The 72089-nt window shown below is 35.1% G+C and overlaps 3 protein-coding genes and 2 long non-coding RNA genes across 8 annotated transcripts; 3 read left to right on the top strand and 2 right to left on the bottom strand.

Annotated features, from left to right (window-relative positions):
* Nucleotides 1-1944: 1944 nt before the first annotated feature.
* On the top strand, nt 1945-16235 carry LOC114194341 (E3 ubiquitin-protein ligase SINAT5-like). The gene is made up of 3 exons (XM_028084502.1): nt 1945-2594; nt 14176-14562; nt 15385-16235. Exons 1-3 carry the CDS (start codon nt 2358-2360, stop codon nt 15745-15747), a joined length of 987 nt encoding a protein of 328 aa, XP_027940303.1. The 5' UTR covers nt 1945-2357; the 3' UTR covers nt 15748-16235.
* Nucleotides 16236-24958: 8723 nt separating this feature from the next.
* LOC114193057 lies at nt 24959-30838 on the bottom strand. 3 transcript variants are annotated; one of them, XR_003606211.1, is made up of 3 exons: nt 30731-30838; nt 27984-28101; nt 24959-24997 (listed from the first exon to the last, which is right to left on the bottom strand). It is a non-coding gene; the product is annotated as an uncharacterized LOC114193057 (long non-coding RNA). The 3 variants fall into 3 exon arrangements; XR_003606212.1 differs by having other exon boundaries at nt 28003-28101; XR_003606213.1 differs by lacking the exon at nt 24959-24997 and adding an exon at nt 27039-27122.
* Nucleotides 29793-37035, top strand: LOC114193058. Its single transcript, XR_003606214.1, has 3 exons — nt 29793-30722; nt 32235-32307; nt 36827-37035. It is a non-coding gene; the product is annotated as an uncharacterized LOC114193058 (long non-coding RNA).
* Nucleotides 37036-52884: 15849 nt separating this feature from the next.
* On the bottom strand, nt 52885-53850 carry LOC114194968. The gene has a single exon (XM_028085370.1). It carries the CDS (start codon nt 53848-53850, stop codon nt 52885-52887), a length of 966 nt encoding a protein of 321 aa, XP_027941171.1.
* A 6881-nt stretch (nt 53851-60731) lies between these two features.
* On the top strand, nt 60732-67638 carry LOC114195197 (abscisic acid receptor PYL8-like). 2 transcript variants are annotated; one of them, XR_003606454.1, is made up of 4 exons: nt 60732-61146; nt 65459-65674; nt 66342-66828; nt 67048-67638. XR_003606454.1 is itself a non-coding variant. In XM_028085588.1 (3 exons), exons 1-3 carry the CDS (start codon nt 61015-61017, stop codon nt 66558-66560), a joined length of 567 nt encoding a protein of 188 aa, XP_027941389.1. In that variant the 5' UTR covers nt 60732-61014; the 3' UTR covers nt 66561-66963. The 2 variants fall into 2 exon arrangements, 1 of the variants encoding a protein (XP_027941389.1); XM_028085588.1 differs by lacking the exon at nt 67048-67638 and having other exon boundaries at nt 66342-66963.
* Nucleotides 67639-72089: the final 4451 nt, after the last annotated feature.

Genomic DNA, 72089 nt, shown 5'->3' with positions numbered 1-72089 from the left:
TATTTTTGTTATAAATTTACAAAAGTGAAGAGTAATATTATAAACAAAGATAATGGTATTTTGATTCATTCTTCTTGATTCTCTTTTAAGTCACTACTCCAACTATGCTTAGATTATCTCATCATACTACTAAACATCACACCATTAAAACACATCACTAAGAAATGATGGGCTTAAATATATATTTGATCCCTATTGTTGCTTTTTTTATTCAATTTGGTCCTCATTTTCGTTTTGTGTTCAATTAGGTGCTCATTTTAGTCAAATTTCGGTCAACTTGGTCCTTCTTACTAACAGTGTTTAAATGGTTAACATTTTTTAACAGTACATGCCACGTTTCAGCTCCTGGTTTTTTTGATTTTTTTTTTTGATTTTTTTAATTTTTTTAATTTTTTTAATTTTTTTAACGTTTTTAAAAATTTTAAATTTTTTTTAATTTCAAAAAAATTGTCCACGTGTCAAGTCATAATTTTGTCAAGTGTCAATGCTAGTACCACATGTCAGTTTGTGATTGTATTATTTTTTTTGTTCATTTTAGTCCCGATATTCGTTATTTTTATTCAATTTGGTCCCTATATTTGTTATTTTTATTTAATTTAGTCCCAAATTTTGTTAAAATAGAACAATTTAATTTTTAAATTTGACATTATTATTAATTACTTTTGAAATTCAATTATAAAAAATTATATTTAATTATAAATATAATATAATTCTTAGATTCAATTTTTAAATAGAATATAATTATTTAAAATATTATTAAAATATAATTATTAAAATATAAAAAATATATTAACATTTGTAAAATATACATTTAAATCTAAAATATTTAATATTTTTATTGTATTTTAGATATTAAAATTTAAAATATTTTATATTTAAATGGTAATTTTACTTAGTTTACTTTTTTCTAAAATATTTTTAAATATCAATTTTAAAAATATTTTAGAATATAAATATTACAGAAAATATTTAATAATTATATTCTATAATATTTTAAATAATTATATTCTATTTAGCCATTAAATATAAAAATTTTATTCAATTTATAATTAAATTTAATAATTTATAATTAAATTAAAAAAATAATTAATAAAAATGTAAATTTTACAAAAAATATTAATATAATTTGTTTAAAAGATATTAAATTTAGTGTCAATTTGAAAGGGACGAAATTGATTTATTTTAACAAAAATTGGAACTGAATTGAACAAAAATAATGAATATAGAGACTAAATTGAACAAAAGGAAATAATACAACCACAAATTGACACATGTCATTAACATTGACACTCACAATTGTGACTTGACATATGGACAATTGTTTTGAAATTTTAAAAGATTTTAAAATTTTTTAAAAAAATTAAAAAAAAATTAAAAACTCTGGAGCGTGACATGTACTATTCAAAAACGTTACCTATCTAAACACCGTTAGTCAAAAGGATCAAATTGACCAAAATTTAACAAAAATAGAACCTAAATGAATACAAAACGAGAATGAATACCAAATTAAATAAAAACAATAATAATAAGGACCAAATATATAAATATATATTTAAACCAAAATAATAAAAATAAATTATCAAAAGGATGATTAGAGTAATAAATTTAAAGTAAGTTAAAAAAGATTAAAAATACATGTCACTTTCTTATAACTACATTATTGATTTAAAAGTTATATTATGGAATTAACAAAGAAAAACTGATCTTCAAATGTTTAATTAAGAAACAAAATTTTATTATATTACCCAATAAATTTTTAAAATTGATTAGAAACTGAATTAAAAAATTTCAAATTTATTACTAGTAGAATAATTATGAACAACTCTGCACGGTATGGTTTACATTGTACTATAAATAGTTACAAATTGATCTTCGATATATGTTTTTGTCAGTTTAAGTTTACCTATATCACGAGAAAATAAAGTGAAGAAAACAAATATGAGACGAATAACCGTCGGATCAACTACTGACCTATCCAAATTACCATATCCAGCTATTCTCATCTGGTTCCTCTCTCCCAATTTACACTCGGGACACCCTTGACCTCGCCAAGGGAGAGAGAAGAAAAGAACCTGTTCTTCCATAGAAAGGTGTTTGGTTTTGTCGGAGTCCACCCATTGGATCGATCCATGACCACCATCCCCATCTTCCTTCTCCTCTTCTCCTTTCACTCCTCTTCTTTTTCCTGAGCAAAATTTTACAGGATAGTGAGGAAAAACACAAGAGAGAAACAAACGGGATTGGAGAGGGCACAGGAAGAAGATTGAGAAAGGGAGAAGTACCCAGGTAATTAAATTGGTTGAAGATTCTGTTTTGATCAGTGGTTGTTTGTTTCCTTAGTGGGTTTTGGTGAATCAATGGAGATGGACAGCATTGACTGTGTGTCATTTTCTGATGGCATGGATGAGGATGAGATCCAACACCACACTCTGCATCCTCATAATCACTCTGAGTTTTCTTCTAACAAACCTCGTAATGGCGGTGCTAATAGCAATAATGTTATGGGAGCCACCGCCATTTCTCCTGCAACCAGCGTTCATGAGTTGCTAGAATGCCCTGTTTGCACAAATTCAATGTACCCCCCAATTCACCAGGTCAGCTCTTGCGTCCATCTTCAACTTATTTGTGTTTCTGTTGTGTAATTTTGATATGTAATTGTGGATTGGGGTTGTGGGGTGTGGGAAGAAGAGCTCTTTTTTTGTTCTAATATTTATTGAGATTTATTTTTGCTGTATTCGATTGGTTTGAAGTGGAATTGAGTTTATTCTGAGCATTGGTTTGACTTTTTGTCGGGGTTTGGGGAAGTTTTGGATTTGGTTTTGGAGATTTAGGTTCTCATTCCATTTGAGGAAGCACTATTTATCAAGTAGCGTGTCTTGTTAACCACAATTGATTGCCGTTGATAAGTCTTGGGTCAATGCTTGCAATGGTAGTGATTGAGTCAGCGAATTTGACTGGCCATTGTATTTCATATCATTGATTTTTTAGAAAATATATTTTTGCAGAGGAAAGTTTATTTGTTCATCATCATTTCATACTGTGTAATAATGGCAAAATGATCAATGATCATTTGATTTAGTGCTACTTTGTAGATACTGTTTCCTATACTGAGAACATCATTCATGGGAGATGACTAGCGTTTAACATTATTTATGTACTGTGCTCTGAAGCAATTAAGGAACCATATCCATGAGTTCAATTTATGATAGGTGAGGAAGTTCTGATCTCAATTACGTAAGCACTCATTTCCCAAGACGGAAAGGGCTAAACTTGTAGTAAATCTTGGTTCCTATATCTCGTGCAAAATGCTTCAGGTTGGATATGCCTCGATATTGTTGGATGTCTAATAACTGCGAAGCATATGTCATGCCAGTATCATTATGTATCATTTTGGCTTGGACCAATATCTATAAGTCTAACTCATTTAAGCTGTCATCTAACAATTTAAGCCTTTAAACTACATTTGGTCATTCCCTTGGAGCTTCTTTGACCAAGTGATTAGGAGTTTGATAATTGTCTTTCTTCATCTGGTTAAAACAAGTTGAATTTCACCACAAAGTAGGTTGGGCTTGTGTATTTTCTATGCCCCTAATCCTTCATGCAAGGGGACCTGTCAAATATAAAACAATTTCTTAGCGTATATACCTCAATACCGTGCAATTTAAGATTATAGTAGGTTTGGCCATTGACATATCTAAGCCCGTGACCTGGTTTCCAATAGTTAAATCATTGTCATCTTGTTGTTCTAATTAAACGTTCAATTTCTACTTGTTATGGATATAATTTAGTGGAGAAATATGTTTCCAAATATTTCCCATTATTGGATATTGATTTTGTTTCTTATATTATAATTATAGAAAAAAGGAGCATAACTTACTATTATTAGTATAATTTTTGTGTATTTTCGTATCATATTTTTATTTTTGTAAGTAAGTATCAAATCTCTTCTACTTATTGTATTCATTTTTTTTCAATATAAATAAAGTTTTTGTGTTGTCTTAGAAACACTCAATTTTAGCTCAATGTCTCTCTCGTGTAGTTTAACATGGTATCATAATTTATCCCAACGAGGCTTGTTGGACCTATTATGACATCTACTTTTGGTCTGCTATGATCACCTACAAGTATCTAGTCTCATGCTTGATATGTTTAGTCATCTGAGTGAGGGTTGGTATTGGAGATCCCACGAGAATTAGAAATTTACCATAGTATATAAGAAGGTACAAATCTCACCTTACAAGCTGGTTTTGTAAGATTGTGTTAGGCTTAACATCCATTTATCTTTATTGTTAAAGGATATCAAATCTCCTCTATTTATTATATTGATTCTTTTTTCTTAATATAAATGAAAAGTATGTGGTATTTTAGAAACACAGTTTCAACTCAGTGTCTCTCTCTTTCCAATAGTTTAACACTATGTCATTGTATATCTTCTTCACATAAAGAAGAATACTTATATGTATAATAGAGCTATAATTATTCTCAATGACCTATTTTCTCAGTAATCCTTTCAGATCTACTAATGCTAAAAATGGGTTTATGCTTATAGACCCATCAATTCCTAAGGGATAGTGAATGAGTGGGCATGTTAATGATATTAAAGCTCAAGTAATAGTTTAAGCTTTTGCAAGTTGATTGTTGACATCATTTGTTGACAATGTTGAACACCTTGTTTGACTTCCTATGTAGCATGGATACTGATATGGATACGGGACACAACACGGACACTTCGACACTTGTAATCTTCAAAATGTAGGCCACGAGGACATGAATCTATATATTAGATCATTATGAATTATTCCATTTAACAATCAATATTTATATACTCAAAATCATCTATATAATATAATAATATAAACATATTGTCATCTAATATAAAAATGAATCTAACCCATCTATCTCTATTATAATATAAACATATTGTCATAAAAATGAAAAGTAGTGATCATATACAATAAGTTTACAAGTTTATGAGTTTTTAAAAAGATAATTGCATTTGTCCTTATTATCATGGTGTTCGAACCATGTCAAGATTATGTAAAAGACAAAAACAATGTCTTTTCAATTCGACACTTTTCTTATGTGTCATACGCATGTCGGTGTCAAATACCTGTTAGACATAGGGACACACCATCTGAGGCATGTCCGAGCTTAATAGGTGATTTCTTATGATTAGATTTAAATGTGACATCCAATACTAGCTCACTTAGATTTCATCAAAATTATTTAAAAAAATTGTGTTTTGTTCCTAAACTAAACTATATACCTATTTCGTTCATGCACTTAAGTGATGTAAAATGTCCTCCTCAACAAATGGCAAATGGAGTGTTTCCCATGTAACAAATAGAGTTTCGTAGTAGACTACAATAGAACCTTCACGTGTCGTGTCGTTTGCTAGGAACAATGTTTTACATGACTTTCATAAACTGTATGGATAATAGTTATATATATATATATATATATATATTGTGTAGTTAGTAGGATATTAAATATTCTAATTGAAGTTGTTAGAAGGTAATTACTGTTGTGTAATTACTGTTGCCAATGAGACTCGTATCCCAATATCTGGACATAGTAATGTTTTTCTTTTGTCATCCCTCAACCTTGAAGATGTTCTTTATGTTCCAAAAACTTCTGATAACCTTATTTATGTTCAAAAACTTATCCATGACTTAAAGTTTTCTATAACCTTCTTTTCCACTTATTGTGTTTTCCAGGATCTTGCCATAGGGAGGACGATTGGAATTGTTAAGGAATAGGGAGAGTTGTATTGTTTTAACAACTTGAGAATTAAAGATAATATCTATACACAAACATGTACCTCTTGTGTCCAATGTTGCACTACTTTTAAGTCTTCTCAAATATGGCTTCTCCATCATCATTTGGGACATCCCTCCGTTTATGTTCTAAAGCCTTTGTTCCCTTCCTTATTTTCCAAAGAGTCTATTGAGTCACCATTCAAATGTGATGTGAGTCAACTTGTGAAACATTATCGCACCACATATCCTCCTATTGATACAAATAGTGTCCATCCTTTTAATTTAGTTCATTCTGATGTTTGAGGGTCTACATCAAACTATAGTGTATCTGGTGCTAAATGGTTTGTCACATTTAGTCGCGATACATCTCGCTGCATTGCCATCCATTCACCCTCTCGCCGTCACGTCTCTCTTTGTTGGCCATCGCACTCGCCTTTGCGGATCATCTGGTCGTGGTGCTTGGTCGCGTTGTTGTCATTATGGTTGTGGTGCTTGGTCGTGTCCCCGTTATCCTTGGTTGCATCATTGTCGTGTCCCTTTCTGTGACCATCGGGCTCACTGTCGACCACCACCTCGTCGTCATCAGTGGTCACGCGTCCTTTACTCATCATGCTGCTCTGTTTCGTTCTCTCTTTGTACATTGTAATATCCCGCATCCTCCACTCACTTTTCTAACTCTCTATTTGGTTATTTTATTTTTTATTTTTCAAATACTTAAAGATTGATATTAAGCCGCTTACAAATTGCACCACCTTTGATGTTTTTTGGTTAAATTTGTAATGAAAACTTAGACCATTATTTCTGGAAATGTATCAAATTCAATGGATACTAATCCCAGTGTATCTTCATCCGTTAAGAGTAGAAGTAAAAATGTTTTGGAAAATCAATCTTATATTGGATGGAAACACAGTTTGATATTAATTGCAATGGTAGAAAAGTTAAATGTAACTATTGCTTAAACATTTTGAGTGGAGGGATATTTAGATTCATACATCATCTTGCTAGAACTTAGGAGGATTCTGCACCTTGTGCCTCTGTTTGAGAAGAAATTAAAAATTTGATGATATAGATAGTTGTGGAAGCTAAGCAAGTTGCATTGAAGGGAAGAAAGTTGAATATCATTGATGAAGAAGATGAAGAACGTGAGAGTGTTGAAGGAGGACATAGGCGGTTTGGATTTAAAGAAAACAAATAGTTGCCACTACTAGTAAGGGGGGAGTCCAAGCCACTATAAATCAAATGATGAAAAGAGGATTCAAAGAAGAGGTTGATGCTCAAGTGGCTGAAGTCTTTTACACCAGTGATGTGTGAAATTATTGGTAAATATGGAGTTGGCTACAAACCACCATATTATCATGATATCATAGAGAAGCTCTTGAAACAAGTTGTGAGCAAAACATATTTAATTCTTGAAGAATACAAGGAGGAACAGAAGAGAACTGGTTATACCATTATGTCTGATGGTTGGGTGGACAAAAAATGACGTTCTATTTGTAATTTCTTGGTGAATAGTTCTAAAGGGATGGTTTTTCTTTATTCACTTGACACCTCAGACATTTCAAAAACAGCTGCTAAGTATTCAAGATGTTAGATGACGTTGTTGAGTTTGTTGGAGAAGAAAATGTAGTTCAAGTTGTTACTGATAATGCTGTGAATTTCAAGGCAGTTAGAGATTTGTGGATGCAAAAAACAGAACAACTGTATTGGACTCCATGTGCTGCACACTGTACTGATTTAATCTTTCAAGATTTTGAAAAGATTTTGAAAAGAATTACCACTTACATTTATGGAAGAACAATGTTGATTTCCTTGTTGAAAAAGTTCATTAAAGGTAGAGACCTTATAAGACCGGGTGTGACTAGATTTGCCACAACATACTTGGTTGTCTTCATAAATTGAAGGCATCATTATTGACCATGTTTAGCTCCGAGGAGGAGAAGATAAGCAAGTTTAGAACTTCACAAGAGGGGAAAAGAGTAGAATGCGTGGTATTAGACAATCGGTTTTGAAAGAATGTCTCCACATGCTTGAAGGCTACTACCCCTCTTATGGTGGTCTTAAGATTGGTGTCAAATGTAAAACCCGCAATGAGTTTCATTTATGAAGAGATTAATTTTCTAAAACCCCACTTCCACTATGAACCTAACTTTAGATGAGATGATGGTGGAGAGGTGAAAGAAGGATTGTATATATGCATAAGAAGATTGGTACTAGGTTTGGCAGAAAGAAGAAATGTTAATTTGCTAATTGTTGGATTTCATTTTGCTAGAGGACTTTTTGGAATGGAAGATAAAAAGGAATGTAGGAAAGTATTAAATCTTGGGGAATGGTGGGAGATGTTTGGGGATGGAACTCCGGAGTTGAAGAGATTTTCTATTCAAATTCTAACTTGACTTGTAACTCTTTGGGATGTGAGCATAATTTGAGCTTATTTGAAATGGTAATTTAAATTATTTATGATTTATAATTTTCTTTATTAGGTTTATATCTATTAAAATTTAATATTTCATTTTAGGTTCATACAAATAGAAGAAACCGCTTGCATCAGAAAAAGATGAATGATTTAGTTTATGTAATGTATAACTTGAAGTTGAAAAGTAGACAAATTCGAAAAACTATTACTCTTCCATTTGATGACATTGAATCAGATGATGAATGGATAATTGAAGAGGCAGGTGAGATTGTTGAGATTGAGCAAGTTGAAGGTGAAATTGATTTTCATAATGTTCCCTTAGATACCAACAACAAATCCAACTCTAGATGCTCTTGATCTTGATAACGTAACTTTTGATGTCAATGAGGATGCACAAGTTTCATCAGGGGAAGAGTTAGACGAAGATGATAATGGAGATGATGATGTCATTAGAGGATTAAAGGATTAGACATAGACATTTGACATTTGAATTTATGTTTTGTATGAACTTATTTATTTCAAGAACTTTTAAATGATATAAAGTTTTGGACTTATTTGAATTAGGATGTTATTTATATAAATTATATTTTTTTTTCATGTGAAGTAAACTCTTAAGAGTTTTGTGATTCGATTACGGTTCGAGTTTATTGGACTCTCACGAGTTTACGTAATCTCGAGTTTGACAACCTTGACTCTTGGTATTCTTGATACTTCTCTTGCCACATCTCATATGGATATCTCTTTGTGAAATGGTATCAGAGCAGTGATCTCGGTTCTGTGGAGAGATGGAAGATAGGGTATGGTGAATACAAGAATGGAATCAAGAATTGATGGCCTGGAAAAGATAGTTCAAGAATTGGTTCAAGATCATGACAATAGTGAAAATGAACAGCATGAGAGGTTCCAAAGATTGGAGGATATTGATAGGTTCTCTACCTCATAAATGGCCACAATTGTTGCCATCGGCTGAATATTGGTTTAACACAAATTATAGTGCTTCCACAAAGATGACTCCCTTTAAGGCCTTGTATGGTCGTGATCCTCCCTTGATTCTTAAAGGTACAACTATTTCGTCTAGGATAGAAAATATTAACCAGCTTCAACAAGAACGTGATGAGATAATAAGGAGTTGAAAATGAATTTGTGTAAAGCCCAAGATCAGAATTGAACTTAGGCTAACAAACACTGGAGGGAAGTGGAATACCAAGTGGGAGACTGGGTCTATCTCAAAATGCAGCCTTACAGGCTAAAATCTTTAGCTAAATGACCCAATGAAAAACTCAGCCCTAGGTTTTATTGACCTTACAACTTACAAGATTATTGAGAATTGGGATGGTGGCATATAAGTTGGATCTGCCCACTCAGCAGAATCCATCAAGTGTTTCATGTTTCTCTCCTCAAAAGAGCAGTCCAGCCAGATATTGTAATCCAGGATCTACCCCTACACTCTCACTAAAGAATTAATTTTTGGATGTCCAACCAAAACAGTTATTGGAGACTAGGACAAATAATAAAGGAGAATTGGAAGTTTTAATTAAATGGCAGCATCTTCCAAATTCGGAAAATAGTTGGGAAGCATGCTCTCCTATCAGCAAGGAGTTTCCAGATTTTCACCTAAAGGACAAGGTGAAGCTTCATGGAAGGGGTATTGATAGGTTTGGCATTGTCTATAACAGAAGGAAAAGAAAAACATGACAGTAAAGACAGTTATTTATAACTGTCATAGGGTTATGAAACAGTTATGTTATTACTGTCATAGGGGTATAAAACAGTCTGTTTAGGAGGTAGGAAGGGTATGCTTTGAATCTTAGTTTTGAGGAAAGGTTGTGGAGAGTGTGGTCTCTCGAAATACCTCTGTTGTAATAGAATTTTGGTCTAAATCCCTACTTCATTGGTACAGAATAGATCTGGTGGAATAAAAGGTATCTTTCTGTGTGAAATCTATTTCTGAACTAATCATAGTACAACTAAAACACTTAACAGTTTCAGATAAAAGATCTTCGACACTTGAAGTATTTTCTTGGTATGGAAGTTGCACAATCCAAATGTTGGTTTAATTATATCTTAGAGAAAGTATGCTTTGTACATTTTAGAAGAAACAAAGATGTTAAATGCTAAGCTTGTGGGCACACCAACTGATTTGAGTGTCAAACTTGTACCCATCCGAGAGAAGCTTATTCTAGCCCTACAAGATTTAAGCGGTTAGTTGGCAACTTAAATTACATCATTTTGACACATCCTAACATTACCTTTACAGTGAGCATAGTAAGTCAATTTTGAAACACTTCTTGTTAAGACCATTAGAATGCAGTCGTAAATATCCTAAAGTATTGGGTAGGGTCTTGAAGCGATAAATCCTCTACCTTAAGATAGTGTTCTTATTGGAGTTAAACAATATCATCGAAAAGTAAGGAAAAATATTTTTTTAGCAAGATCAAGTGCAGAAATAATTTACAGGGCAATAATATTGGTCATGTGTGAACTCTTATGGCCAAAACAACTAGCCTTATATGTGACAACTAGACAACATTACACAATGCGTGTAGTCCTGTCACTCAATAGAGAACCAAAGATATTGAAGTAGATTGTCATTCCATTAGGGAAAAGCTGGAACATGAAGACTAAGTTACTGAGATTTGATCTCTAGTGAACAGTTGGCTAACATATTTATCACATTGCTAAGAGGACCAAGGATTGATTATGTTTGTAGCAAGCTAAATGCATATGATATACATGCTCCAGCTTAAAGGGGAATATTGTACTTATACAAATATAAGATCCAAATCCTTTATGATCAGGACAAACTAAATTATAAATGTATTATTAGTAATGCTTTTATTTATGCCTTTATGATCAGGATAATCTAATGTTAAAATTATTCTAATCTATTGATTCAATTTTTTCAATACCAATAAAATATCCATAATGTCTCAAACGTACGGTTTCAACTTTGTGTCTCTCACTCTTATAGTTTAACTCTTGAAATAAAACAAATATAGATGTATCGTTGTTTCTTATAGTTTCAGCTCATATCTTATGGTCTCTAAATTATTACCAACACCAAAAGGAGCAGCTTTTTTTCAGTAGATCCGGTTGGCTACATTAAGCACATGACACCATTTGACATGGTAGAAAACTAAGTTCTTAGAGATATTGGTGAAATATCTTTCTTAGTTTCCCTCTGCCACCTTTCATGGGATTAAAATTCTTGCAATCTACTTTCTTCACTGGTGTCTCTAATAACCTTCTTTGCTTATCTCCAAATTACCTTAACTAATTGTTTGCCATTCTTTTCTTGACAGATGCCACTTTAATAACTTCTCAAATGGAATTAGTTCATATCCTGTCTACACATCCATCTTAATATTCTCATTTATGCTACTATAACATTGCTCACTGTTACGCTTTTACAACTCAACCTTAATTGCTAGAGTTTGGTTGATAGTATAGTAGAACAATAAAGTTTGTCTTTTTGAACTTCGTAGGTACTTTGTTGTCACAACTTTCTTTGCTTTCCTGCAATTTAACATTCCAGTTTGTATCCTTTGTGACATCTTCATTAATTTCCCCATTATTTTTTAAAATTGATCCTAGATACTTAAACTTAAACTGATGGCATCTCCAAATTTTACCTCCGAATGATTTCCTCTTATTTCTTGCTAAAATTGCATGGCGCATAGATTGTTTTACCCAATTTTAGAGAAAACCCCCTTGCTTCTAATTTTTATCTTGAAAGCTCAAGTTTAGAGTTAATTTCTTCTCTCTTGATTCTTTGAAACTTTATTATCCACAAAACACATGCATTTAAGGTTAATCTTTTGCATGTATCCATTAGACATCCTAGACAAAATTAATAAGCATAGACCAAAGGCTGAGTCCTACATGTAAATCTATCGTTATATGAAATTCCTTAGTCTAGAAGTTTTCACACACAGTCACACTGGTAGTTACCTCATTATGTGTCGTGTACAGCTTAGATGTAAGTCGTGCATAAACCTTTCTTTCCCGAAACACTTCTCTAAGTGCTGGACCATATGCTTTCTTCAACTTAATTCATATATATACTCTTCATATGTACATTTCCTTAGAAGATAAAGTTCCTATTTCTTCTTGGCCTAAATCCGAATTGATTATGTACAATCTTAGTCTCGTTCTCTATTCCTTTTGTTTTTATTCTCTTTTTCTTGGTTTTTAGGCTTTGTATGTGAGGCTTTAACATGTTTCTATGATCGAGTGTATGAATCCAAATATGTCGATATAAGTCTTCGGAGATGCAAGCGAATTGCAGCATATATTCCTCAAAATTTGCTTTATGTGTATGACTGTTGTCATGACACAACATTCTCCTACTTTTCAACATTTTGTAAGCATATTCTTTTTCGATGGTTCTTGGCTATTATCGTCTAACAAGTAACGTAATACATTCTAATTTAATAGATTTATAGAACATAATCAATAATATCTATTCCTAAATATTTGTGATTAACATGGATTTTTTTTTTCATTATGAAGTCATAGAATTATATGTTCTCAGCATGTGAAATTTGTGATCAATATTTGTAATTTTTAAACTTTTAAAAAAGGAGTTGATTTAGTTTGTCTCATGAAAGGGATGATTGATGTTTCTGTGATTTTCACCAATTTACTATTGGAATTAAAGTTTTGGATATTTTACATGAATAAATATTTTATATGAAATTTTATACATACACGTGTGATTTTGTTGAATCAAAATTGACTCCCCGCACGAAAGCGTGCCTACCTCCGTCCCTGTTAACTTGTATTTTTTATGGTTAAATGTGAAGCTGCTAGTACTCTGAGATGGAACATATGAATGGCAGTTGCATTCTTCTTCAGGAATTACAAATTTGATGTCAGGTTTAGTACCACTTTGCACATGCAAACTGGGTCTGGTTTATGAGATATACTTGGATTAAAATGTGAAATTGAAGCTTATATCCTCTTTGGTTAGACTAACAGATGCTTGTCTTTTCCCGTCAAATGAAAAATGGAAAGAATGTAAATTACTTTTTCTTTTATTTTCTTCCGGACTTTACTAATTAAATGCTAATACTTTCGACTTTTTTTTTTTTTCACTTTGTAAAGGGAGAAAACACTTTTGGACATTTCCAGAGTAACTTTTGGTTTAAAAAATCACTTTTACCTGTAAAAAATCATGTAAAACATTTTTGGCCTATCTGTACAATGTCAATTTTTTCACCAGAGATAACTGGGATTATAGCTAATAAACAATGCCAAAACCCAGTGTCTTCCTAAGTGCTAACAGTAATAATTCCGGTAAACAACGAAAGAAGAGATGATTTGATTTGTCTTAGAATTTAAGCTTTAAAACATATGCAGGTTAACAAAATTGACTTGTAAGATCATGACTGCCTAAACTTGATAAACTAAGTCTCTAGGTGATGTGTGAGATTAAATTAAGGCCCTCTAGACTGCAATTATGGCAGTCTCTAAACGGGCTACAACTATGGTGGACTAGGGATGACTGCTTTAAGGTGACTTTCAATGCCGTTTGTGGCGTGTGGAATGTGACAAATGTAGGTGACCTAACAATGAATCTAGGTAATCTCTGACACCATATATAACATTCAATAAATTATTCTTCAAAATCATAGTACTTGTATTGGTATGTTGAGAGCTATCTTCCTGTTCTCTCTTGTACGACCACATTTCAAATTTAAACGTACTCATAAAACATGCCAAATTTGATTTCCTAAGTATTGGCATAAGTGAGGGTACTTTGTGGTTTTAAGGCCCAAAATTTCTTGCCAGTAGAATGTTGCCTAATATTTATTTCTTCAATTTTCTTAATTTTCTCATATGCGGCCTAATATTTGTTTCTGCAATTGCCTGAACATATGAAGCTATATGGTCATTTAAAGTTGATCTTATAAATGATTGGAGTATAATAGTCGAACCTGCTGAAAAGTATGTATTTGTTAGAAGGCGAAGAAAAAAAGAGTAACATATAGTTTCTTGCAGTGCCACAATGGACACACACTGTGTTCCACTTGTAAAACAAGGGTGCACAATCGATGCCCCACTTGTAGACAAGAGCTTGGAGATATTAGGTGTCTAGCATTGGAGAAGGTGGCTGAATCACTCGAGTTACCTTGCAAGTACTACTCCCTTGGATGTCCCGAAATCTTTCCATATTACAGCAAGCTTAAGCATGAGACTGTATGCAATTTTAGACCATACAATTGTCCTTATGCTGGATCAGAGTGCTCTGTTGTTGGGGACATTCCCTTCCTTGTTGCACATTTGAGGGATGATCATAAGGTGGACATGCACACAGGTTGCACATTCAACCATCGTTATGTGAAGTCCAATCCTCGTGAAGTAGAGAATGCAACTTGGATGCTAACCGTAAGTGTTTTACATTTCATTGATAGATTATTTATGCTGTGTCAAATGGTCATTCAAATGCTCATCAAACTTCCTTTTTTAGTGAGGAGATGCTGCTATGTGAAAATCTTTTAAACGGTTCTTTTGGGAAGAAATATTCTATTTACTTCGTTCTGTTTTATGCTTTCATTGGATTAAATAATGGAAAGTTAGTGAGTGAAAAGGATAATGGAAGAGAAAGAGAACAAAAAATAAAATCGTTTGGATAAGTTAAAGAAAGTAGAAACAAGTGAAAAGTGAGATATATTTATTTATTATTATTAAAAATTTCATTTTTATTTATTGTCATTTTTTAATTATTTATTACTATTATTATAATAAAGAAGAAAATATATTAATGAAATAGTCAATCTTTGATATAATATTCATAAATATTAATAAAATATTCCTCGTATAATTGATTATGTAAATTTCTAAGCAAATCTTTTTGTTTTTGCACAGAAAGTTTAATGCAAGTTTGTTACCTCGTTTTTTTTTATATTACTTACTCTTTTGTTTTCGTTTTTCGTACTTTCTTTCTATTTCTTTGCTCTCAAGGTTTCCAAGCCTGGAAGACACAGCATGATTAATTAAAGAATTTCTATTTTTTTTCTGGTATTGAAAAAGGTTTCAAATGTACTTCATTCTCTATAGACAAACTTTAATATAAAAATTTGTAGGATAGGAAGTAGAAAAAAGAAATTGAAATTATGTTTGCCATAAATGTAGAATTAGCTTAAAATTATGTTTTAAGTTGTGCATGCATGTGATTTTGCTGTTACCAGTTGACATTTGTTTCCATAGGTATTTCATTGTTTTGGGCAATACTTCTGCCTTCACTTCGAAGCTTTCCAGCTTGGCATGGCTCCTGTTTATATGGCATTCCTTCGATTTATGGGTGATGAGAACGAGGCTCGTAACTACAGCTACAGCCTTGAGGTTGGGGCAAATGGCAGGAAACTCATTTGGGAGGGCACACCACGAAGTATTCGCGATAGCCACAGGAAAGTCAGGGATAGCCACGACGGTCTCATTATTCAACGAAACATGGCCTTGTTTTTCTCTGGAGGTGATAAGAAGGAGCTCAAACTAAGAGTTACAGGAAGAATATGGAAGGAACAACAAAATCCAGATGCTGGGGTGTGCATACCAAATCTTTGCAGCTAATTCAAATGCTTCTGTTGGGACAATGGAGCTGTATCAACCACACCAACTCTCTGTAACAGTGTAAGGTACTAAGATGGCTTTTCAAAGTGTCTGTTATCCCACTTGTGTAATAAAACAACAATGTCTTGCTTCAAATTTGCTTAATCAGAAAGAGACTGCAACCCAAATTTGGCTCGTATTTTCTGTGAGGTTCTCGTGATGTCATAGGAAGTCTTTTGGTCTGATAATCGCGTTCGTTGCCATCAAGGAAGTGATTTCACAAGAGACCACACAATGATAAACAAATGTTTAAGCTATCTCATCACAAATCTGTATATTCTTTCACCGACATGACATTTTTGTGAGTGTTGAGCACACTTGTGGATGCTTGACTAGCTTTCATGATTGTAGTTTTTATGTACCTAATTTACGGTTTAAAGCATGGTAGTAAGTATCATACGATAAGATATAATGCTCCACCTTCACAATACAAATTATTTGAAAACTCATTTTTGCTCTCGTACGTACTATTTGATTTTTGAATCACCCTTAATCGTGTGGTTTGAATCGTTATGGGCAGTTTAAAATTTCGAGTGAGATTGTAAATTCGCACAATATTGTGTTTTCACCCAAAGTTGAAGCGGTGGCTAGATCGGAAGCTGGCCAGATCATAGCGCTTTTATTGGGTTCCACACCAAATCGGAGGTTCGTTCGCCACGTCGATTTTCTCTACTGCTGTGCTGTTAAGGCTTGACGGTTGCTTTGATGGATTTAGGGTTTGATGGCTCCCATGTTTTATTATAAATTGACGGGGCTTTTCGGTGCATCCCAAATGATTTCTTCTGTACCTTTAAAAGTTGATTTAATTTTTATTTTGTCTTTCACAGTAAAAAAAGTAAAATAAAAAAAAGTAAATTTTCTCTCTCCTATATTTAATACAGTACCTCGCTCATGCATCCCCAATTTCCAATAAGACCTAGCCCCTTTTGTGCGGCAGCAGCTTCTTTTCTCTCCCACATCTACATCCGTCATTTTTCTTTTCTCTCTTCTCTCTCGTTTGATTAATTAGCATTGCAGTAGTTTACCATCCTAGGAATAGGTACCTCCTCCATCTTGGGAGGGATGCCAAGGATGAGGAGAGAAAAGCCCTGGTTGCTGCCACGAGGGCGGTGCCGGCCATTCGTGCTTTCGGGAACGTTGATGTGGTTGAAAAGGCTGATTATGTCACCTACTTGGGGTCCTCCAATGTGGCCATTGCTCTTCCGGCTGCAGCCATTATGCTCAAATTGGATAGTGGATGGAATTGGTTCATCACTTTGAGTGCATGGCATTGCGGCAGTTGAAATAGCGAAAGTGAACTTCCACAGCACATCCTTTTTTTTTTCCGAAAAATACCACTACGGATGTCGAAATTTGATTCAGAAAGTTGAATTGTGGATGTCGATATCTAGTGCACATGTTTAATTTTGTTTTGTACAATTACAGATGTCGACATCCGATTGATACAATTGCATTGCGGATGTAGACATTTGGGTCACATTTTTTTGAGTTCTCAGATGTGGTTGGATAATAGGATTTTTACGGATGTCGACATCTAATTCAGACAAGTGCATTGCGAATGTTGACATTGGGTTCACATTTTTTTGAGTTCTCATTACGGATGTGGTTGGATAATAGGATTTTCACGAATGTCGACATCTGATTCAGACAAGTGCATTGCGGATGTTAACATCCGGTACACATTTTTTTGAATTCTCATATGGATGTGGTTGGTGGGTAATAGGATTGTTACAGATGACGACATTCAGTTCAAACAATTGCATTATGGATGTCAAACAATTGCATTATGGATGTCGATATCTGGTTCACTTTTTTTTAGTTTTCATGCACTTAAATTGTTCCATTGCGAATGTGACATCGAGACGAAATCATTACGGATGTCGACATTTATAATATAATCTTGAGTTACAAAGGTCGACATCTAGTATAGAATTTATTTGTTTTTTTATAATCTAATGCTGATATGATTGTGAGATGCGGATCTCAACGAATGCAAATGTGTTATTTATTATAATTATGAAAATGTGTTATTGATAGGAATAATCATGTATACAAAATAAAATTATAGTAATGTAAAAAGACATTAGTTAGATATAATTACATATGTATAGAAAAAAACTAAATAAATTTTTCTATATCTAAAATAATATATACCGGATAAAATGGATCAATAATCAAGGTCAAAATTTATTTCAATGAAAAATTAAAAAAAAATAATGATTTGTGGATGTGTATATCCGGTTCACAAATTTGACATTTGTTACTAAACTATACTGGATGGCCACATCCAATTTATTTTTTAATATAAACTTTAAATATAATAATGTAGAAAAATATTTATCTTAATAAACTTAATAATAAATTAAAATAAATAAATATAACACTTATTAAATGTTTATCTTAATAACTAAAAAATTAAACAAAGTTTGTTAAGTCACTCTATGAGAGAATAAAAAATAAAAAAAAAAAAGTGTGGTTAACAAACAAAGGTAAAACGGATGTCCATGTACCGCATCCAATGCAAACACTCCACATTTGGTGTTCAATTTACCACAGATAAATTTTTTAATTTGGTTTTTTTTCTTAACACATTTTTTAAATAATTTAAATAAATAAATTAAATAATAAATCATTGTCTTAAAAACATACAAAATATATAAAAAATACGTTAAATAGAAATTTAACTTTCACAACATAAAAATTAACAAATAAAAAGAAACCGGAAGTGGACATCTGATTAGTATTTTATTACTTTTCTAAAAATATTGTATGATTAACTTAAAAGTTAATTAAAAGAAATAAATATCATAATTATTAAATCTTTATGCTAATAAACTAAAAAAAAGTTACTTAGCTTTGTGAGATCACTGTATCAGAAAAAAAAAATTATTGTTTAAAAAATAAAGATGTCCACATCTGTTATACACATTGGATGTCCACATCCGATTCAAACAATATCTCACATTCGGTACTTTTTCAAATTTGATTTTTTATTTTTTAACACACTTATTAAATAATTATACTAAATAAAGAAAATAATAAATAAATTATTATCTTTAAAACATAGAAAAAATAGATAAAATATAAGTATAATGTTAAATAGAAATTGAACTTTCAAAGAATAAAAATTAATAAACATTTATTACAATTAAAAATAAATCGAAAGTGCACATGCCATGTGATATCCGTTTGTATAATGAACTGAATGTTCTCATCTCGATTCAACACATACCGGATGTCCACATCTAGATTTCACACATACCAAATGTCCACATCTGGTCTACAATAGCGAATGTGTTTTTACGAATGTCAACATCCAGTTCTACAATATAAATACTGGATATCGACAACTGGTACTTAGATGATTATTTCATAAACACCTAGTATACCAATTTTGTTACCTCAGCAACAAACAACAGTCACCCAACGAGCACAATTAACAAGCATTCAAAATAAGTGCAATGAAATATAAATGCAAACACTAACCTATTAGTGTCAAATGATAAAAAAAATGGTAGGGAACCACGAGTTTTGAAAAGGGACCACAGGCTGAGTGGTTGGAACAGGGACCACAGCTAGAGAGGTTCGAATAACAAGACCATTTGAGAGAAAAAGTGTGCAGAGGACAAAACATAACGAAGCAAATTTGGAGGTGTTTTTATGGAGAACAGAACAGAAGAAATTCTTGGAGGTGTGAACTATTCATAACTGAAGAAGAAGTTTGGAGGTGTAACATTTCCATTAAAAATGAGGAGCGCGGTAACTTTTTTTAATTACCCACACCAACCAAGTTAGGTAAGGTCATAATGGTAATAAATTCTAACATTTTGGGGTACAGTAGAAACCATTTGGGTGTAGGGAGAAGCCCCCTAAATTGACTTGGTCCATATTTTATTAAGAAATTGACCCAACCCAACCCAAAAGTCCAACACTCGTCCGTCCTTTTTTGTGGGGGCTTCTCCCTACACCTCTAATGACTATTTTTCAACAACCATTTCGCAGCAAGTGTACTGGTACGTAGTAGTATTAACAAGTGTCATATTCACAGGGATTTAACAAGTATATTGGTAGTTTGAGTTTTGGATTCTGGTTGATAGAGAATGCAAGTAAATAAAAATAGTAGTTATTAGATAGATTGAGCGAAGTAGGAGCTATGAATTGATTTCATCTCATCTTCTTCTACTACACCACTACCATCTTGTTCACTTACTTTGTAAATCATTCAATGTCTTGAGAGTACTCTTTCTATGTAGATCAAGGATCATCTCTGATACACTAGAACCTAAGGACTCCAAACCCTAGTGTGATCTCTCAACTCTTGGTAGAATGAGTCCTTGCTTTAATGTGCAAGACTCTCTCCTCCAACATCCACTATGGTATGCCATGAAGCATCCAATACATGTATGATGATTTGATTGGACCATAATTTGAGATCGGTTTCTCAACTCAAAATCTAAATCAGTTAAATAAATGAGTGATTAAGTCATCATTAAGCATAAATCAAACCACAAACAATTGAATGAAAGCAAAGATAAATACCTAAGAACTAGAAGTGAATAGAATAAGAATTGATTACATCAAACCTGGACACGAGGGAGTTCAGGTACTCATAGAATATTACAATGTAATTCCAACAACATGTACACATAAGATTTACACTAAGAACACCTCCCTCATGCCTCACAGACCCTATTCTGTCCTACTACTACATTGTGGAGCCTCCACTCAATGCTTAGAATGAAGACTCATGGTCTTTATTTATAGAAATTGATGCAAAATCATAAAAAAATCATCAATTTTTTATTTTTCTTCTCTTTAGTACCTCATTTTATAATTATAAGCTAAAGTGGGTTGTTTACTCACAAAATATGATCAATTAAAGCACGATAAGTGTCATGTTTATATGAAAACTTTACACATTCTAAACACTTATCACAACACCCCACTTTAGCTCTTTGTTTGTCTCCAAACAAAGCAAAACATAATCAGTTTGTACAAAATGGATCAAAATAATTTTTGCATTAGTTTGCCCAAAAACTGATATCAAATATCAAGGCATTGCTCACCGTAATAAAGGGAGTCCATTCAAACTATCAAAATACAAGGGCAAAAATGATTACATAGTTTTGAACACAATTTCTCTCATCAAAATTTCCATTCAAGTGCAAGAGATTTTCCTCCCCAGTTGAGTGTTTCACTTTAGGCAACCTTGTAAGCTTCCACTTAGTTTTGTGTTTTTATTTCCAATCACTATGAACACACAATTATCATGGATCACTAAGGTCTTTAAAGGGTTGTAATGTGGTTGGGCTATCAAGAAAGTATGGTTTTTCAAGATAAACAAAACTCACTGATAAGGGAATTTTAGTAGTATGCACATGACATGAGTTTCTTTCTTTCTTTTCCAACCTTGTTTGGCATTTTTCATTTCTCGCATCAAGGTGCATCAACTTTTTCACTCAGAGTTGCATTAATTTGTTTTCAAACTCTTCCTGATAACACTTGGAACTTTCTTTCTTTCTTTTTTTTTTTGTTCCATTACAACTCCTAATTTGCTTTTTATAACACACACATTGTTCTATCTCCCTCATCAGTAAGGAAGGTATGATTTTCACAATTTCAGGCTTAAGGTGCGTGTATGCAAAGCTAAGGTTCAAAAAGGACAATTCAGTTTATGTTGGTTAGCTATTCTGGCTCTAGGCTAAAAGTATTCAACAAAGAACATGTTTTGATCCTTTCATTGCTTCTTATGCTTAAAAGAAATCAAAACTTAACACAAAACAAGTGAAATTACTTAACAAAGATGTCTCACTCAACTCACCTTTGGTGTTTTGCTCCCTCCTCTTACTAGGTGGATTCTCTCTTTTTGTCAAACTGTGAACTCAATTTGCAATGCATCTTGAAACTTTAAGCACTGGACTTACTATTTTTCCTAATTTTGCAACTCCTTAAGTCTTTTAAAGTTCAAAAAGGTTTTTCTCCCAATTCTTGTTTCAACTAAAGCTCAAGAAGAATTTTATGTGTGTTTCTCAAAAGATATCAACTGCCCAAAATGTTTATTTTTATACTTATGCGATAAATAAAAGCAAAACATAAAAAAATAAAATAAAACTAAAATTAAAGACATAAATTTAAATGTGCAATAATTAAAAAGAACTTGATTAGCCAGCTTCAGCACTGGCAAATGGATTGGCCAATTTCAGTATTGGCGATTTGTCATTTTGATTCAAATCCTTGACTTGTTTAGCCAACTTCAATATTGGCTAGTTGTGTGTTTTAAGTACTAGTTAAGGATTCAAAGCCCTTTATTCTAGTTCCCGTCATTGCGCGCAACGTTCATTGAATGTTTCAAGGATCCTCATGATCTTTTCCTGAAATAGATGTGAAGAATAAGGTTAAGAAATGCATGTTTAGCTTCTACTCCTCTTGTAGCAGGTGGAATGACAGATCTTGCAACATTTTTAAATTTCAGGTGCATGGGACAATATCCTTAAAGCATAGGGTCCACCTCAAAAATCCCAAATGATGATTCTACCATCTCCTTTATCTGTTTGATCAGTCATCTCACTTGTTTAATAAGAGCTTTCTTTTAATCTTTCTTAGCCTTTTTCTTACTTTTGCTTTTAATTTGTTCAAAGATCACATTATCTGCGGAGTGAAACAAAATAAAAGAAATTCTTTTTTTTTTTTTAAGTTTGAAACGTTTCAAATAAGTGGGGATCATATATAACAAGAATTCACAATCGCTGCATATTTTCCGCTCAGCTGCATAGGTGGTGCTCAACCACAAAGTAGAAACCCAAAATTGTTATGCAACTTTTTAGAGGATTGATGACTTCTCTACGAGATCTCTTTCTAGTAGCCTAAAACACAAGATTTCAAATAAGAAAAGGAGATATGTATCTTTGGAACTTACCTCTTGCTTAAGATCTTTGTGAAAGCAAAACAAAAAATGAAAAACAAGACTTTACAAAATGAAAAAAATGAAACTTTACAACAATACAGACCCAATATTTACCAAATATATTCCTATTTACAGAAAGAATGGTTAGATCTACAAAATACATGAACTAAATCCCTAGCACCGGTGACAAAAACTTTGATGACTATTTTTCAACAACCATTTCCCAACAAGTGTACTGGTACGTAGTAATATTAACAAGTATCGTATCCACAAGGATTTAGCAAGTATATTGGTAGATTGATTTTTGAGTTTTTGGTTGATAGAGAATGAGTGGAGTAGGGGCTATGAATTGAGTGGAGTAGGGGCTATGAATTGATTTCATCTCATCTTCTACTACACCACTATCATCTTGTTTACTTACTTTGTGAATCATTCAATGTCCAGGGAGTACTCTTTCTATGTAGATATAGGATCATCTCGGATACACTAGAACCTAAGGACTCCAAACACTAGTGTGATCTCTCAACTCCTGGTAGAATGAGTCATTGCTTTAATGTGCAAGACTTTCTCCTCCAGCATCAACTCTGGTATGCCATAAAGCATCCAGTACATGTATGATGATTTGATTGGACCACAGTTTGAGATTGGTTTCTCAACTCAAAATCCAAACTAGTTAAATAGATGAGTGATTAAGTCATCATTAAGCATAAATCAAACCACAAAAAACTGAATAAAAGCAAAGATAAATACCTAAGAAGTAGAAGCGAATAGAATAAGAATTGATTACATCAAACTTGGACACAAAGGAGTTCAGGTACTCATAGAATATTACAATGCAATTCCAACAGCATGTACACGTAAGATTTATGCTAAGAGCACCTCCCTCGTGCCTCACAAACCTTATTATGTCCTACTACTACATTGTGGAGCTTCCACTCAATGATTAGAATGAAGACTCAACCTAACAAAAAATACTTGTGTGACCCTTTATTTGTGGGTTGGTGAGCCAACCCGATTCACCACGGGTTCAACCCGAGTGAGCCGGGTTCTAAGTGAGCGGGTCAAAAATCAACCCGTATTGAAATTTATAAAAATATTTCAACCCAACCCGGCCCGAACCTGTAGTGAGCCGGGTTGGCTCGCGGGTTCTAACCCATTTTGACAACTCTACTGATTATGTCGAGTGTTTCTGAGTTCAGAGAAGGTTGAAGATGATGGCATGTCATGATGTGATTGGTTCAGATGTTTGAGTGAGGGTTGATGACATGATGTGTTTTGGTTAGACAGTTCTTGAGAGTGGTAGGAAGGGTGAAAGTTAGTAATATAGGGGGTATAATAGTGAAAGTTGATTGTGTAGCCCATTTTTGAAGAAGGGGTACATGTAAAAACTAGGGGTGCATTCAGCTTGTTGTATACTTCTGATATAGGATTAAGTTTGTTCCTTTTAAGATTATGAATATTGTGATAGTTGCTTAAGAAAGTCTACTGAAGATTCCCATTGGACATTAAAATAGCATGCTATCTAGATGTGAATGTTCCTTTCACAAAGCTCAAGAGAAGAAGATGATGGATTGATTCGAAACAAAAAGGAAATGGAATGCACATAAATCATAGAAAATCGATAACAATTAAAGGAAGAAGAAAGCATAAAATGGAAATGAAAGGAATAGTAAAAAATGCGAGAAGCACGCCATTACAAAGCTAGAAGAGTTTAGGGACCTCTAAGCAAATAAAAGATACCTAAGGATGTCTCTACAAAAACCTAACCCTAGCTTTTAGAAACTAGGTCAAATAAGTTTACAAAATGAGAGACAAAAAAGATAATTATGGTGTGTGCAAGGCTAATTTCGTTCTAGCACTAAAGGAGACCAAGAAGGTGTCTCATATGTCTCCAAAAGAGGCCAAAGTGTGCTAAAAAAAACGAGACCAAAGGTACATAGGTACACTTGCTTTATGCCTTTTACTTTATGTTTTATGCCTTTGCTTTATCTCTTCCACATCATTTATGCTCCCCCATCACCATGCACCACGTAGCATTACTTTCTTACTCCTAATTAACCTACAAAGCAAATAAACATAGATTAGCATGTTGGCTTAACTCAAGCCAACTCTAGTCAACAAGTCAAACCTAGTCAAAGGTCAACAAGTCAACTAAGGTTGATTCAACTAAGTCAACTTAGGGAGTCAAAAATAACAAACACAAATGAAAGTGATGAAGGATTAGTAAACTTCCTTTCTAAACATGCTTAGTCTTCTTAAGCATGTGCCCCCATCCTTGGTTGGGGTCAATCCTTCATCAAGAAATTGCTGCAAAATCATCAAAAATTCATCAATTTCTTTTTTTTTCTTCTTTTTAATACCTCATTCTGTAATTATAAGCTAAAATAGGTTGTTTACTTATAAAATATGATTAATTAAAGCATGATAAGTGTCATATTTATATGGAAATTTTACGCATTCTAGAAACTTATCAACCTCCAATAAATTCTTTTGTAACCCCAAATCTCTGCATTTATTACATTTATGGCCCTACCAAATAAAGTAGGTGAGGTAATTAAAATATTTACTATCCTCAGATAATTTTTAAGTGAAACCCTGCACCTTCAAAGCTTTCACGTTTTGAAAAAACACTCCAACCTCTATCCGCAACATTTCTAACAGCGTTTTTTTTTTGAAACGTTTTATTGTGTCGCTGGTGAGCTTGAACACATAACTACAAATTAAAAAACAAATTTGAATAAACTTGATGTCAAGCAATATAATAAACCAGATGAGATGTCCACACGAGCAACAAAGAGAAAAAAAATAGAAAAGACCAACAACCGACAAATATCGGATGTCAAAATCCGTAAGTATAGGACATAAAAGAATTACCGAATGTTGAAATCCACAATGCAAACCACTATAGCAGATGTCGACATCCACAACAAACAAAAAATTACAAAACAAAAGCATTATTAGATGTCGACTTACGCATTATAAACCAGTATATCGAATGTCGACATCCGCAAAACAAAAAATTCAAAAAAAAAAGGTCAGTGGATGTCCACACCCGTAGCACAACCCATATATTGGATGTCAACATCCGCAACACAAAAACATTTTAAAAAAAATATAGCTTCCAAATGTCGACATCCACAACACAAAGCACTATACCCAATGTCGACATCCATAATACAAAATAATTATAAAAAATGGGTTTACGAATTTCGAAAACCGTAACACAAACTGCTATACTGGATGTCAACATCCATTTTACTTGACACTTCGTAAAAAAAAACTCACTATAGAAATCAAGAAACCATCGAAACGAAGTTTTAGTTCCTATTTTCTAATGTGGATATGCAATAAACTTAATTTATGTGGAGAAGAAGTGTTGCTACGTTGCAGATGTGGAGAAAAAAAAAAGAAAATCATGTCCTTGGCCGGATCTGGAGAGAAGGAAAAAGCTTGGCCAGATGTGCATAAATAGGGGACTTGCAGATCTCACACTTGCAACGCCCACAATTAAGTCAAATTAGGGGTGTTGGTGCATTAAAGTGGGGTTGTTGCATTAAATAGGAGAGAGAAAAATTGTTTTTAATATTTACTATGGGGCAATCTGGGAATCAATGTGTTTTTTGTTAGGGTTAGCTTTTGTACCTCACAAGCGTAAATGCTCACAAAATTCAAAGAAAAAAAATACTCATATCTCCAAGTATCAACGACTCTTATCGCTCACACAATTCAAAATGACAAAAATACTCATATATGGAAGTATTAGCGATTTTATCAATTATGGATAGTAAGTATGGGTGGCAAAGCCAGCCCACCCAAATGGCATGAGTCGGGTTGGAGTTTTCAACTTATCAGTCCATTTTGGTCTGACCCACTTAACTCGCCAAATTGTTAGGCCAAAGGCGGCCAGCTTGCCTTTGGCCCCTAGCCTGCTACCCCATTTTTATTTTATTTTATTATTTTTAAAATTAAAAATAATTAAAAATATTAAATTTTTTATATTATATTGTTATAAAGATATAAATATGCAATGCTATTATAATTTAAATCATTATTACTTACAAATTAAGTTTCAATGTTATAATAGAGTAATTTAACATGTAAATATAATAATTATTTTAATTTATCCAATTGAAAATATTAATTGATTAGTTAAAGACTTAGAAAATATTTATATGATTAAATATTCTTTAAATATTTATTTATAAGTATGTATATAAATAAATTTTACAAATAAAATTAAAAAAGAGATTAAAAAAATAAAAAAGTTAAAAAAAATTAAAAACAAAAAGTGGCGGCTAGCTCGCCAGTCCATCATGTGGTAGCATGAGTTTTGATTCCTTACCCGTTTCTCAGCCATGGATGAGCTTGACTTAGCCCATTTGCCAAAACGAGTCAAGCTATCCTCATTTGCCACCTCAATAGTAAGTGAATACTTCAAACAATATCCACGAGTAATGAGTAACATATAATATCGGCTTATAAATAGGTCAGGTGGGGATATCCAGTACTCATGCCCACCCGTATCCATTACCCATAAAAAATTAAAGTTAAAATTTAATTTATATTTTATTAGGTTAAATGTAATTAAAATTATATTATATTTAATTTACATTCTATTTTATGTTTTTTTAAATTTGATTTAAATTTCATTTTAAAAATCTATAAATTATTATTTTTAAATATCTACGAGTATCCATGGATACTTATAGGTTTTAAAACTCCATAGGTATTTTTTAAATGGATATCCAATGGGACGGGTAATAGTTTAGATTTTATGTTGTGGGTCGGGTAGCGTGTAGGCACTACCCGTGCCCGATCCGACCCATTGTCATCCCTACACATGATACACATTAGGGATATTTTGCTTGTTGTTCTTTATTGATTTTTTTTGTTATAACTGAATATTAGGAAATTCGTAAACTTTAATGCTTAAAATTTACTATTATTTATGAGATATTTTTATCATCTATATTATTTTTAATGATACACATTTTTATGAATATAATTTTTTATCATCTATATTATTTTTATATCATCTTTCTTTCTATTCTCTTTGGCTAAACTATTTATCAACCCATACATATTTCTTTTTCCATTTAACAAAGGAGTTGGGTCATATAAACTAGCTAAATCCAACCATTATAATACTAATTTAATTTACCCAATATACAACTAGTCTTTTTTAATGTGGTTGCTATTATTAATTACATCTTTACATGTTTGAATGTCTTGTATGTTACGCTTTTTTAAATGTTTATGAGTCTCATGATTCATGATACAAAACTATTTTTACCGGGATCTAGAGTGTGGACCTTTGGATAGGTGACAAGATTCAAGTTATGGCTTGTATGCTCTTGATAGCTGCAATTGAATCCCTTGTTGTCCAAAAGGAAAGATCCACCTACAAAAAACTATACGACACTCAAATAAGTAAGAGAGCTTTAGGATCTATATGAGAATATGAGTGAATATAAGAAAATGATTGTACTCCTTGGAAATATCATGTATATTTATAGGGTTTCTATGCGCTATGAAATCTATGATAAAATAAAAAAATAATAAAAACTTGCTATATTTATGATAAATCAACATGATAATAACAATAATATTTTATTTAACCATATATTATGTTGATATATGATATAAAACTATATTTATGATGTAAATAAACTATTGAGATTTTACTATATATTCTGCTAATATACGGTAATTTCACCAACAAATATCTATTAAAATTATTTAGCTACTTTATGCCAATAATGTTGAATGTGTCCTATTAGGCCATGCTCTTTAGTATATTTGTTGAGCTAGATAGATACAAAAGCCCCCCAAGTACGAAAGTTTGATTAGCAGGTGGAGTGAACTTGTTGCGATTGTAACAGACCATTTGGTTGAGTTGTAAGCGAATTTATGTTTGTCGCGCAATCAGAATCGCGATGGGACGACGAACCATAAAAGAAAACGAGTTTAATAAGAGATTTGGAGTCGTCACCACAATTATTTTTGGAAAACTATGGAAAACCATAAATAAAGAAAGTCTGCGAAAAACCAGATTTTTGGATCCGGGAGTCGGTTACGTGTAGGGAAGATGTTAGCACCCTACAACGCTCGCCCGAGGGTGGTACCTTTAATTAAAAATGCAAAGTTGATGTGGTTTTGAAAATATTAATTTTCCCCAAAAATAATAAGACAATAATGCTAAAAAGAAACAAAAATGTTTTTTTTGGCCCGACAAGAATTGACCTTGGTCCTATGTATTCTCATTTAAAATGAGAAATCAAGGTTTACGTAGTTCTTTAAAAATATATTTGGAAAACTATTTGGAAAATGATTTAATTTTTTGGAAGTGAACCTGACAAGGATTGACCTCGCTCCTACGTATCTCACAAGGGAGAATCAAGGATCACGTAGTTCTTAAAAAAGACTTTTGGCTGGAATTGTTGATATTTTTATATTTTGAAAATTTTATATATTTTTTATGTTTTTGAACTATTTGAAAATAAATGTGTCACACAACGTGAGCGGTCAGAAAACACTAAAAGAGAAAAAGAAAAAAAAGATTATTTTTTGTATTTTTGAAAATGAGTGTCACACGCTGGGGGCGACCGGATAGACACAATAAAGTGAAAGAGAACATTTTTTCTTTAGATTTTAGATTTTTCTATTTTTGTAATTTTTTATAATTTTCAAATATATTTTTTTAGAGGAAAAAACATGTGTACAAGAGATGGGAAAAAAATAAAATGAAGGTAAAAAATAAAAAATAAAAAATAAAATAAATGCATGAAGGGTGTAGGCATAAAACACAGTGGGGTGTAATAAGTAAAAATCTTAAAATAGAGTAAAAATACAAGAAGGCTGTAAATTCTGAAAATTTGGGGTGCAATTAGTAAACATAATCAGACCCAAAATAAGACCAACATAAATAGGGGTGCAAGGTTATCAATTATGGTGGTGCACGAAGTAAAACATGAAACAAGTGTGGTAGGGGTGCGAGGTTAGTAAACATCAGGGGTACTCGCAACATAAAATTGAAACAGGGGTGTGATATTCTCAATTATGGTAGTGCGCAAAGTATAACATGAAACAAGTGCGGCAGGAGTGCGAGGTTAGTAAACATCAGGGAGTACTTGTAATGTAAAATTAAAACAGGGGTGCGAGATAAAGAAAAAAAGGGGTGCACTGAGATAAAAAATGGGTGTATGTAAATATTAAAGATGGGGACGCGCGGAGTAAAGATGGGTCAACCAACCCAAACCCAACCTCTTATTTTTTTAAAAGAATCAGAAACCCTAAAGGGTTTATTTCTCTTCCTCTCACATGCGGCTCCTCCCTTGCAAAGTCCGCAGCCGTCGCACCACCACGCCACCACGCCACCATCAGCAGGCTTGCCGGCGACGCCAATCGTCGTTGACGACAAGAGCCCAGACTCGAACTACATTCGCGCGAGCACCCAGGGTCGCTGCCATCGCCAGCAACAGTCAGAGCTAGAGTCATCGTTGGCGGCCACTTCCTTGGCACAATTTCTCTCTTCCTCGCGTGGAGCCAACGCTGGAATCAAGGTTGCCGCACATTTCTGTTCAATCGTTTAGCTCGCCGCCGACAATTTTTTTCTTTCCTCTCTGTTTCCGATTACACTGAATGGAAGGGGATTAGGTTTTAGGAGATGCGGGTGTTTGGTATTGGAATGGGGGTTCCGTTCGGTGGTTTAGTTGGAAGAAGATTGGAGAAGGTGAATGTAGGTATGCAGGTGAGTAATGAAGACGAGAATGAAAGTGGTTCAGGTTCAATGCAGGAAGACGAGAAATGGGGATTGCGTGGCATTGATGATGGTTTCATGCGTGTTGGATGAAGATGATGATATTGATTCAAATGAGTTTGAGAATGAAAAATTGTGACGAAAGAATTGGCGAGGAGGTGTAGGTTATGAATGGATGATGATGTGCGAGAGTGTATAAATTCAAATAAATTCAACGCATACGTTCAGAAGCATCATTGTTAGACAAAGCCAACAGAAGTTAAGCAGCTAAAGGTCGTTACCTTGTTACCTTGTTGTAAAATCTCTTTCACTATATCCTCTTTCTGGATGCAATTTTTTGTCAAGGGTGTGTTCTGTTCCTATTATGTCCCCTCAATCTTAGTTTTTTCCTATTATGTAGTTCTCTCTTTTTGTTCTGTTCTCTTTCCCTCTGCCCCTTCCAATCTTGGGATGTGAGATAAGACTTAGAGCAGATGTTGCTTTCCCTTCCAATCTTGGGATGTGAGATAAGGCTTAGAGCAGATGTTGCTTCCTGCTCCAATACAAAAACAATGATGGCATAACTTATGCACATCTGAACATCTTTCAACTAGCCAATAGTAAAAAGGCATAGGTCTGCTCTAAAAAGGCATAGGTCTGCTCTAAAAAGGCATAGGTCTGCTCTAAAAAGGCATAGGTCTGCTCTAAAAAGGCATAGGTCTGCTCTAAAAAGGCATAGGTCTGCTCTAAAAAGGCATAGGTCTGCTCTAAAAAGGCATAGGTCTGCTCTAAAAAGGCATAGGTCTGCTCTAAAAAGGCATAGGTCTGCTCTAAAAAGGCATAGGTCTGCTCTAAAAAGGCATAGGTCTGCTCTAAAAAGGCATAGGTCTGCTCTAAAAAGGCATAGGTCTGCTCTAAAAAGGCATAGTCTGCTCTAAAAAGGCATGAGTCTGCTCTAAAAAGGCATGAGTCTGCTCTAAAAAGGCATGAGTCTGCTCTAAAAAGGCATGAGTCTGCTCTAAAAAGGCATGAGTCTGCTCTAAAAAGGCATGAGTCTGCTCTAAAAAGGCATGAGTCTGCTCTAAAAAGGCATGAGTCTGCTCTAAAAAGGCATGAGTCTGCTCTAAAAAGGCATGAGTCTGCTCTAAAAAGGCATGAGTCTGCTCTAAAAAGGCATGAGTCTGCTCTAAAAAGGCATGAGTCTGCTCTAAAAAGGCATGAGTCTGCTCTAAAAAGGCATGAGTCTGCTCTAAAAAGGCATGAGTCTGCTCTAAAAAGGCATGAGTCTGCTCATAACAAGGACCTTACGTTAACCTCTAGCTCTCTCTCTTTTTTCTTTTTCCTTCATAACAAGGACCTTACGTTAACCTCTAGCTCTCTCTCTTTTTTCTTTTTCCTTCACTTTTTTTGTTGTTTTTTTCTTTTCTTTTGTTTTTTTTCTTTTTTTTATTAAAATAGAATAAGAGACGTAAAACAAAATGGAACTATAATAAAAAGAAAGAAAAATAATATAATAATAAAATAATAGTAATAATAAAAATAAAAATAAAATAAAAAAGCACAAATAAATGAACAAAAAATTAAATTAAATTAAAAATAAAATAAATAAATAACAAAATAATAATAATAATAATAATAAATAAAATAAACATAGATATTTATTCTTTCTCAAACTAAAACATATTTTTTTACCTTTTTATTTTATTAGTTATTTATTTATTTTTCTCAATTGAACTTTAATTAATTTTTTCTATTATTATTTTTATCATTGTTACATAGACGAAATTGGGTGTTGATAGTTTGCAGGTGGATCGTGGGAGCTTTTGGAAGGCATTTTATCATGTTTTCTTTCTTTTCCCTTACAAGTATTAGTGTAATAGTAAGTATATGAACTACTCCTTTTGGCCTATTTTTCTTTTCCAATTGAGTTTCAACTTTGATGGCTAAGTGACAATAGTACCCATATAATTCTATCGCATCTTGTATTTACCTCCTAAGACCACTTAAAAACCTAGCTACATTTTCCTTTTCACTTTCAGATTGAAGTCTTACTTTGAGAAATAGAGACTTCAACAATTTAGCATAATCATTCACATACAAAGTCCCTTGTTGAAGCCTTTGGAGCTTCAAAAGAGTCTCCCTCCTATAGTAGGAGGGTACAAACCTAGTTGCATCAAAGTTTTAATGTCTATCTAAGAGGCTGTAGGTGGCTCTTGGTCATTAGAATTCATACAAATTTGAAGCCACCATGTCATGGCATAACCCTCAAATTCTAAGACTACTAGATCAACTTGTTCTTGATCTCCTACTAAGTGTACATGGAAAGTTGAGATAAGAGAAAAGGAGAGAGAAGAAATCCTACTCAATGAGGAAGTGCTATTAAAGACACCTCCCACTTCCCCTATTATAACTAAATCATAAATTTTAAAGGGAGTTTTCAAATCTTTTACCTCTTCCCATTTCATTAATGATTCTTATTTCTTAATTGGAACATATACTTTTGAAGAGTTTTTAACTCCATTTCCACTCCCATTGTTTTAAACTCCTCTGTAGATTTTCAAAAATCACACTTTGAGTTAATGTTGCATTACAAGATAGAATTAACTCAAAGTGGACACAAACATTTTTTTAAATTAGGCCTTATTACATCTAAAGAAAATCATTTCAAAAATACAAAAATTCCTTGTTCTTTTCTTTAGATATACTATTACTTTGGTACAAAAACTTATTCAATCTTCTTTCAATGGATATTGCAAGTATATCTTTGATCTAGGAGGAAATAAACAATCACATTTATGGTTTCTTAGATATATTTCCGATTTGAGGACAAATCGTCTTCACGAGGGAGGGTATGATGGAAACCCATCCAGGGAGCTACAACATGAGCCATGGCTAGGAGAATGGAAGAAGAAGAAAGACTTCAAAGAGCTCTTTTGATACAAATCCATTTTAATGTTTACTAAATATGGTGTTGTGGTGATTAAGCAAGCTCTAAGAAGATTCCCCTAGACCTTAAGATAACTAAGGTTATCTAGATGTGAATGTTCAGTTCTAAGAGCTCTAGAGGAGAAAAGAATTCAATTACTCAAAGAAACAAAAATAAGAACTCAAAGTTAACATAAAAATCGAATAAAAAATAATAAAAAGATGAAGTAAAAGATGGAAGACATGAAAGGGGAGGGGATTCAAGTGATGTCACGCCACTATGTGGGTCACAAAGGCAACCAACCCAAAGATGAATGAGTGATGTCTCCACTTGAGACTTAGCTCAAGATAAGGCTCGTGAAGATCACACTCTAAAGAGAGAACACCTCACCAAATGGTTGAATATTGTGTATATTAACTCCAAAGAATCAACCCGTTTACAAGTCTAGGAGAGCCCCTTAAATAGGTGATGGTGAGGGGCCTTTTAGCAAAGCAAACAAAGCATAGGGGTGTCTTTAAATAAAGAAAAAGAAAGCTTCTAGAAACTAGGTCCGAAGGTGAAAACTTTGGTGTGGAAGGTGACCTAGCTTGGCTACCAAGCTTCTCTCTCATGTGTGTTGTAAGACCCACTAAATTTAAATAATTAAATAAATAATTATTTAATAAATGTGGGTAAGAGAAGCCTTTATGGGATTAAATGCTAACCTTCATGACGTGGAAAGTATTAGCTTAAATGGTTGAGAGCACTTGATTTTTATGAGAGGACTTGGGTTTGAGTCCTATGTGTGTCAATTGTGTGTTATTTAATTGTTAGTTTTTTTTAAGAGATGCTTGGTGTGACAAGTAGGGATATAATATTTGATGTATGATATTATCATGAAATATGACTTGGTTGAATTGGTTGTGCACTTGAATTGCAATTGTGTGGTGATGGGTTCAAACCTTGGCTTAAGCAAAATGATTTCTTTTTGCTAAATTCAATTGTTGGCATGAATGGGAAGGGTAGAGAAACCCTAGCTGTCTAAGAAGGCAGCTGGAACGAGTAGAAAACCATTGAACAATCATTGATTAACCATTAAACACAAGATTAATGCAATTTTCGTTTTTTCTCTTCATGGCCATTAAAACTAAGGTTTTGGAAAGGAAATAAGAGAGAAATTAGAAAGGCAGAGCAATCTTTCTGCACAAACACACCTATAGTACTGAAAAAATAGAGAGTGGGGGGAGATTGGTATCAAGTTGGGAAGGAGATTGAGAGAAGGCAAGGAGAGGCTCATTGCTAAGGAGTGGGAAGTGTAGGAATTCTCAAATTTGGAAAGGAAATCCAGGTTAGGGGAGTTCTTACTGTTTATTTTCACTCTGTTATCGCATGAATATATGTTTTGAATCATAATGGAAGTGTAGAATCTATTTATCCTCATTTATCGTGTTTTTGGATTTTTTCCAGAAACCGCCTAGCGGCAGCTCATGCGCTGCCAGGTGACACATGCGTGTTAAGCCTACTTTCTTGATTTTTCTTGAACCGCCGGCGGCTTTCCGTGGCCCGCCAGGCGACGCCATTAGTTTTGTCTATTTTCTGGTTCGTGCGGAGTTTTGTGATATTTGTGTTGTTAGAATTAATTTTGTATGTGTGTATAAATGTATTGAAAGAAGAAAAACTGTGGTGAATTGAATATTGTGCGGAATTGGTATGAATTGGGATTCCATATGGGGTTGGGGTTTACGGGGTGTTGAAATAATGAAACATTGTGTCAGGTTGAATTATTGGATTGCTTGTATGATAATAGTATGGAAATAAACTGACATAGACTCGTGTGATGTCACCACTCATACTTTAGATTAAAAACGCTAATTGGAACTGGTAGTATAATTGGGGTGTGTGGAAGTCACGGTTGGTGCGAACAAACCTAAGCAGAACCCAATTTCTTCACGCACCGCCTGGCGGCGCGGAGGATGCCGCTAGGTGCCCCATCAGACTAGCAGAAAATTGTTCTGGGTGTGTTCACATGACGGGAGTGGTTGAGTGGGAAATTAAATGCGTTGTGGTATGTGATAGACTCGAATTAGTAAGCATGATAAGGTTAACAGGTTGAGTTGTAATGTGGAATGTGAAGTAGAAGGGGATTCATAGTTAATTAAATTGTATGTTAAGAACTGAGAAAATGATAGGTGCAAAGTGTGTAAAAATGCTTATCAGATTTATACTCACGAATGGATTATGCTGAGTGATGTCTTGAAGTGATGAAGATTATATGCATCCATACTAGTGTATTCCAAAAGTACATATATATTATTGACAATCTGGAAGGCATGATATATTTAATTGTTGATTTGTATTGTTATAATATTTGGATTATATTAAGTGGAATAGGATAGAGTTCAATTCAGTATATAAAAGAAAACATGGTGTGTATAAATGAGAATAATTGTCTTATTGACTTGATTAAGATGTGTTCATTATGATTGAGTTATTTTAGCATAAATGGATAATTGCACATGTGATGTGAGTTTGTGAAATGTGTGATTTGAGGTCCCGTAGGACCTGTTCAATGTGCCAATAATTAGTAACAATTGCGCTACTAGTATGGCGCCTAGCGGCGAGGGCGAGCCGCCAGGCGATATCAACTTAAAATAGTGGCAGTGGGCCCTGTATGTGCGAGGCGCCTGGCGGTAGTGTTGGTTCCGCCAGGCAGAAGTGGTGCAGCAGATGACCTGGATGGTGCGTGGCGCTTGGTGGTAGGCTTGGGCCTGCCAGGTGGTGACGGTGCAGCAGCACCTCTGATGGCGCGTGGCACCTGGCGGTGTGAGATGCCCGCAAAGCGGTCTAGACCCAGATTTTGCCTAGCGGCGTGAGATGCGTGCCAGGCGGTTTTGGTTCAGTGATTGTGCGCGAGGAAAGGTTTCTACATAGTTTTAGGTGATGTTCATGATGCGAGGCTTTGGCTAGGGACCCAGTTATGAGTGTATCTTGTATTGGGGTAACACGTGATCACTCTAGGTTGTAGCTTGGTGGTTTAGGAAGTCTAGTGGAGTGTGCGAGTTATGGCTCGTACGGCGAGGTTTCGGGTGATTGCCCTCTTCAGTGCATTCTGATAGAGCTTTGGTAGCCTGGGAACAACTACAAACTTATGTTTGTTTTGGAGAGCTCCACTTGGTGTCACGGTGAGATGTTGTGGCAAAGTTATTCCCACGTGTGGAATATCAGGTGGTGGCCTATAGTCAGAGGGGCGAGTAGACACTCGTGCAGCGAAGATCGATCATTGATCTCACCTAAAGGGTATAGAAATAATAGACGTCTAATGCAAGTATTGGAAATGGAGATCTAAGAAAAAAGGGAAAGAGTAGACTAACCCGGGTTATGTTATGAGATGATGTAATTTATATTTATTTGATATGTGTTTGATTTATTTAACTGAGCTCACCCTATCTGTGTGTGTTTGGCGATGATCATGTAACTCGTTACATGGGAGCAGATGTTGATGCAGGTGAGCATACAGATGCATAGAGAGATGGAATGGGGATCACTATGGGACAATTTTCTTAAATTTCATCATGGATTTTCCTTTTGTAATTTTTTTATTTATTACCGAGGATTTGGTTTTGTAATAAATGAATATTGCAATTTTATTTTTTTCACATATGCGACATTTGAAGACTTAATTTTCCCACATTTTTGGGAAATTGCGAGAATATATATGATGTTTATTAAATTTTATTTCTTATTTATTTTTAATAAGTAATTTTCGGCTAGAACGTTACATGTGTGGTTTGGGACCACATTCTAGAAGGTATACAAGGCCTCCCTCTCCTCCTTTGTGCACATGTGAGCTTGGTTGCAAGGCCAAAGCTCTATTGCACTCTAAGTAGTGCAAAGCTCCTCTGAATTAGCATAAGTTTAACCTACAAAACAAACAAGAAAAATAGTCAACATGTCAACTTAAGTCAAATCAACTATGGTCAACAAGTCGACCAGAGTCAAGTCAACAAAAGTCAACTTAGGAAAAGTCAACATAAGGAAATAGAAAACAAGGAAAAAGAAGGGTTAAATGTCTCTCTTCTAAATGCTTTTAGTCACTCTTCTAGGAATGTCCTACATTGCTTCATGGTAAGTCATGCCCTAATCATCTTCTTTTTGTGGAAGATAGTGTATTAAGCTTTTTTTTCCTTCCCTTAGCTTTGTAAAAATGTAAATAAGTATTTCCTTTAGGTCTTGTATTTTGGCCAAGCTTATATTTCCTTTAGGCCTTGTATTTTGGCCAATATGTGACAACTCAATCTAATCGATTATGTAAATAACCTAATCGATTAAATCAGGCAGCGTCCCACAAATGTGCAATTTCGGTTTACAAGCTTATTCTTAATTGACTATCCGAACTAAGGTCCTATTTCGGCTTGCTTGGGCCTCAATTAACCCTTAGAACATTAGGTAGTTAACTTGGTGCATGAAATTGACAACTCATGATGAAGGATTATCTTGTTTCCTTTTAAGATTATGAATATGGTAAGGAGTTGTTTAAAGAAAACTCAAGGAAATCCCCACTGGACATTAAGATAGCCATCTATCTAGATGTGAATGTTCCTTTACAAGAGTTCAATAGGAGAATAAATAGTTTAAGGTGCTTAGAAACGAAAAAAACAAGAGCAAAACCAAAAACGAAAATGCAATGAAAGAAGAAGAACAAATAAAATGGAAGAGAAGATAGTAGTGGTTATGGAAGTGGAGCACGCCACTCATAGAGTAGGCAAAGCCAAACCAAGCTCTAGAGATGAGTGTATGGTGTCGCCACTTGCATAGCAAGATAAGGCAATAGTTCTTCCACTCCTCGGGAGGAGGGATAACTCACGAAATGAGGTTGAAAACAAGAGTGTTTAGATTCAAAGTATTCAACCCTTTTACAAGTGGAAGAGCTCCCCTTAAATAGATAGTCTAAGAAAAGTACAAAAGATGAAAAGGGCTAACTAGAAAAGCAATGAAACCCTAATTCTAGAAGCATCTTCAAGCTAGGCACAAAATGAGATGGTGATGTTGCTTCCCATGTTGATTCTCGGCCAAAAGGGTGGAGGACGAGACAAAAGTGGTCTCCAAATCATGCAAAGGAGCATAAAGAGCAAAAGAGACAAAAGGTACAATGTCTACTTTTGCTTTATGCTTTTTTGCTTTTGCTTTACTCTCTCCTCCACATCATCCATGCCCTCCAATCACCATGCGCCACCTATCAAGCTTTTCTCTACAAAATTAACCTACAAAACAACTTAAACAAGGATTAGCATGTTGGCTTAAGTTTAAATAATTTTGGTCAATGAATCAACCATAGTCAAAGGTCAACAAGGTAACCAAAATTAAGTCAACCAAGTCAACTTAGGGAAATCAAGAAATTAAGATGGAAAATAAAGAAAGAGACATAGAAGAAGGATCCTCCCCTTTAGTCATGCTCCTAGTAATTCTCCTTGGGGGAGTCTCCATGGTTCTTTGAGTGGTCAATCCTTCATCAACTCATTAGTCACTCTTTAAAGTTCTAGAGCTTGTTAGTTTCAAGGTTCTTTGTATCTTTTTTATGCTTGGGTTCACTCCTAAATTCTATAAATAGGAGTGCCTAAGCATTGTAAATTCAATTGGAAATAATATAGAGAAATCCTTCCAAATATGCAGCTCGCCCTTTCTAAGTTCACTAGTATAAGTTATCTTCTTGACTTCTCCTAGACCTTTTTCCTTGAGGATTGACCCAACCTCCTTCACGACACACATTTAAACCACTCTCCAAACAAATTCTCATTCATCGTTTCAAGATTGCGCATCCAGGCGCATCATCTCCATGGAAGCAACTTCAACATTCATGAAGTGGGTTTCCATCATTTGGCACCAAAGCCTATTCCTACATTTGGGTCATGTTCCATCATTGGCATCAATTTCGCAATTCAGTGAAGAGTGCCTTGGTCCTCTTCCATCCTTTGGCATTCAAGTAAACCATTTTTCCATCATTTTGGCTATGCTTTATGAATCTTAATTCTATCCTATGAGGTATATCAACTTTTTCATTGAGTCGTTTTGACCAAATTTTCCTATTTTTATGGTTTTCATTGTTTGTCCTTGTTTGTACAACTACTTTTTAATTCATGCACATGTAGTTCCATCTTTCTCATTAGTGAGAAAGATAGGTTATAAATAGTTTTCAGGCTAGGGCGTGTATTTTCAAGGCTCATGGCTCAAATAGGATATTTGATTCAAATTTAAGGTGGTTGTTTGGCTCTAGCTCATATAAGAACAAAATTTTCCTTAATCCTTTCCTCACCTCGTTGTGTGCAGGTCAAAGACAAACATTTAACAAAAAATTAGGAATTTAGATTAGCACAAGGTGCTTCACTCAATTTATCTCACAATGTTTGGTTCTCAATTCTTACTAGTTAGGTTCATATCTTTTATCAATGTTCAATCGTGCATTATCTACACAAAGTATCTTTCCTAAATCATTCACTGCTACTCCTCCTTCCTTCCTTACACTCATAAATTTCAAAATCAGTTCTAATACAAAAGTGTCGATGTCCTACTTCCTTTTTCAACCAATTTTCAAAATAATATTCCCATGCTTTCCCCAAAAGATACTTACAAATAACTTATCTAATACCAAAGGAATGCATCTAATAAAATAATTTAAAATGTTTAATTTAAAAGTGTAGAAAACTGAAAAGAACTCTATTTTTGTGGTGGGTGCCTTTATTTGTCTCGAGGCATACAAGTGCATACAATGTATAGGTGGAATAATTGAGAGAAGCGCCATGGAGTTTTTCACTAAAATATGCAATGGGATGACCTTCTTACAATAATACTGCACCTATACCAACTCTCGAGGCATCACATTCTAGTTCAAAGGTTTTTGCAAAGTTTGGCAATGCTAGGACAGGTGCCTTGGTCAATCTTTCTTTTAATTCATCAAACTCTTTTTGTTGTTTTTGCCATCATATGAATGTAACATCTTTCTTCACTAACTTATTAAGTAGTGAAGCTAGACTAGAGAAATTAGGAACAAACCTTTTATAGAAATTTGCCAAACCATGGAAGCTCCTCATTTCTCCTACATTTTTAGGACTAGGCCATTCTTGAATAACCTTGATTTTCGTGGGATCCACATGAACCCCATCTTTATTGACCACAAAGCCTAAGAAAATGACACTATCAACACAAAAAATGCACTTATCTACATTAGCAAACAAAAGATTGACCCTAAGAATTGAGGGGACTGACCTAAGATGCATTACATGATTATGCAAACTCTTACTATACACTAAAATATCATTAAAATAAACTATAACCAACTTTCATATATAATCCCTCAAGAGATGATTCATAAGACGCATGAGAGTGCTTGGTGCATTAGTAAGGCCAAAAGGCATTACTAGGCATTCATATAACCCAAACTTGGTCTTGAAAGCAATTTTCCACTCATCACCTTCTTTAATGTGAATTTGGTGATACCTAGTTTTAAGATCAATTTTAAAAAACACAATGGAACCATGCAATTCATCCAACATATCATCTAGTGTAGGGATTGGATGTCTATATTTTATTGTAATATTATTGATGATTCTACAATCACAACACATTCTCCACTTGCCATCTTTCTTTGGAATCAATAAGACAGGCACAACACAAGGACTAAGACTCTTTTAAACCCAATCCTTATCTAATAAATCTTGTACTTGTGTCTCTATCTCCTTTGTTTCTTGAGGATTAGTCCTATAAGCTGGTCTATTTGGTAGACTAGCCCCAAGCACAAAATCAATTTGATGTTCAATTCCACTAAAAGGTGGAAGACTAATCGGTCCCTCTTTAGGAAACACATCCTCAAATTCTTTCAATAGATTTTCAATAGAAGAAGGTAGAGACTTAGTGGAAGATTCACTAGAAGTCTATATGAGTGTTCCTTGACACAACAAGAGGTGTGAAGGTTGTTCTTCATTAAGCATATTTTCTAAAGATTTTTTAGTTGAAAGGGCTTCGGGTTGAATGACCTTGGGGAAGAAACACTAATTTCCCCACCTTCAACTACCTACTCTCTACTTTTGAACTTCTTTTCCCTTTTTTTCTTCCTCTCTCTTAAGCTTCATTTGTACTTGATCCTTAGCTACCTCACTTAGAGGTAAAGGATGAAGTATTATATATATATATATATATATATATATATATATATATATATATATATATATATATATATATATATCATTATAAAAATTTACATTTCATAATTATTCCGTAATAAATATAAAATTCTGCAATAAATTTTTTATTTAAAAATAATTTCCTATAATCTTTTAATAATATTCGTGTATATATATATATATATATATATATATGTATATATTTAAATTATAGGCTTAAATACTTTTTTCATCTTTATTATCATAGTGTTTGTTGCGGGTGGTCCTCCTTTTTACCAAATGTTTAAAATGGTCATCATTTTCACAATTTGTGTTTAATTTAGTCCATTTTTGTGATACTGTTTAAATCAGTAACAAAGCATTGTACAAGTGGCACTATTTGCATTACGTTTAATTATGGTGTATTACGTGTACAATACAACTGGAGTAATTATGTTGAAATTAAAAATTTGGGGCAAACGTTGTAATTAGGGATTGTAAGAGACAGGTTCACTATTTGAGCATCTAGAATGTGATTTCTGCATTGACGAGGGGAAAGGTTGCAATTGGACCTGGGGATTTCTGCATTCGATTTGACGTCACCAAATTATCATCATCGATGAGGTGAGTACTTTCCTCTTAGGTTTAGGGTTTTCGTGATTGTGATAAAGTTTGCCGATTTTCATCATTTGGGTTTATGGCTTTTGTGATTATGTTTTGGGATTTGCTCTAGTTCGAATGTTGTGATGTTGTGCATGGCGGGGTGTTAATTGCATGACTTTTTGTGTAGTTTTTGTCTATAGGTAGGGGTTGGGTGGGGAATTACTTTAGTTCATTTCTTTGACGGTTGTCAGTGGTGGGTATGATTCCTATTACTTTAATTGTAATTGATTATAACAGTGTTCCCCATTGAGTAAAAGTAGGGTTTATTATACAACTTTTTTCTTTGTTGAATTTACTTTAGGGTAATGAGTGATGATAGGTTTGATGTTATTGTCCACCACGGTAGTATTTTTGTACACCACGGTGGGATCCATTATATGAATGGGGAAAAATCAACCTGGTCATGCGACCCAGATTTGTGGAGTTACTTTGAAGTTCTAAACGCAGTTAAGGAGTTTGGGTATGTTAACATTAAGGAGATGTGGTTTGTTGTCCAAAAAATGCTTCACCTATTGTCAAATGACAATGGTGCAATTAATATGGTGAAAGTTTCTAGGCATTATGGCGAGGTGCATTTGTTTGTGGATCATGGTGTGGATGAAGTAGAGATAGTAGATGGTGTTGATGAGGAAGAGGTACGTAATAATGTGGATGACGAAAAAATTTTGTACCTTTGTGATACACCAACTCTTGATGAAGAGGTTGGGGAAATGGATCCTAAGGTTGGAGAAGTGCAAGTTTAAGGTGGAGAAATAGAGGTTGAGGTTTGTGAAGTGCAGGTTGAGGGTGAGGTTGGGGAAATGGATGGTGAGGTAGGTGAAGTGCAAGTTTAGGTTGGAGAAATGGAGGCTGAGGTTTGTGAAGTGCACGCTGAGGGTGAGGTTAGGGAAATGGATGGTGAGGTTAGGGAAATGGTTGGTGAGGTGGGAGGAATAGAGGCTGAGGTTTGTAAAGAGGAGTAGGTTGGGGAATTGGATGGTGAGGTAGGTGAAGTGCAAGTTCAGGTTGGAGAAATGAAGGTTGAGATTTGTGAAGTGCGGGCTGAAGGTGAGGTTGGGGAAATGGATGGTGAAGTGGGAGGAATAGAGGCTAAGGTGCAGGATCATGAAGTGGAGACTAAGGTGTAGGATCATGTTCATGAAGTGCAGACTGAGGTTTAGGTTAAGCAAGTGGATCCTCAGTCTCAGGTTCACGAAGTGTAGTGTGAGGATGCTGAAGTAAAGGCCCATGAAGAGGCTACTGAAGTGTAGGTGGGGGTTGGGAGTGGTCTGGATAGGGACAGTCTTGAGGGTCCAGGACTTGTGGATGTGGATTTGAATGTGGCTAGTGATATTGAAGTGGAAGGTATAAATGAAAACAATGATAGTGATGATTCCAGCAAAGGCAATTATGAAAATAGAGCACATCATTTAAGTTAGTTATTTGATGATGAGTGGCATTCTAAAGAATTACTTAGTGGGCCAGATAGCGAAAGTGAGATAGTTGGGGATGAAGAAAACATTGATGAAAGGACACGATGTGATCCATTCCAGACATTTGTAATGCCAAAAAGTATGGCGAATTACAAATGGGAAGTTGGATTTGTCTTTCTAGACAACAACTATTTCAAGGACGCTATTAGAACTTATGTAATTCATGTAGGGAGAAATCTAAAATTCGTGAAAAATGATAGTAAGAGAGTTAGGGTTGGTTGCTTGGGTGCACAAAATAAATGTCAACGGTCTGCATATTGTTCATATGTATCTAGCCGTAAGATTTGGCAATTGAGGAAACTACTTGTTTTTCATTCTTGTAGCAAGGAGTTCAAGATTAATATCATTAAAGCAAAGTGGCTTAGTGAAACCTTAGATCGGACTCTAATAGAAAATCCAAAGTTAAAGATAAATGACGTTCGTCAAAGGGCTTTAAGAAAATGGAATACACATGTGTCAATATCAACAGCTCGTAAAGCAAGGGCACTGGTGATAACATTGTCGTTGACGCGATCAAATTAATACTACTTATCTATAACAACTTTAGTATTATTAAAAAAGTAGTCAACAAAATAGAAAAGGTAAAGTAACCCAAAGTCGTCTCCCAACGAACGTGGAATTCATTTTTAACAAATTAGTTCTTATAAAACTATACAAAAGAGTTAGTCAAATAAAATAATAAAAATACGAGAGATAAAGATAAAAGATTAAATAAGATAGAAACAATAGTAAAGAAAAATAGGTCGATTCCACTACTTTTTCAAAATAGGATTCATCATTGGTTTCCCAAAGATTATTGTTATTGATTTCTTATTTAAGACTTCAAATTAATCAATGTAACTTCTCAATTAATTTGTTAGCATCCTTACTTTCAACCAAAGTAACTTCTCAATCAAAAGCAAGAACTTTGTAGATTAATCTTAGTAAATTTAACCAAAGTAACTTCTCAATTAAATATTACTAATCCTTATCATGTCCATTCTTTTGCCTTTTATATATAGTAAAAAGCTAATTAACCAAAGTAACTTCTTGATTAATTATAATCTAAGTTTTCACCTTTAATCAAAGTAACTTCTCAATTATTAGCAAAAACTCATGCAATCATATGAAAGTTTCTAAAATTAATCAAAGTAACTTCTCAATTAAAATTTAAAAACCCTTAGACTCATACAATTGTTATGTTATATAGATTTAACATTATGCTAACTAACTTGCTACAATATAAAAATCATTACTTTTACTAAATTAAGAACCAAAAGACATATATGAAAATAAATCTCAACAAGAATCAAAAGAACAAACAAATTTATTCAAACCTCAGAATCCAATTAAGAAATTACAATGGAATCAACCCAAGAAGTTTAGCCTTTCATGGAATGCAAAATAAAAATAAAAGAAGAATATAAGAATGGAGAGAGAAAGGAAACGAAATTAGGCCCCCCTTAAGGGTTCCTAAACTCTGAAGTCTCGAGATTTTTCTTCTACTCCCTTGGTCTCTTTATATAGGACTTGGACTGCACTTTTAAGTTTCTAAATCCTCTCAAATATCTTTTAAAATAAAGATAAAGATAAACATTCAAAAATATTTTGAGAGATATAGTTTATTTGACAAATATAGTTGGTTGATAATATCAATATCTAATATATTAAATAAATTAATTAATTAAAGATATATGATAAATTATCACCAACTAATATTTGTATTAATTTTCCAAATCAGCCATTTTGAGATCTGATAGTCCAAATTTGCAGAGACATCCAAAAATATCAGTATTTGTAGTTAAACCCCTCTTGTTTGACCAACTTTGACCAGAATTTGCCCAGAGTTAACTGCTTTGACCAGATTTGACCATTTCAATGTCCATGGAGAGACTTACACGTGGAAGTTGTGCTTTCTCTCTCCAAAATAAGGGTTTCCTCTTCCATCTAGTTGTTGTTGCAAGTGCTACAATGTTTTCGTGATGAACGAAAAAGGAGGAAGTTGTGGTGCTGCATGTAACATACCGAGAGGATATTACTTAAACAATAATTAGGTAAATAAATAAATAAACAAGACAGAAAAATAAATACCTCATTTATTATATAATTTGTTTCCCAAAACACGGGGAATTTTTGAAACTTTAAAACATTTAAAAAAATCCAAATATTCTCAAACTGTACAAACTGTAATCAAATTACATGGAAAATTAAATAAAAACAGTTCTAAAATCCCCTCGTATGCTGAGCTCACTCTCCGCCACTAAGCGTCTCCTGGCTCACCTGAAACATCACCTGCTCCCGGATAATAAATTACCCGATCATCGCCACACATACAGATAGGGTGAGCTATGCACAATATATAAATATATACATGAAATAAATATGCCACCCACCCCAAAACAACATGACTAAGTATTTCATTGTTTTCAAATTACCCATTTGTGATCTCATAGTCCTACATGAGTCATATACATGAACTAGGTCTTGGGACTTTATTGTGCTCCCACGAAACTAACCAATTCGTGGTCCAACCCTATGAGCTTATCCTGCTTATAATCCTGCCCTACGGACTCCTCGTCCGTAGTAAAATCATCCAAGCCTTCTTAACTAGGACCCTGGCACGCACACAATCACCATACTATGGACTCCTCGCCCAATAGCAACCGACGGGAACCTAACATTTCCTTGCACATCGTGCGTTCGACGCATGTAATCACCATACTAAGGACTCCTCGCCACTTAGCAGCCGACGGGAACTACACAGTTCCATGCCCATCATGCATCCAACCATTAAGCACATCCCAGACCTCTATTAGACTTAGTCCTTCAAGTCCAAACACCACAAACACAAGCATATAATTCCTATATTTTAAAATCTCATAATCAAACAGTTTTATGTCGCACAAAACCACTAAACTCGCAGTACACTCGCTTAAGCTAGAGCTCTTCGCTCAGGCTAGTCCATCAGCCTCACTTAAGCTACCTCACCTTGCCTGCACGAGTGTGAAACAGTGGTTTCTCTACGTTATCTCGCTTAGGTGAGCTCTTCTTGCTTGGGCGAGCCATACCTTCGCTCCAAATAACGCACAAACCTCGCCTGGACGAGGATTCGACGAAAAAATGCATCAATTCACTTCGTGAACTCGCTTAGGCGAGCCACTCTCGCCTAGACGAAAGAGTCCATTGCTCAGAACTCAAAACTTCTCGCCTGATCGACAAGTTGCGCTCAAATAATGGTACAAGTTTCATCGTGACTCGCTTAGGCGAGACATTCTCGCCTGAGCGAGACTGCGTTTTGTAACATCCCTAAGGAATATTACTTATTTTAAACAAATAAGTTTTCCAATTAAAATAAATACCACATTAATTATAACTATTTCCCAAAAATGCGGGAAATTTCAAATCATAATTAGTACCATACATAATCCGAATGTACCATAGCGTTATTTACAAATGATATTAAAATTTAACATAGAAAATATTTACATCAAAAACAAAACAGTAGAGTTTCTTTCAAAATCCCAAGTGGCCCATGCTCTCTGTCTCTAAGCAGCTCCTGGCTCACCTGTCACATCGTTTGCTCCCGGATAACAAATTATATGATCATCGCCATACACACACAGATAGGGTGAGCTATGCACAATAAAACATAAACAGATATATGTGAAATAAATATGCTTTCCCATCCAAAACAATATAAGTACAAACTCATAATTTCCAAATCACCCAACCATGACCTCATAGTCCTTCATGAGTCATATGCATGAACTAGGTCTTGGGACTTCCCTGTGCTCCCACGAAACTAACTCATTCGTGGTCCAACCCTATGAGTCTCTCCCGCTCATAGTCCTGCCCTACAGACTCCTCGTCTGTAGTAAAACATCCAAGTCTCATAACTTGGACCCTGGCACGCACGCAATCACCATACTATGGACTCCTCGCCCGATAGTAGCCGACGGAAACATCACAGTTCCTTGCCCATCGTGCGCCCGACGCATGCAATCACCATACTGAGGACTCCTCGCCCATTAGTAGCCGACAGGAACTCAACCAGTTCCATGCCCATCATGTGTCCAACTTCCGAGCACATCCTGTGCCCCTATTGGACTTAGCCCATCAAGCCCAAACATCACACCACATGCATATAAAGTCGATCCTTATGATAAACATCCAAAACACGCTCGCAAGCACATAGAAACACAATAATTCACACAAGCTCACTTAGACTAGGAACTCCTCGCCCAAGCTAAGCCCTCTGCTTCGCTTAAGCTAGTTCGCCTCGCTTGGGCGAGCTTTAAACAACCACAATTACACGTTATCTCGCTTAGGCGAGATTCCCTCGCCTGAGCGAGTTGCACCATCGCTCAATGCAACACGCTCCCCTCGCCTAAACGAGGAACCACTTAACCATGTCATTCCACATCGCGACCTCGCTAAGGCGAATGTCTCTTTCCTGAGCGAGACAGAGTCGCTCAAAACACCAATACTTCTCGCCTGGGCGAGATATCGCGCTTAAGTTTCCTCGCGACCTCGCTTAGGCGAGGTGTTCCTCGCCTGAGCGAGATTGAGTCACTCAACATCAAACCAAGGTCGCCTGGGCGAGCAGCGCGACCCCACATCAGACGTGAGGTTCTGCAACTCTCTCCTAGACGAGATAGACTCGCTTGGGCGAGACTTGCAGAGTTCCCTCACTGTCACACACGGATTTTACCCAAAACAGTGTCAAACCATACCCAAAAACATACCACAAAACATGCAATCGATATCAATGTTATTGTAATGGCAATTAGCACCCAGAACCATACTTTTCACACAAAATTGGACTTAAGTGTGGGCTTGATAGCTATTCAAGTCACTTAGTGGAAAGATTTTTCAGCACCCAATGGTTATCCTTCTGCTAGGTTTTCTTTACCCCTTCACATTCATACCACCACTAATAATTAGCAAAACTAAAGCTTATTCTTTGCCTATCAAGGTTTGAACCCGTGACCTCCCACGCATAAAGCCAAAGCACAACCACTATGCCAAATCACATTTGGTGATACCCTCCAGTAAAAAAAAAAGCTTACATCATCAATCCCATAATCATACATATTAGAAAAAGGCAATAATAAAATAACATACATAATTGGCATACATAGAACTCGAACCCAAGTCCTCTCACACAATCAAGTACTCTCAACCACATGAGCTAGTACTTTTCCACATCATAATAAACAACAATAATTATCACAACAACGCCTTTTACCCGTATTTATTAATTAATTAATTATTTAATTAATTAATTTCCCGGGTCTTACACGTTTCGCTCAACCTCAGCCTTGATCGCCTGAGCGAATTGCTCGAGCTAAACCCCGAATCAACTCCTGCAACTCTCGCCTAGGCGAGAAGGAGTCGCTTGGGCGAAACTTGCAGAGTTTTGCCACTGTTCAATCACAAAAAGACCCAAAACGCAATTCAATCATTACCAAGCACTTTATTTCATCACGCCATCACGTAACATGTTTTCAACAGGTTTGCCTCACCAAAACTAAAGGTTTGGCCAAAGACAACAACAACAATACCAAAACCTTCATTCTAGACACCCAAACATCAAATTCTCAATCACAATGCCTATAATATGAACTTCATATCATACAGAATCAAATTGAGCATGAACCCACCACTGAATTACAACCAAAATTCGTATACAATTAAAGACAGCTCCCCTAACCTGGAATTTTGGTTAAATTTGAGAAGGATGAAGGACCCTTGGTTCACAATTGCTTTTGCTTCAGATTTATGGTGTGTTTAATTCTCATTTAAGGGTCATTATAGGATGGTTTCCAGCCCCTCTTAGCTGCCCCTTCTGCTAGGGTTCTCTCTACCTCTTCACATTCACTCCAAACTAACTTTGGCAAAAATAAAGGTTAATTTCTGTCTATCAAGGTTTAAGCTCGTGACCTTCCACTCACAAGGCCAAAGCACAACCACTATGCCAATTCACATTCAGTGATAACTATTATAATTCTATAATCTTATTATCACACAACATGATCACGCATAATATTAAAATTTAAATAATCAAACAACATATAAATGGCATACATAGGACTCGAACCCAAGTCCTCTCACACAATTAAAGTACTCTTAACCACTTGAGCTAGTACTTTTCCACGTCACACCAAATAACATTTAATGCCATAAAGGCTCTTCCTACCCGCATTAATTAATTAATTATTTATTTTATTAATTAATTTTCATGGGTCTTACATTCCTCCCACCTTTAAAAGTTTTTGTCCTCGAAAATAGAACTTACCAACAAACAGGTGAGGGTATGACCTCCTCATGATGTCCTCCATCTCCCATAAAGTACCTTCATTGTCTTTAACTATTTGTCCCTTAGTTGCTTGACCTAGGTATCCAGTATACGAACCAGTCCAACTGGCGTGGTCAGGTCCTCGCGCACTTGCACCTCATCTGAATCTAACACGTGATTTGGACTTGCAATGTATTTCCTCAACTGTGAGACGTGAAACACATTATGCAAGTTGGCTAGGTGCGGTGGTAGAGCAATCTCATACGCTGTTGTTCCTATCTTGCGTGTAATTTGATAAGGTCCTATAAATCTCGGAGTTAACTTCCTCGATTTAAGAACCCTTCTGATACTCGTGGTTGGAGTAACTCGGAGAAATACATGATCTCCCTCCTCAAACTCCAATGGTCGTCTTCTCTTATCGGCATAAGACTTCTGCCTACTTTGAGTTGCTCGCATCCGTTCCTGAATCAACTTGACTTTATAAATGTTTCTCCATCTTGATACCAACACAATGGAGTTTTACACCTTCTTCCATATAGAGCTTCAAACAGTCACATTCCAATACTAGCATGATAGTTATTATTGTACGTGGACTCTACCAAGGGTAACACATAATTCCAATTTCCCAGATGGTCCAGCACATAAGATCTCAACAAATCTTCTAGAGATTGGATAGTCCGCTCGGACTGACCATCCATCTGAGGATGATAAGCTAAGCTCATCCTCAACTGTGTACCCAAGGCCGCCTGCAATGATTGCTAAAACCGTGATGGAAATCTAGGATCCCGGTCTAACACTATGCTTTCGGGTACTCCATGCAATCTCACCACTTCTCACACGTACAACTCCGTTAACTTGTCCATATACCACTTCTGATTCATAGGCAAGAAATGTGCATATTTTGTCAGTCTGTCTACTATCACCCAGACTGAATCATGTCCCTTTGTTGACCTCGGAAGATGCAGCACAAAATTCATAAAGATATTGTCCCACTTCCACTGAGGTACGTCTAATGGTTGCAATGTACCTCCCAGCCTTTGGTGTTAAATTTTGGCCTTTTGACAAACCAAGCATTGAGCCACGAAGTCTGCGACATCTGCCTTCATTCTGTTTCACCAGAAAGACTCCTTCAAATCCTTATACATCTTGCTCATACCTGAATGTATGCTAAAATGACTCTGATGACCCTCCTTCAGAATCTGCCTCCTGAAAATAGGTCCCATAGGCACGCACACCCTACCTTTAAAGCGTAGGATGTCGTCCGCTCCCATCTGGTAATCCTTTCCTTTATCTATACCCAGCCATCCTATAAATTGTTGCAACTCCATATCATGTCCTTGAGCCACTCGTATCTCATCTAAGAACTCATTAGTGACTTTCAATAAGCTGCATTGTATAACTCCTTGCCCAAACTGCATCCCCAGATTCATATCTCGGAGTTTCTTAATTAGCTCAAACTCCTTTACCATCATGCAATACATATGCATCTTTTTACGACTTAGAGCATCAGCTACAACATTTGCCTTGCCTGGGTGATAAAGCAATTCAAAGTCGTAATCCATCAAGTATTTCATCCACATACGTTGTCTCATATTTAACTTCTTTTGGTCGAACAAGTATTTCAGGCTTTTATGATCACTGAAAACTTGAAATTGAGACCTGTACATGTAATGCCTCCAAGACTTAAGAGCAAACACAATGGCGACTAGCTCCAAGCTATGAGTTAGGTAATTTTTCTCATGCACCTTCAATTGACGAGAAGCATATGCCACTGGCCTCCTTTCTTGCATCAATACACACCCCAGACCTTGATATGATGCATCACAGTATACTTCAAACATTTTCTCTGTATCAGGAATTACTAGCACTGGAGCGGTAGTCAAACACTTCTTCATCTTCTCAAAACACTCCTCACACTGTTCAGTCCAAGAGAACGACTGATCTTTTCTTGTTAATTGTGTCAAAGGGTTCATCTTCTTTGAGAACCCCTCCACGAATCTCTTGTAATAACCTGCTAAGCCCAAGAAACTTCGCACCTCTGTCACTGTCTTAGGCCTTTCCCACTTAAGCACCGTCTCAATCTTAGCCGGGTCTACTACAATGCCCTTGGCTGAGATGACATGTCCAAGAAATTGTACCTGTTCTAGCCAAAATTCACACTTGGACAACTTCCCATACAACTGGTGATCTCTGAGTATCTTCAATACAACCCTCATGTGATTAGCATGCTCCTCTCTCGTCTTAGAGTAAATAAGAATGTTGTCTATGAAGACAACGACAAACTTATCTAACCAAGGTCGAAAGATTTTATTCATGTAATCCATGAATATCGCTGGTGCATTTGTTACTCCAAATGGCATCACCACATACTCAAAATGCCCACACCTCGACCTGAACGCTGTCTTCTGTACATCCTTCGGCTTGACTAGGATCTGATGATATCCAGATCGTAGGTCAATTTTAGAGAAGATTCTTGCTCCCTTCAATTGATCGAGCAGATCGTTAATCCTCGGCAGTGGGTACTTATTCTTGATGGTTAACTTGTTTAGCTGCCAATAATCAACGCATAGTCTTGAACTTCCATCCTTCTTCTTCACTAATAGCACCGGAGCTCCCCACGGTGATGCACTGGGCCGGATGAACTTCTTCTCTAGCAACTCTTCAATTTGCTTCTTGAGCTCTGCGAGCTCTGTTGGTGCCATTCTGTATGGAGCCATAAACACTGGACCTGCACCAAGAATGAGATCAATGGTGAAGTCAATGTCTCGACTCGGCCGCAACCCTGGCACTTCATCTGGAAATACATTCGCATACTCGCTAGCTACAAGTATGGATTGAATCATCTCTGCAACACTTTTCTTCTCTCGCTTGGCCACCACCATATAACCCATGGCCCCTCCTTGAAGTTCTTTCAACACCTGTTGAGTCGAGATCAACTCCAACCCTACATTTTCTGGGAATACCAAACTGCGTCGTCCACAGTCAATCATGATGTGGTTGTTAGACAGTCAGTCCATCCCAGTATCACGTCCAGTCCCTCCAAAGGCAAGCACACCAAGTTCACCTTGAATCTGTGACCTGCCACTTCAATTGAACACCCGACGCAGACTGAACTGGTAGCCACCTGACCCGAGGAGGGAGTAGAAACAAGCAACTCACACCCCAAGTCACGTTTCTCCAAGCTCAATCTCCCCACACATGCAATAGAAATGAATGACTGTTTTTCTCTAGAATTGAACAACACTAACACTGAACTACCCAACAATAAGCAAGGCTCAAGTATAAGGTTACTTGACTGAGTAGCCTCAGTAGATGTCATGGCAAAGACCCTCACAGTCGCTCTAGCTCGTTCTGCTGGCGATGTTGCTGGCTTTTTCACACCCAAATTCTTCTTTTTTGGACAATTATTGGCAAAATGTCCTAGTTTGTCGCATATGAAACACTTGTGACGGTCTCCTAACCCTCCTACCCCACCTGTTAACTGAGGACAATTTCTCTTCAGATGGGGTCCGCCACACTGGTAGCAAGTGGTACCCTGAGATGCATGTGGTCGGTTGTAAGGCTTCTTCATTTGTCTCACCTCTGCGACATTCCTCTGATGTCGGACAACTGGACTAGGGCCTTTCTCTAGATGTTCGGCACTCTTGGCCTGTTCCACAAAGACTGGGAATCTTCTCTCCCTCAAAGGTGTCACCACCTTCTTTAGTTCATGTTTGAGTCCTCGCTCAAACTTCAAGCACCTCCACTCTTCTGTAATATTATATGAGTAGTATCTTGCCAGGTGCTCAAACTTATTTACGTACTCTTGTACTGTCATCTCTCCCTGCTGCAATGCGAGAAACTCTGCTTCCATGTCTTGCCTGGCCGTGTTAGAAAAGTATTTCTCCAGGAATCGCGTCTTGAAGCTAGTCCACTCCACCTGTTCTTCCCGGGTCTGCATCTGTTGTTGCATTCCCGCCCACCAATACTCTGCATCCTCATTCAGCAAATATGTGGCAAACAGTAGCTACAGCTCATCTTCGCAGTTCATCACCTTAAAGATCTTCTCGCATTTGCGGAGCCATGCATTCGCTTCATCAGGAGAGGCTTTGCCAGTGAACTTCGCTGGCTTGTGGCACAAGAACTCCTCCACGGTCGGCACCCTGATTGGTGCAATCGCCATTCTAGGCTGCACTGCTACGGGTGGCTGCATCGTATCCACCATCCGGTGAATAGCCTCCCTGATGTTATCAGCACCACTACTCCTTCTCCTCCTGTTAGCAGCCATAGCCTGGATACGCCACATTCAACTGTTAAAAATCAGTCACTTAGTCAAACAAAACCACTCACACCTTTTTCAATATTCAACACAAACACGCAACAAACAACCACATCGACAAGCTCACTCCCCACTAGCCCCAAAATATTTAAAAATATTTTTAAAACTTTTGCTCTGATACCAAAAGTAACATCCTGACAGGATATTATTTAAAATAAAGAACAATTACGTAAATAAATAAATAAACAAGGCAGAAAAATAAATACCTCATTCATTATATAATTTGTTTCCCAAAATACAGGGAATTTTCAAAACTCTAAAAAATTTAAAAAAAATCCAAATATTCTCAAATTGTACAAACTGTAATCAAATTACATGGAAAATTAAATAAAAACAGTTCTAAAATCCCCTCGTATGTTGAGCCCACTCTCCGCCACTAAGCGTCTCCTGGCTCACTTGAAACATCATTTGCTCCCGAATAATAAATTACCCGATCATCGCCACACACATAGATAGGGTGAGCTATGCACAATATATAAATATATACATGAAATAAATATGCCACCCACCCCAAAATAACATGACTAAGTATTTCATTGTTTTCAAATTACCCATTCGTGATCTCATAGTCCTACATGAGTCATATACATGAACTAGGTCTTGGGACTTTACTATGCTCCCACGAAACTAACCCATTCGTGGTCCAACCCTATTAGCATATCCTGCTCATAATCCTGCCCTATGGACTCCTCGCCCAATAGCAGCCGACGGGAACCTAACAGTTCCTTGCCCATCGTGCGCCTGATGCATGTAATCACCATACTAAGGACTCCTCGCTACTTAGCAGCCGACGGGAACTACACAGTTCCATGCCCATCATGCGTCCAACCATCAAGCACATCCCAGACTTAGTCCTTCAAGTCCAAACACCACAAACACAAGCATATAATTCCTATATTTTAAAATCTCACAATCAAACAGTCTTATGTTGCACAAAACCACTAAACTCGCAGTACACTCGCTTAAGCTAGAGCTCTTCGCTCAGGCTAGTCCATCAGCCTCGCTTAAGCTACCTCACCTCGCCTGCGCGAGTGTGAAACAGTGGTTTCTCTACGTTATCTCGCTTAGGCGAGCTCTTATCGCCTGGGCGAGCCATACCTTCACTCAAAATAACGCACAATCCTTGCCTGGACGAGGATTCGACGTAAACATGCATCAATTCACTTCGTGAACTCGCTTAGGCAAGCCACTCTCGCTTAGGTGAGAGAGTCCATTGCTCAGAACTCAAAACTTCTCGCCTGATCGAGAAATCGCGCTCAAATAATGGTACAAGTTTCATCGTGACTCGCTTAGGCGAGACATTCTCGCCTGAGCGAGACTGCGTTTCGCTCAACCTCAGCCTTGATCGCTTGAGCGAATTGCTCGAGGCTAAACCCCGAATCAATTCCTACAACTCTCGCCTAGGCGAGAAGGAGTCGCTTGGGCGAAACTTGCAGAGTTTCGCCACTGTTCAATCACAAAAAGACCCAAAACCATACCCAAAACGCAATTCAATCATTACCAAGCACTTTATTTCATCACTCCATCACAGTAACATGTTTTCAACAGGTTTGCCTCACCAAAACTAAAGGTTTGGCCAAAGACAACAACAACAATACCAAAACCCTCATTCTGGACACCCAAAAATACAAGCTTTCACAGCAACATCAATTCACATCATATTCTCAAACGTAAATTAGGTGTTATGGTGTGTTTAATTCTCATTTAAGGACTGCCCCTTCTGCTAGGGTTCTCTCTACCTCTTCACATTCACTCGAAACTAACTTTGGCAAAAATAAAGGTTAATTTTTATCTATCAAGGTTTGAGCCCGTGACCTTCCACTCATATGGCCAAAGCACAACCACTATGCCAATTCACATTCAGTGATAACTATTATAATTCTATAATCTTATTATCACACAACATGATCACGCATAAAGGCTCTTTCTACCCATATTTATTAATTAATTAATTAATTTTCACGGGTCTTGCACTGCATCCTAAACGTTAACGCTTCTTTGGTGGATCTAGATGAGAGGCAATCTAAACTGGTTGCTACGACATTATTTGATGCAGGTGCAGGTGCTGCCATGGATACTGTGACGAACGATGTGTGTGAATTTGGTTCGTGTTTTGCTACAGTTGCGTGGTGATGCAGGTGGTTCGTGGAAGAAGATGATGCGAGGTTGGCTGCTGTGATTTGCAAATTTGTTCGTTGCGCTCGCGTGATGGTGATGAGCGTTTCAATTCTAGCGACACTGCTCTGTTTCTAGTGAGGTGCAAAGCTAACAGTGGTGGACTACCATGATGATGCAGGTGGCCGACGAGAAGATAGAAGGCTCTAACGGCGTGGTGGTTTGCGTTTTCAAGTGCAGCGGTGTGACTTGCAGGGACGGTGGTTACATGAACTGTGCAAAACTACATATGCGTTTTTCATGGTCATTGTTGCAATGGCTGCTCCGACGACGTGTTGTGTCGTGAACGTGGAGGGAGGTTCGAAATGCAGATGCGTGGAGGTGTTGTTTTGGTGGTCGTACCTGGTGTAGGTGCTGCCAGCGGCGGGCGTGATGGAGGCTTCAATGGTGGCTGCTAGGGTTTCTAGGAGAAGAAGCTAGGGTTGAAGAGGATGACGTGGCACGCCCAGATTGGTTCACATGCATGTGCAATGATTAATGCCACGTGGCTTGTTCTGATTGGTCAACTCAATTAGTGGAGGATTGCCACATGACATGATCTAGTTGAGTGGAGTTTAAGTGGTAGGAGGGGTGCAATTTAGTAAAAACTAAGGATGCAGAACAGGTTTTTAGAGGTCCATTTGAAAAAAGGGAGTGTATAAGTAATGTATGGGGTGTAAAAGTGATTTTTTCAGAACTTGCTGATTTTAGACTTATTTAAAGGTGGTTTGTAACTTCAATTAATTTATTTTTCCACCTTAAATGAGCTTAATCTTAACTTCAACTGTATTAACAAATGTTAAAATATCCAAGAAATAATTTATGTTGCTAAAAATCACTTTTAAGACATTTTTATCACATAAGCTCAAACAGCCTAATTATCAAAACTGTCAATTAAATCACTCTTTAAGCACACAAATTCAATTAAATATCTAAAATTAAACACTAAATGAGAGCAAAAATACGCACTCATCAACTGGCTATAGATATAGTAGATGGATCATTTAAAGAGCAGTATAGAAGAATCTACGACTATGCACATCAATTACTAAGATGTAATCCTGGATCTACTATTAAAATCAAAGTGGAAAATGATAATGATGAAGCAATTTTTCAAAGGTTTTACTCCTGCTCAAAAGCATGCAAAGATTCCTTTGTGTCTTGTAGACCTATCATAGGTTTGGACAGTTGCTTTTTAAAAGGAAAATACGGGGGTGAGTTGTTGAGTGCTATGGGTAGGGATGCTAATGATCAGTTACTACCTTTAGCCTATGTTGTTGTCGAAGTTGAAAACAAAGAAACTTGGACATGGTTTTTGGAATTGCTTATTGATGATCTTGGAGGTGTTGAAGTGTGTAGGACAATGACATTTATTTCTGACCAACAAAAGGTATGTGCACTTTTTGAATCATCTTGAACTACTTAATTTATCTTTACTTTTTAAATATTAATAATCTCATCATTGCACAAGGATTAGTGTCCGCCATCCATAACCTATTACCCACTATTGAGCACAGGTTTTGCATGAGGCATCTATATGAAAATTTGAGAAAAGGATTCTCTGACCAGAAATTAAAGATACTTATGTGGAAGGCTGCTAAAAGCACACACCCAACAACTTGGGAAAGAGTGATGTTAACAATATTGATGCTTACAGATACCTCATTGTTATACCTCCAAGGTATCTCTTTCTTATCAAACTTTTGTGCAAATACCTGGTTGATATACCTCTCAATACTGACGCTATGATTGATGTAGGTTCTAGTCTAAATCTAGATTTAGTGGTCGAGCCATATATGATACAATAGTCAACAATATGAGTGAAGCATTTAATAGTGTCATAGTGGAGGCAAGAGGCAAGCTCATTATCACAATGCTGGAGGAAATCAAAGTTTATTTAATGGAAAGGTGGGCCACCAAGAGAAAGAAGATTACCACTTTTGAAGGAACCATCTGCCCCAAGATCCTTGACAAACTTGATAAGGAAAAAGAGTTAACCAAATATTGGATCCCAAGGTTAGGTTTTGTATTTTTTACACATTCCACTTATTTTTGTATTTATATGTGTACTGATTAACACATTTTTGCAGCTAGTCAGGAGACAAACTATTTGAAGTGAGGCACATATCCATGGCTGGAGATAAGTACACAGTCAATGTGGACGCTCAACACTGCAGCTGTAGGAAATGGCTTTTGACTGCTATCCCTTGCTGCCATGCTATTGTAGCAATGAATTTCATCAATGTGAATGTTGAGGACTTCATACCAATCTAGTTTAGGAGGTCCACCTACGAAGAAATGTATCAATCCATCATCTTTCCAGTTAATAGTGAGGTCCTATGGAAAGAAGTCCCTACCTTGACGTCCACCCACCATATAAGAAGATTTTACCAAAAAGATCCAAGAAAAAAGGAAGGTTGGAAAAGTGGGAGTTGAGGAAGGATAACACACAAATGAGCAAAGGTGGTCACAAAAAGAAATGTAGCATATGCTGTCAGATTGGCCATAGCAAGAACAATTGCCCAGAAAAACCTGTGGATGAGCAAACTGTAGCAGAAGTATAGGCTGAGGAAACTACACCACATGTTGAGCCTGTTGACCCTGCTGATCCTGTTGATTCACCACCCACACAACAAACAGAAGGACCCCTAACAACTCAACCAACACATAATGAAGTGGAGAGTCAATCCACTCAGACGCCACAGTCAGTAAACAAAAGTCAAGCACCAACACTATCAGCACTAGACCAACCATGTCAGCAGTCACAACCATCAAACACCATGATGAAGTTGCAGTTTAGGAGGCCATGCCCATGAATGTCTACGTCCTATTTATTTTTTGGCATTTCTAATGTAGAATTAGATAACCTTAGTAAGCCATTATATGTATTTTAAATTTTGCCAAACTTCATTCAATTTTACTTTTGCCAAACGTTGATGTATTGAATCTTTATGAGGATGACTTAATGTACTAAATTTCACTTTTACCAAACTTAGTTCAATTTCAATTTTGCCAAACTTAGTTCAATTTAACTTTTGGCAGGCATTACCAAACATTAATGTACTGAACTTAGTTCAATTTCAATTTTTCAATGCCTATATACATCTATGATTTTGAACAGGTTGGGACTAATATCAACATAGCAATACTAATTCATTTCTTCATTTGAGAATAGTACAAAACAGATGAAATTTAAAATATTACATAAAACAACACTATGTAAAATACAATAAAAACACAATTGAACCTTATTACTAATTGCAATCTCTTCTTGGCAACCTTCAATGAATTCTCCAAATCATTAATTTGCCTCCTTTATGTCATGATGATGACATCCCTTTCGTCAACATCTTCTTCACACCGCCATTCGAAGAAGTTACAACATATAGTATTGGAACCACCATTCTGTCAATCAACAAACCAAAAATTAACACACACATTTTTTATTAACAAAAAATAAAAAGATTGTACAATTAATAGCGCCTTGTAATTGGGACTGTGAGGTAAAGGCGCTATTAATTGTAGAGAGATGTCATCTACCAATATTATTTGGAGTTCTTGTCACCCTCAAAGTTGTCATCTCTCTACAGTTACAAATTGAGGTTAATCCATTTCTCGTCGAACCACCAACATTGCAGGAAGTGCTACAACACTATTGGGACTGTGAGGTAAAGGAAGAAGATTGGGACCGTGATATACCTAGATAATGGGATTGCAAGAAGAAGATTGCAGGAAGGCACCAACACGGTTTGGGAATGGAGGAAGGAATAGTGTAAAAATTTCTTTTGCCCACCAATTCATTTTCAAAACCCTAGCTCACCTACTTATCCCTAACTTCGCAATTATTTCAGTTATACTGTACACGTAATACACCACAATTAAACCATAATACAAACAGTGCCACTTATACAATATTTCGTTACTGATTTAAACGACATCACAGAAAATGACTAAATTAAACACAAATTGCCAAAATGAGGACCATTTCAAATATTTGGTAAAAATTAGGACCACCCGCAACAAACACTACTAAAATGATGACGAGAAAGATATTTAAGCCTAAATTATATTATTTAAGATTTTAAATATCATTTTTGTAAAATTATTTATATTTTAAAATTTTTATTATTTTTATATAATAAAATTTTAAATACGCATATATAAAAAGGGGTTTCTTCGTATTAAAAAATATTAAATATGTAAATATATAGATATAGATATAGATTCTAAGTTTAATCAAATAATGACTGAAAATGGTATATTTTTTTCAAAGTTCGACGGCGATATTTACTATTTAACTATTTTTACTCTTTTACGCTTTAAATTATTTATCATTTAGCAATTGATATTTAAGTATTTTGGTTATTTGGGACAACAATAAAGAGGTTCGGTAGAAGAAGTTTTCCCTTCCATGATCCGCGGTGGTGTTTCTGTGGCTCAGGCCCATCACCTTCTTCGTTTTACCCGGTAACCCACCCGTTTTTCTAACCGGTGAGCCTTGTTGGACGGCGATCGGAATTCTTCGCCGCCTATCGGCTCGGCATCGCAGTCCTATGGTGACGTTGGCAATTGTCGCGGTTGGAAATTAGAAACTGAGTGTTTTGAGATTTGGCTTTTGTGTTGAAGAGAGAGAGAGGGAACAAAATGAATGAGATTGGGAATGGAGGATTGAGCAACGTGGAGATGGAGCACATTAGACGACACCACAGGCACGAGCCTGGTGAGAATCAGTGTGGCTCTGCGCTTGTTAAACATATAAGAGCACCGGTTCCTCAGGTCTTTTTTTTAATGTTTTTTAATATTTCTAATTATTTATGGAATATTTGTGTGTTATTCTGACTCAGTAGGGCGTTGGATGTATGTTGCGAAGATTTTTTCCTTTTTATGTATACATCAATGTGATCCTGTGGAATATTCGTAACCCTTATTGGAATATTAGAGCATCTATGTGTCAGCTTTTTTTCTAAACTTTTTCAACGGTGTTGCCGTTTTGAGTTTGATTTACGAGGAATTGTTTATTGTTTTGTTTATTTTGAGGGATAAATGGTAGTTTGGATGCGGGTTGCTGGGGGTAACAGTTATGCTTCAATGCTTAGCTGTTTTCTTTAAGGTCGTTGGAACTTATTCTGTGTTGTTTTTGTGGTTGATCTATCTCTCAATACCGTTTGATCTGGTCCTGTTTTTTAGGTTTCGGAAAACGAATGTTTGTGTCAGGAAAATAGGTAGGAGGTGATCTAGTGCATGTTTGGTTTAATTTGTTTTGGAGAAAAAGAATTGCTTTTACCCTGAGAAAGGTTCTTTGGGGGGAAATAGTTCTTCTTCCCGTAAAAATACCCAAATATATGCATATCCGAGGTCAGATTACGAAATATATGCATATCCGAGGTCAGTTTATGAAATGAAGGCATTGTGATTCTAGTGAGATGTTTATTCCAGACCTCATTCTTCGTCCTTGCAGGTAGCAGTTACAGTTCATTAATTCAGACCGATTTTGCTCTTTTTACTTGTCCATCAGCCTGTGGATGAGAGGCCGTATTCATGCGAAGCTGAGTTCTTGTTAGCCTAAAGAGTACTTTCTAAAAGCTACTCAGTTGGTCTTGATGTGAAACAATGGTGGATGGAAATCCATGCAAATGAACCACTTTCTTAACAAACAGTCCCACTATAGTCTTGGTTGAGAAAGGGTGTCAATGCAAAGAAATGAACAATTTAGTTAGTTGATCCACTACCACTAGAATGTAATATTTTCCTTGAGTTGTGGAAGGCCACCTATAAAGTCAATTGATGTGTCAACACAACTTTTATTTGGAATAGGGAGAGGTTGTAATAGACCCGCTTGAGATTGTGTATTGGACTTATTTTTCTGGCATATATCACAAGAAGCTACATACTCTTTAATATTGGTCCTCATACCCATCTGATAAACAAATCTAGCTATTCATTTATAAGTTTTGAAAGACCTAGAGTGCCCCCAATATGAGTTATGAAATTCTTTGAAGTAGGGATTCACACGAAATTTCTCAGGAGTACTAATCTACGACCTTTCTTGACCTTATTAGTTTGGATGGATTGCTGGACGGGACAAATCTTTAGGATCCTTTTGAACTTCTTTCTCTCAACCATGCTATCCTTCCATTTTTACAACAGATATAATGTTGGAAGAGAAGAACATTGAGAAAAAGCATCAGTCGCTAAGTTGTCTTTCCTTGGTTTATAACAAATTGTATAATCATAGCGAATCAATTTTGTAGCTCATCTAAATTGGTCTTTGCTTGGTAAACTGTTCTGGTAGGAATTTTAGACTTTTCTGGTTTGTCTGAAATGAATAACATAGCGCCACCTGCAAACATTATTTTCTCTTTTAATTATCTCTTGCAGTTCTTAGTGCATTAACCATTCGAAATTTCCTCTGTTGCGCCCCTCACTGATTGCCTTCACTTCATTACTAACCTTCTTGAAAGTGGATTGAGAACTACGTGAATTTGCTGCCACCCTTATTGTTGAGGGTGTTGATATCCACTTTTTTGTTCGTATTAGAGTAGGATAACTCTGGTTTCTTCCCTCATATCACATATTATGATTCAATGTATTATTTGCTATTGCTATATTTTTTCCTTTTATAGTGTGGGCTTATTCATCATTTCAGAAAGATTTTCTGTTTGGTACTATTTCAATTTTTGTTTTAGCAAAGAAGGATTGATCTAGTGAACAGGCCAAAATCTATCTCATATAATGTAGGAGTTCATCCTATAATTTACTCTAAACCAAAATGTCAAGAAAAACCAGTAGACATCTTCGAAGAATAGGTGTGAGAGTAATGTTCATGGCACACTAAATATCCAATAGTTGATCTCTTATCCACAACTGACTCTGCATAGTCTGCATTCATATATGCTTCAAGACTTACACTCTTGTTTCATTTAAATAAAATTCTTCTCCCTGGAGTCCTTTTTAAATATTGAACAATTCTAAGAGCAACTTCTAAATGAGCCTCCTTTGGTTGGTGCATAAATTGGATTACTAGACTCACAATAAAAGCAATGTTTGGCCTAGCATGAGATTAGTAAATAAGTCTACCAACAAGTCTTTGATACATTTCTTTGTCCATTGCAATACCCTCCTCTGTAATTCCCAAATTCATGTTTGGATCAATTGGAGTAATAGCTAGTATGCAGGTTGTCTTCCTTGTTTCTTTAATTAAATCAACTACATTTGTTGAGATATGAAGATTTCTCTTTTGGAATAAGCCACTTCAATTCCCAAAAAATATTGAAGTCTTCCTAGTGTCTTAATCTCATATTTTGTGGCAAGGCATTGACTTGACATTTTCTACTCCCTTTTGCCATCACCAATTACTGTAATATCATCAATATGCACCAACAATATTGTTACTCCCCCTGAAATTGAATGTTTGATGAATAGAGTGTGATCCCCTAGACTTTGTTTCTAATCAATACTTGTCATAACCTTGGTGAATCTACCAAACCATGTTCTAGGGGATTGTTTAAGCCCATGCAAAGTCTTTCTTAACTTGCAAACAGTTCCAGTAGCAACTTGTCCTTCATAGCCTAGGGCAACTCCATGTATATTTCTTCATCAAGATCTTCATGTAGGAATTCATTCTTCACTTTGAACTGTTGCATATCTCAATCATGATTTGCTGCTAATGACAATATTACTCTGACTGTGTTCATCTTAGCAACTGGGCAAATGTCTCCAAGTAATTCACTCCATAGGTTTGAGTGAGTCTTTTTGCCACTAACATTGCCTTATAATGTTCAATAGTCCCAGCAGTATGATATTCACCGTATATACACACTTATACCTTGCTGTTTTTTTTTTTTTGTTTTTTCTGTTTGTAAGGTGGCAAGTTCCTTGGTCTTGTTCTTGTTTAATGCCTTCCTTTCCACATCCATGGCTTGTTTTCCTTTCTTGTCAAATAATGCTTCAGATACAAAGGAAGGTGTGGTTATAGAGTTTAGGTTTGTGAGAAAGATTGTGAAGGGGAGAATTTTTCAAAGGACAAGAAATTTGATAGAGGGTAAAGTGGTTGTTGGGTTTGTTGGCTGCATGTTTTGGTCCACTTTCTACTAAGGCAATGGGAAGGTCTAGGTTTTGGTCCACCTGTGCTTCTGAAAACTCATTTGAATTATAAAAAATTATAGGATTAGAAATTGTTACCTCATGTAATGGTTGTAGGTTGGGTTCTTGGATATGGACAGATTTTGGAATGGCCTTTTCTCTCCTTAAATAAATCAGATTTTTCTCAAATTTTCCACCCTCATTAGCTGCAGGCTTGGGTGTAGGTTGAGGTGCACATTCAGGTGCAGCTTTTGTAGGTCCAGGAAGTTTAAGTGCAGGTATCAAAGAGGCACAGCAATGAAGGCTGCGTTTTAGGATTGATGGACAGAGTCAGAAACTTCCAAAGATGAGGAGCTCTGATACCATCTCAGAATTTAAAACAGAATAATATATTTCTTCTATATGAGGTCATTGGACCTATAAATATATGACCCTGCTGTTTATTTTAGGAAATTCAGAGAACTAATTCTAAGGAAACAAACCTCTTTAATTATGGGATTGTTTTTAAATACATATCTTAGTTTTAATACCAAGATACATCTCTAATAAAGATTAAAAATATAATAAGAATAAAATACAAACTTCCTAAAATATACACAATGAGCAGCATGGTTTTGACAATAACAAATTTGTCAGATTTACAAATAAATATAAACGCTACTGTTGGTTTGGTAGGTTCAATCAGGATACATTTATGTTTATATATAATGCATAATATAACACAGTTTTGTTTCTGCAGAAGTGTATTACAATAGTATAGTTCAATATTTATTTTTCTAAGTGAAGATTAATAAATTCAAAGTGAATGTAATTTTGTTCCATTTTCTGGTCCTCACTGCTTCCGTTTTGGAATCTAGAGTATCATGTGCTTCCTGACAGTATTTTTTCAGTCTTGTATAATGTGGAAACACTTTTTCTTTGAGATTGCTAATGTTTATGCTCTGCCAGCACCTACCATGTCTGCTTGAAATTGTTTATTGATTGTGCATTGATTTTCTTTCTCTAGGTATGGTCCTTGGTGAGGAGGTTTGATCAACCACAGAAGTACAAGCCATTTGTGAGTAGGTGTGTTGTAAGGGGAAACCTTGAGATTGGGAGTCTGAGAGAAGTCGATGTTAAATCAGGGCTTCCAGCCACTACTAGTACAGAAAGATTGGAACTCCTCGATGACAATGAGCATATTCTCAGCATCAGGATTATTGGTGGTGATCATAGACTTAGGGTATGAATTCTTCACTCAATTATTTGTCTCTCTTTGTGAAGATAACTTCACTCAATTATTTTTTATGCATGTTGTCTTTTATACTGGACTCTCTTTTTTTATAGTAGTTTTTCTTTCCAAATCAAAATATCAATGAAAGGTTAGCTGTTTTTTGCTGTAGGTATAGGGTATAAGGGATTATTATTTCTTAGACAGATGGAGGATTGCGCAGCCTGATTTAATTTAAATGTTTCAAGTTCTGTCTAATCATTTAGATAACAGAAAATAGATATTTGTGAAATTTGGAATTGTTATTTCAGTTTGGAGGTAATGAAATTCTCAGGAAATTCCTTATGCTGGTTCTGGTTTCTATTATCCTGCATGTATAATTTATGGTAGCATGTACAGTGTGAGTAGAATCTTCATTGTCAACCAGTTAAATTCCTCCTTGATGAGCTAGAGTTAAAAAAAAAAAACAAGTCAGGATGAGCAAATGATGTGGAACTTTGCTGTCTGTAATAACTGATGTTTCTGTATGAGAGATGCAAATAGCATTGCGTCCAGCATGAGTCATAAATTTTGAATAGTTGGCCTTACTGAGAAATTGGGCTAAATGGTTAAACTATCTTATCCTTCTCAACCGACAAAGAATAAACTTTTATCCTAAGTTGTATCTGGTGTTTTTCAGAACTACTCCTCTATCATGTCTCTACACCCAGAAATCATTGATGGAAGGCCAGGTACACTGGTAATTGAATCTTTTGTGGTGGATATACCTGAGGGCAACACGAAAGATGAGACCTGCTACTTCGTGGAGGCCTTAATAAAATGCAATCTCAAATCACTTGCTGATGTCTCAGAAGGGCTTGCTGTGCAAGATCGCACTGAACCAATTGATCGGATGTAGGAGATTATGTTCAGAAGTTGCTGAGAACTTGACTGCCATGGATGAAGCTTCAGTGGCTTTCCTATCTCGGAAGCTTAGGAGACTGACTGGCAAATATGCTGTTTCCATTAGTATAGAGTAGCAGTGTTTTTCATTTATTTGCTCTATTGATTACCCTTGTCGTATATGCTGTTTACTCTCATTAGGAGTTAAAGAACAATATTTTGAGACAGGTGACTAAATCTAGTACTGTAACAGGTGAAGGACCAGGTGCTGCTTGGAGATAGATGTTCGTGGTTTTTTTCGTTTTCCTATGTTCTTTTTTGTATATAGGTGGTGGTGAAAACTTTGTCTAAAATTATTTGATTGGTCAGCTGTAGTTTCTAATTGCAGTAAAATTAAACATCTAGCAAAGATTACGTAATTCCGGAGTTCCAATTGCTTTGGTTCTTTGTTCTTTTCCTCTTTGGTAATTCTCTAGTTTCTTCCCCTTTTCTCTGTTTTGAAGGAATGACGAACATCTGAAGTGACAGCCGTAGAAGCTCATGTGGAACCCAAGAGGATTGGCCGATACGAAAAGAAAGGGAAGAGCAGAGGTATGTAATTCGAGGTTTAAAGTTGTGCACTCTTAATTGCATATATGAAGTGGTTGGAAACATGATTTATATGGATCAAATAAAAATATTCATATATTCATTAATTAATTAAAAAATTTGATCTTATTACAAATAAATGTATTTTTTTGTTACCATACATACGTTTTCGGAGGACTTTTGCTATTGGTTCTTGTTGAGGGGTGTGGAAATGAAAAAGGAAAAAAGAAAGAATTTGTCTTTGTAAGATAAATTGGAGAAATCAATACAAGATTTTACAAATTAGATCTACTGTAGTGTTTTGGTCTCTTGGAACTACAAAGCTACAGTTTTATTTCATTCATATTGGTTGAGCCAGTATTTGTACTGGTGTTTTTACTGATTCAATATGCTAACGTTTTTGTATAGGACTATTTTAAAATTATTTAGTTGTTTTTTATTCGTCGAAATTACGTGAAATCATTTATTTATTTTCATGTATTTACTATTGATATTGTACTAATGATTATTCAAGTATGTACTAATGATTATTAAAAGATTATTCTTTTAAATTTCATTAAATATGTAACTATTGTTTATACTCTTTAATTCTATAAAAGTACTCTCCATAAGTGAATGTTTGAATGACTTGTCTTAATTTTCGATATAAGAGGATTTTTAATATACACTTTTAAAGTCAAAGAACATTGTTGAAAATAAATGTTTTTCATTAGCGAAAATAACGTGGTAATAAAAAAATCACTTTCTACTAAAAATAATATAACTTAAGATTAATATTCATTTTAGCAATTTTGACATTGAACAATTTTTTTAGAGTTTTAGAATCTATGTAGTGTATGATATGTTTTCTTCTTGAATCCTATAATTTTTAAAATTTCAATTATTTTCTGTTGATATTTTGGATGACGTAATTTGTAATGTAAATTTATATTTTAAATTATACAATCTTTAATATAAATTTTAAAGACAATCTAAAATATAAATTACATTTTGGACTTTATAATTTGTAATACAAAGACAATGAGAATGTAAATTATAATGTAAATTTTCATTTTGGATTGTAAAATTAGTAACGGAAATTTGGATTCTGCATTAAACAAAAGTCTCTTCCTTCAACGGCGCGAGGTGTCATTCTTCAATAATATTCTCGTGCACCAGACAGCAGCAGCAATGGCAGTCACAAAGAGCCATCCACCAACCAAAACCACACCATCCACAGTAATTCCAATGCCAAGTCAAAAAGCAACCCCATTTCTAAGCTGACTACCTTGCTGTTGAGATTTTGAGGGCAAATCCTCCTACTAAAAGGCAAATGACAACTTCTGCAAATTCATCACAAATTACAATCACCCACTTCACTGAGTATGTTTTGTACTTCTTACAACACTATTCATGCCCGCATAATTGCAACATTCAACTATTTACTTTATTTTCTCAATTGAAAAAATTAACGTCAATAATACATGAATCAAATAGGAAAAGGAAGAAGAAAACTAATCTCAAATAAATAATATATTTCAAGACGTGTAATTCAAAATGTATTTCTAAATTTGAAATAGATTTCGAATTACACGATCTAAAATGTATCATTTATTTAAATTTAAATATATTATGAATGGTGCAATTAAAAACATATTTTTGGATTCGAAAATATATTTTAAATTATACAATTTAAAATGTATAATATTTTAAATGTATTTTGTATTGTAAAATTTGAAAAAATAAATAAATTATGTAGTCCAGAAACATGTTTCAAAATTTTTCAATAAAGATAAAATAGTTATTTCATCACATATAGGGTACAGGAAGGAAACATAGGGTGCAGACAAAATTCCCAATAAGTAATTCATTAAATAATCATGCAATATATATGTTTTGAATACTATACACCAAAAGACATTCCCATTCTAAGACAACTATTGTCATTGTTTAATTTACTTTGTAGATCTACAATTAATGTCACACTAATATTTAAATGTTTTCTCCATGTCTCGTTCACATCAAAAAATTTTTAAGTAGCATTCTTATGTATAAATAACAAAATTATATAAATGATGGCTCCCTCCTCAAGTTAGAATGCTCCAAAAGCTAGAAGATGGACCCATGGTGAAGAGTAGGAGTGCGGAAGCAAGGAATGGAGGGATAGTAACTCATGGTTTTGGTGGTTTGGTGAGTAGAATGGTGTGCTTTGAAGTAAGGTTAGATCATTACTCAAGGAAGGATGGTCAGAGAAGACTATATGGAATGCTCTAGCCTTGACTTTAGTAAGAATACACAATATAACTTTACTTATTTATAAGGGAGGAGACACCTCTATTTATAGCCTAAGGTGTCTCCAAATTTGGAGATGCAAAACCCTAAAAACTCTAAACTAGGTTAGTTTGGAAATCAAGGTAAAAATTCTCTCCAATAGAAGGAGGACATGTGGTCACTGATGGGAAATCCTCTTCATTCCTAGAGTATCATGTGGCTGCTTAAGAAGGTGGGAAAATCTTCTCCATTCTTATAGTGTCATGTAGCCATTAAGGAGAACTCTCCAATGAGAGCATGACACATGACCACTCTCTCCCAAAAGAGACAAGTCTCTTCCTTACCTTCCAAGCTAACACATATATGCATATCGACTTTGTAAAGTCAATGGAAAGATGCGCTCCAACTCATGGGCTTCTATAAGGCCCAAAATCCTATGTTACTTAACCCACTATATAAGGCCTAAAAGAAATCTTACACTACTAAATTCATAATACAAAGCCCAAAAAATAAATCTATACTTAAGAGTTGCCCAAGCTGGCCCAAGAGAATAAGAGTTTGGGTCTACTTTTTACATATAAATCTAACTCTTCTTAAATAAGTATTTTTTAATTTTATCTTTTTTTAACTTTAATCATTTTTTCAATTTGATCAATTTTTTTAAATTTAATCTTTTTTTAATTATTAAATTACCTATAAAATAAATAAAAAAATATTTACAATAAAACTAAAAAATATTCAAAATTAATTTTATAATTATAATAATAATAATTTTATTATTTTTTATTATTATAAAGAAAAGTGAATATGCATACATTTGTAGCACATTTTCACTGGTTTATAATTTATGTAAAGTAAATTTGTATTAGACTCATTCCTTCCCACTATATGTTTATGTTGGATCTCGTCCTATTATTATTTAAAGTCTTAATTTGATATTTTTAAAATATATCATATTATGTATATTTCTTTCTGTCCACGTTGTTAAATTCTGATTTGAATTTTCTGCTGACTATTTTTAGGTTAAAATTTTTTTTTCTTGTGTCAAGTTTTGTTAAATCAATCATAATTTTATTTCTTTTATTCAAATAAGTTTTATTTTTCGTCAATTTTCTTCAATCCAACAGTGTGTCATGTGTCAAAGTTAATGTTTTATATTCAATTTGGTCTCTATTTTCGTTATTTTTATCCAATTTAGTCACTTTTTTAAATTAAAAGCAATTTTATCCCTCTTCAAATTGAGACTAAATTTACTTTTTACGTTAAAATTCACATTTTTATTAAACATTTTTGTTTATGGTTATAATTAGTTTAAAATTAGAACAAAAAATTTGAAGAATAAAAGACTAATTTTAAAATTATATCAATGGTGTTAGTTTTCATCCTTAAGATTTTCGTTCTAATTTTAAACTAATCGTAACCTTAAACAAAAATATTTAATAAAAATGTGAATTTTAACAAAAACATCATTATAACTTATATAAAAATTAAATTTGGTCTCAATTTCAAGAATGACAAAATTGTTAAATTTTAAATAAAATTGGGACTAAATTGAACAAAAATAACAAATATAAGGACTAAATTGAATATAAAACATTGACTCTGACACGTGGCACGCTGTTGGGTTAACACGTGGACATTTTTTCAAGAATAAATAAAAAAAAATCATAAAGTGACACGTGGCAGTCACAATTCATTATCGTTAATGATTTAAACGGTATAAAATAAAAAAGACCTAATTGAAAAAATTGATGAAAATTTTGATCTATTTAAACAAAAATGCAAAATTAGGATTGATGTGACTAAACTTGACGAAAATTAAGACAAAAAAGTTATTTTAAAATTTTTTTATATTATTATTTTATTGTACTTTCAAAATATAATGAACACAAATTTTGATATTTTAAATACCAACGTTAGTATATTTTAAAAGCAGAATAATGGACAACATCAAAAGTTCAATAGAAAATATGAACTCTTTAATTCTTTAAGGAAAGAGTGGAACTTGACACTCACGTGACTATATTCATTTATATGGCAACAATAAGAGTGATGATAACATACCAACATAGAAAAAAGAGAAATCAACCCTTTTCCTTGTTTTCCCTTTCTTCTCACAACTGACTTCTCAATCTCTTCACTTTCATATTGTTCTGGATCAAAACACAAGTTTACTTCAAGCCTGACTCCATCTAAGTGTGAGTAAGTTCTTTTTTTATAAGTAGTAGAAGTAAAGAGATGAGAAGTATTTGTACTTTGTAATTTATGGACTTCTACTGATGTAGGATTATTTTGTTCCTCTTAGAAGATTAATGAATATGGTGATGATTGATTAAGAAAACCAAGGGAATCCCCATTGGACATTAAGATAGCAAGCTATCTATATGTGAAGGTTCCTTTCCAAGGTTCTAGAGAAAAGTAGAATGGATTGATTCAAAACAAATAAGAGTGGACAACACATAAAAAGAATAAAACCCAAGTCGTACACACAAAGGAAGAAGAAAGCATAAAATGGAAAGGAAAGGAATGATAAAAATGTGAGAAGCACGCCACTACAAGGCTAGGCTAGAAGAAGCCATGGCAACCTTAAAGATGAGTGGATGTGTGTCACCACTTGAATCAAGATTCAAGATAAGGCTTAAAAGAACTTCACTCCCTAAGGAGAAAGACTCTCACAATGATTGATACGCAAAGGTGTTTAATTTCT

Source organism: Vigna unguiculata, chromosome 8 (genome assembly GCF_004118075.2).
Source record: "Vigna unguiculata cultivar IT97K-499-35 chromosome 8, ASM411807v1, whole genome shotgun sequence".
Taxonomy (NCBI): Eukaryota; Viridiplantae; Streptophyta; class Magnoliopsida; order Fabales; family Fabaceae; genus Vigna; species Vigna unguiculata.
Note: the sequence above shows the minus strand (reverse complement) of the source record. Positions and strands in the feature narration are given on the sequence as shown.

What these genes read in the sequence shown, in the direction of transcription:
- LOC114194968 (XM_028085370.1), bottom strand. Translation starts at nt 53,850, where the DNA reads ATGCAACAACAGATGCAGACCCGGGAAGAACAGGTGGAGTGGACTAGC.
- LOC114195197 (XM_028085588.1), top strand. Translation starts at nt 61,015, where the DNA reads ATGAATGAGATTGGGAATGGAGGATTGAGCAACGTGGAGATGGAGCAC. An exon ending in TAAGAGCACCGGTTCCTCAG is followed by an intron (nt 61,147 to 65,458) that starts GTCTTTTTTTTA and finishes TTCTTTCTCTAG; the next exon opens with GTATGGTCCTTGGTGAGGAG. An exon ending in GTGGTGATCATAGACTTAGG is followed by an intron (nt 65,675 to 66,341) that starts GTATGAATTCTT and finishes GGTGTTTTTCAG; the next exon opens with AACTACTCCTCTATCATGTC.
- LOC114194341 (XM_028084502.1), top strand. Translation starts at nt 2,358, where the DNA reads ATGGAGATGGACAGCATTGACTGTGTGTCATTTTCTGATGGCATGGAT. An exon ending in TGTACCCCCCAATTCACCAG is followed by an intron (nt 2,595 to 14,175) that starts GTCAGCTCTTGC and finishes AGTTTCTTGCAG; the next exon opens with TGCCACAATGGACACACACT. An exon ending in ATGCAACTTGGATGCTAACC is followed by an intron (nt 14,563 to 15,384) that starts GTAAGTGTTTTA and finishes TTGTTTCCATAG; the next exon opens with GTATTTCATTGTTTTGGGCA.